At 49.0% G+C, this 70,930-nt stretch overlaps 1 protein-coding gene and 1 non-coding gene across 6 annotated transcripts; both read left to right on the top strand.

Annotated features, from left to right (window-relative positions):
- The first annotated feature begins 16,531 nt into the window (after positions 1-16,531).
- On the top strand, positions 16,532-70,415 carry HRH2 (histamine receptor H2). Of its 5 annotated transcripts, XR_004429896.1 has the most exons (4): positions 16,534-16,692; positions 42,126-43,721; positions 50,619-50,754; positions 67,458-70,415. XR_004429896.1 is itself a non-coding variant. In XM_033180127.1 (3 exons), the coding sequence occupies exons 2-3, from the start codon at positions 42,646-42,648 to the stop codon at positions 49,148-49,150; spliced, it is 1,185 nt and encodes a 394-aa protein (XP_033036018.1). In that variant the 5' UTR covers positions 16,532-16,692; positions 42,126-42,645; the 3' UTR covers positions 49,151-50,595. The 5 variants fall into 5 exon arrangements, 4 of the variants coding, with proteins under 4 accessions (XP_033036018.1, XP_033036020.1, XP_033036019.1 ...); XM_033180127.1 differs by lacking the exons at positions 50,619-50,754; positions 67,458-70,415 and adding an exon at positions 49,042-50,595 and having other exon boundaries at positions 16,532-16,692; XM_033180129.1 differs by lacking the exons at positions 50,619-50,754; positions 67,458-70,415 and adding an exon at positions 45,145-49,034 and having other exon boundaries at positions 16,533-16,692.
- LOC117066202 lies at positions 63,285-63,389 on the top strand. The gene has a single exon (XR_004430190.1). It is a non-coding gene; the product is annotated as a U6 spliceosomal RNA (small nuclear RNA).
- Positions 70,416-70,930: the final 515 nt, after the last annotated feature.

Genomic DNA, 70,930 nt, shown 5'->3' with positions numbered 1-70,930 from the left:
GTAGCAGGGCAACTTGGGCAAGTTGCTAACCTGTCTGGACCTCAGTTTCCCTGTGAGTAAAGTAAAGATGTTGCTATTAATCACACTTACCTCAAAGGGTTGTGGTGGGGATTAAATAAATTCATACAGATAAACGGCTTGCTAAAGAGCCAGGCACCTGCCACACATGTCTGTCATCACTCTCCTGGAGACTGATATAGGGCTTCCCTGCCATGATGGATAACGTCCATCTGTCCTGCCAGACCCTCTCTCCACCCCAAAAGCCTGCTACGTCAAAGAGCTCCCTTGTCCCCTGGCTTCCTGTTGTGTTCAGCCAACAGGCAGCTTTGCCAGGAGGGAAGCAGGGAGTGAGGTTGGGGGCTAGTCCACTCCAGCCCTAAGGGCAAATGTGACTGGCTGTGACCACCAAGGGTGCGGCACTGTCTTTTGTGGCTCCTCTTCAGCCTGCCTGCACCTTTGTAAAAAGTCCCTCTCACATACTGCTCAAATTACCCACTTGCAGTGCACTGTTTCCTGCCTTGACAGTTTCTAACATGCGTGCCCTGCAGGGGCTGTGTCAGGAAATTTACTTGGTGGCCCAGAATGAGAGAATACACTCATTCATGCACAGGGTTCATAGGTAATAAATGGTGTCATAAGAACTTAGCGTTGGATTTCAAAGGATGCTTGAACCCTTCCAGCCCTGCAGAATCCCAGCCGGAGGTAGGGAAACACGCTGAGACTGCTAGAGAAGCTCAGATGGGGAGGGCTGGGGGGCAGGGAGCCTGCTGGCCTTTCTCTCCACACCCACGCCCTGCAGCAGATGCAGGTCCTCATGGCTGGTTTCCCAATCCTTCTGCCAGCCTCCTCCCGGAGCAACAGGGAGGCACATCACTTTCTGATGGGCTCAGGCCTCTGTGAGGCCTGGGAATCTGGGGCCCTGCAGGGGACCTGCAGCCTCCATAGATGCATTGCAGGCAGCTGCAGTGCTGAGATTGTTGGTCCAGCTGTTCTGTCTTGAGGATCAAGGACCTCCTGGAGAGACCCAGGCAGAGGTCTTGGGTTGGAAGGGCAGTGCTCGTAACTTCCTCGCTTGGCCAGAAAGTCAGAGGAGCACAGACAATGGGGAGAGCTGAGGATTTCCCTCCAAAGTCCACATCACATTTGACGCTTCTCTACTGTCTCCTCCCATCCTGCTCTCTCTCGCTGTCTCTCTCACCCTTTCCCCGCAAGAACCCTTTCCTGTTACTTTCACTCATGCCTTTCAATGTTTCCTGTCCCCATCCTCAGTCTTCACCCGGTCTTGGAGCAATTTCTCTTTCTCTCTCTGCATCTCCACACTCAACATCCACATTGCTTTCAAGAATCTGAAAGATCATTAGGCAGAGCACTAAGAAAATAGTGCAGTCCCCTAGTTACCAAAGAGATGGGGTGGGGGGTGTGGCATCAGAAATACTTTTTGTGTATAGTAACAACAAAACACCCAGCATGATAGTACATTGTTTAGAGTTATAAAATATTTATGCCAGTAATATTACTAAATAACCGTAATAGAAGACATTTCTTGCGTATTTGTACAGGTGCCACCCTAAAAGCTTTACTCAAAATATCTAATTTAATATTCACAGCAAGACTGCAGCACATATGTTAGTTTTTCTCTGTCACAGGCCAGGAAACTGAGACTCGAGGTGGAGGGTCATTTCTCATGGTTATATACTCATTAAGTGAATTCACACCCAGATCTACTGGACTCTGAAGCTGTGTGCTCTTAACCACTGATGCCAGAAAGAGGTAGGATCTTGATTGCACCCAAGATGCTAACTGCTCAGCCACTAAAATGGAGAAGAGACATCTTTCATAAAAGCAAGAGAAACAGCAAAACATCTAGGAATAAACGTGCAGGCAAACAGGCCAGGCCAATAACAAGGAAAGGATGCAGCTTAGCAAAGCTCATGAGAGAAGGGCTGGGTAAATGCACTGCACCTCACGTTCCTGGGGCTGTAAGGCCAATTCGCCTCAAATCACCTCATTACTTTGCTGTAACGCCAATAAAAAATTCCATTAGTGCCCGAGAGAAGATCTTGACAAATTAATTAAAATTAATTTGGGAGAAAAAATGCTCAAGAATAACCAAGAAAATGTCTAAGAAATATAACAAGGAGGGGAGCTCACATTACTCAGTCATTCTTTCTGTGGATGTTTGTTGAGCACCTACTATATACCAGGTTCTGAGGCCCCATCCTTGTCCTCTAAAAGCTTCCAGACTGGAGGATACTAACACGGGCTACAGAACGGGAGGTTGTAAATGGTGCAGTTCTGGGGTGGAGCAGACAGAGGGAACCAGTGACAGCCCAGACACAGGTTCTTCAAGTGGGGTTGGGGGGAATTAGGAAACAGTAATCTTGAGGATGGTTACTGTGTGATTGGGAGGGACTGGATCAATTCATTCTGCAGCAATCACCTGAGTTTGGAACCCTGATGATCCCCACTTTGCAAGGAGGAGGCACAAGCCCAGAGACCTTAAGTAACCTACTCAGGGTCACACAACCAGTGAGTGGCAGAGCGGGACCCAGTACCCAAGTGTGTCCAACTCAAATGTCCCTGCCAGTAACCACTACAGACAGTGGGAGGTGGGACATCAAGGCAGTTCAGTGGGGAAAGAAGGGCCTAGCCAAGTAATGGTGTTGAGATGATTATTCGAGAGATGATTAATTTGACGGTAAAAACCAATTTGAAATGGATTTGATATTCAAATAATGTAAGACAAAAATTGTTAAAGTCATAGGGAAAATAAAAGAAAGAAAGGTTTTATGACCCTGAGTTGAGAAAGGCCTTTCTCAGAATGCCATGAGGGTCAGAAGTGAGAAATAAGGCCAAGAGGTCTCACCACATTGAAATTTAAAACTTCTGTATTGTAAAAGGCATAAAGACAAAGGAAAGATATAATTTGCAAAATATGTGAGAGGTCAGTAGGAAAAAGAGCAATGTCCTAACAGAAAAATTGCAGGCTGGGCGCGATGGCTCACACATAAGCTAGTTCAAATGGCTTTTTTGGCACGGTGAAGTGGCTCATGCCTGTAATCCCAGGGCTTTCAGAGGCCAAGGCAGAAAGATCACTTGAGGCCAGGAGTTTGAACCCACCCTGGTCAACATAGTTAGACCGCATCTGTACAAAAGAAAAATTTAAAAATTAGCCAGGCATGGTGCTGTCTGCCTGTAGTTGCAGCTACTCAGGCTGAGGCAGGAGGATTGCTTGTGCCTGCGAGGTCAAGCACTGTGTTTCAGCCTCGGTGACACAGCAAGAACCTGTCTCAAAAAAAAAAAAAAAGAGGCTATTTTTGTACTTGATAACCAAAAAATCCTGACCAAAACAAGTAGCTGGTAACATTACAGAATATTTTCAACCTTACTGAGAAACAAAGAATTGCAAACTAAAACACAAATATTCCAGTTTCCATCTATCATATTGAAGAATATTTAAGATTTTTTGCTTGTTTGTTTGTTTTTGATTTTTTGTTCTGTTACCCAGGCTGAAGTACAGTGACTTGATCTCATCTCACTGCAACCTTCGCCTCCCAGGTTCAAGTGATTCTCCTACCTCAGCCTCCTGAGTAGTTGGTACGACAGGCACCGGCCATCATGCCTGGTTAATTTTTGTATTTTTAGGAGAGACGTGGTTTCACCATATTGACCAGGCTGGTCTCGAACTCCTGACCTTGTGATCTGCCCACCTCGGCTTCCCAAAGTGCTGGGATTACAGGCTTGAGCCACTGCACCCAGCCAGTTTAACAAATTGTTAAATGCTGTATTAGTGAGTGTGACAAGAAATGGTCCACTTTCACACACAGATGTTGAACATAAACATTTGGTCAGCCTTTGGGAGGCCACTTACCCATTAATCTATTTGTCTTTAGAACAAGAAATTCCACCATGAAGAATTTTCCAAAGAAAATCTTGAACCAGGCCGGGTGCAGTGTGTCATGCCTCTAATCCTAGCACTTGGGATGCTGAGGTGGGCAGATCACCTGAGGTCAGGGGTTTGAGCCTGGCTAACATGGTGAAACCCTGTTTCTACTAAAAATACAAAAAATTACCCAGGCATGGTGGTACGTGCCTGTAATCCCAACTACCCAGGAGGCTGAGGCAAGAGAATCCTTGAACTCAGGAGGTGGAGGTTGTAGTGAGCCTAGATCACGCCATTGTACTCCAGCTTGGGCACCAAGAGCGAAACTCCATCTCAAAAAAAGAAAGAAAAGTAAAAAGATAATCTTGAACCAGTTCATGAAGATACAAGTGCAAGGATGATGACATTGTTTATACTGGTGAAAAAACTGGAAACAACCTTAGTGTGCCTCAGCAAAATAGTTGAACAAGTAGGACACCACAGCAGACAGCAGCCCCCATGACCCTGGCTCCTGGTGTCCAGGCCTTTGTGTAATGCCATCCCCTTAAACTGTGGGTACGACCTAGTACTTGCTTCCAGCCAGTAGAATACTGCAGCATTGAGTGGGTACCACTTCTGTGATTCGATTACAAAAGGTTGGGACTTCCACCCTTCTGGCAGATTCTCTGCCTTGCTGATCTGAGGAAGTAGGGAAGGACCACATGGAAAGGCACTGAGGACAGCCTCCGACCAACAGCCATGAAGGAATTCAGGCTCTCTGTCCAGCAACACAGAAGGAACGAATTCTGTTGACTACGTAAGTGAGCTTGGAAGCAGATATGTCTTAGTCTGTTCTGTGTTGCTATAACAAAATACCACAGATTGCATATTTTACAAATAAAAGAAATTTGTTTCTCACAGTTCTGGGGGCTGAGAAATCCAGTATCAAGTTTCCAGCAACTTGCAAGGGCCTTCTTCTCACATCACCCCATGGCAAAAGGTAGAAGGGTGAGAGGGCACACATGAGGGAGAGCAAGCAAGGAAGAGACAACCTAACTTGCTTTTACAATAACCTACTTTCACAATAACAAAGCCACTGTCATGATAACATTAATTCATTTATGAGGGCAGAGTCCTCATGGTCTAATTACCTCTTAGTGGTCTCACCTCTTAATACCACCAAAATGACAATTAAATATCAACATGAGTTTTGGAGGGGACATTCAAACCATAGCAAGATTCCTTCTTCCCCAGTCAAGCCTTCAGAAGATAACTCAATCCTGGAAGACATTTTTCAGTCTAATGAGAGACCCTAAAACAGAGAATGCTGCTAAGCAAAGCCTAGATTCCTGACCCACAGCAATTGGGAGATAATGAACATGTGTTGCTTTAAGCCACTAAGTTTGTGGTAATTTGCAATATAGCAATAGATAATTAATACCGAAATTATCCCACTGGCAAAAAGGGTTAAGTCATATCTATTTGTATAACTACGTACAATGGCCATGCTAGTCTTAAGTTAAAAATAACAAGTAGATAACAAAACAGTATATGTTATATAACCCACTTTTACAAACAAGTGTCTAAAATATTTTTCTGCTTAGACAAAAAATATTTTATGCCAAAATAATATATAGATTAAATTGTTCATAAGATTATATCTAAAGGAAAAAGATTTTAGGAACCTCACTCCATAACCCATACGGTTTCCATTTTTAAAACAAGCTTTGTTGCTTTTAGAATTAGGAAAAAATAATAAAATATTTCCATTTCGAAAAAAGTAAAAATAATGTTATGGCTAAAACATCAAAGAACTTAAAATATTTTCTCATTTGTGGCAGATGCTGCTTGGTGGCCAACCCATGCTTCCATTCCCAGTACTCTTCTCCTTTGCTTGTCTTCCACTATAGAAGTTGGAAGGGTGAAATTGTCACTTTGCAAGCCTTCCTTGCAGCTGGGTGCCTACCGTGTGGTAGGTCTGGGCAATGAGATAAAAGTGAAAGTCTCCTGAAGAGGTCGATATCACTGACTCCCTTTTCTCTTCTTCTTTCCTGCCCTCACACAGCACACGTCTTGTGGAAAAGTTGCCATGTGACATATGCTATGAAAGCAAGTGTACGCAGAACTGAGACAGTTCAGTGGAGGGGTGTGTGATCCAGCCTAGAACTTGGAAGTTGGCTATCCAGAGAAGACAATATCTAAGCTTGAGAGGGAAGCAGGTAGAGGATGCAGAGAAAGAATATCCTAAAAACAGGAAAACTCGGGCACCATACTCTCGAGGGGCAGCACATTGGAGATGAAGTCATATCTGCTGCACATACGTATTTCCTCCTTGAATCAGGATGTGTTCAGCTGTAAATAACAAACACTCTGACTCACAGTAGCTTAACCATAGGGTGTTTCATTAGCTCACCAGCAAAAACGTTGATAAATAGATGTTTCCAGGGTTTCTCCAGGAGCCTTACAATATCTGGGTTCTGAGTCCATTTCTCTTTAGTTCTCATGGTCACAATACGGCTGCCTCACCTGCAGGATCAAAGGAAGGAGGTCATGGGATAAGCCATTGGGGCAGCAGGAAAAGGTATGCCTGGTGTCTGCCTTTCTTATTATAAGAGGAAATTTCCTGGTCCCTTCATCACATTGGTCAAACTGGGTCACATGACAACCCCTAGCGGGAACAGAGGCTAGGAAAGCTGTTCTCTAAATTTCCAGCAGTTGAAGTGGGTACAGAGCAGGGGCGAAGGGAGTTGGGAATCATTGTAGTGAATATCAGTGCTCTCTGTCTCTGCCTAGACCAGGAACAAACTGCCAAAGACTTCTTTGGCTGGGCCTTAGGTTCACCTCCTTAGCCTCACCTCTGAGTCCCTTATCTCATAGACCTCTAATTAATGATCCAGCCAGGCTCCCAGGGGCTCAGCCTGGGCTGATTCTTAGACCTGGCTTTCCCTGTATTCTGGGCTATTAGTTTCTTACTAAAGTCCCCAGTCCTGGGATGCCCGTGTCAGTCAACATGTCCCCCCAGCTGCCCAAAATGTTCTCTCCCATTCTTGCTCTAGTAGGTGACTAAGAGTTCCTACTCTGGTTATTTGTCTGGGTGTTCCAGAGAATTAAAATAAATAGGATATATATTGGACCCAGGAGAGAACTAATGCTGCAGTTTAAGTCCAAATTCTGTAAGAAGAAATCCCTCTTGCTTGAGGGAGATCAGTCTTTTTGGTCTGTTTAGCTCTTCTACTGATTGAATAGTCTGCCCACAATGTGGAGGGCAATCTGCTTTACTCAAATCCACCAACATAAATGGAAATCTTACCCAGAAGCATCCTCACAGAAACATCCAGAATAATGTTTGACCAAATATCTGGGCATCATGGCTCCATCCAAGGTGACAAATAAAATTAACTCTCATGCTCTGCTAATTCCTTACTGTTAGGCCCTAGACAAGTCATTTCTTATATTAGGCTGTTCTTGTGTTGCTATAAAAAAAAATGAGACAGTGTCATTGACAAAGAAAAGAGATTTAATTGGCTCACAGTTCTGCTAGCTGTACAGGCCTGGCACCAGCATCTGCTTGGCTTCTGGTGAGGGCCTCAGGAGCCTACAATCATGGCAGAAGATGAAGGGGAGCAGGTGCATCACTTGGTGAGAGGAGCAAGAAAGCAAGAGGAGAAGGTCCCAGACTTTTAAAAAAACAGATCTTGTGTGAACTCACTCATCCCCAAACGATGGTGCTAAGCCATTCATGAGGGATCTGCCTCCATGATCCAAACACCTCCCACTAGGCCCTACCTCCAGTACTGGAGATTACATTTCAACATGAGGCTTGGAGGGGACAAATATCCAAACTATTTTATCCACCCCTGGACCCCCAATTCCTACATCCTTCTCACACTGCAAAATACAATAATCTCTTCTCAACAGTCCCCTAAAATTGTAACTCATTCCAACATCAAGTCCAAAGTCCTAAGTCTCATCTGAGACTCATCTCCTTCCACCTATGAGACTGTAAGATCAAAACAAGTTATTTACTTCCAAGATACAATGGTGGTGCAGGCATTGGATAAACACTCACAAAAGGAAAAATTGGTCAAAAGAAAGAGGCAACAGGTCCCACACAAATCTGAAATCCAGCAGTGCATTTGTTAACTGTTAATGCTCCAAAATAATCTCCTTTGACTCCATGTCCCACAGCTGGAGCAAACTGGTGAAGGGGTGGGCTCCCAGGGCCTTGGGTAGCTCTGCCTCTCTGGCTTTGTTGTGTGTAACCTACATGGCTGCTCTCAAAGATTGGAGTCGATGCTTGAAGCTTTACCAGGGTTGGGGTGCAAGCTGCCAATGGATCTACCACTCTGGGGGGTGGAGGCCAGTGATCCCCTTCCCACAGCTACACTAGGCAGTGTCATGGTGGGAATTCCGTGTGGGGGCTCCAACCCCACATTTCCCCCTTAGAATTGCCCTAATAGTGTCTCTCTGCGGGGACTCCACCCCTGCAGCAGACTTCTGTCTGGGCACCCAGGCTTTTCCATACATCCTTTGAAATGTAGATGGAAGCCACCAAGCCTCCTTCATGCCTCCATTCTGAGTATTTGTAGGCTTAACACTGTATGGAAACTGGCCAGGCTTATGGCTTGCACCCTGTGGTGCTGCTGCCCAAGTTGTACCTGGACCCCTTTGAGCTGAGGCTGGAGCTAGAGCTACCAGGATGCAGAGAGCAGTGTCCTGCAGCTGTGCATGGATGTCCCAGGCCTGGCCTGGGAAACCATTCTTTCCTTCTAGACTTCTGGGTCTGTGATGGGAGGGGCTTCCTAGAAGAGCTCTGAAATGCCTTCAGGGACTTTTCCCATTGTTTTGGATATCAGCACCTGACTCCCTTTAATCATGCAAGTCTCTCTAGTAAGTGGTTGCTCCACAGCCTGCTTGGATTCCTCTCCTGACAATGGGCTTTTCTTTTCTACCACATGACTAGGCTACAAATTTTCCAAACTTTTACCCTACCTTTATATATAAGTTCCAACTTAACTCATTTCTTTGCTTCCACAGATGAGCATAGGCTGTTAGAAGCAGTCAGGCCACACCTTGAAGGGTTTGCTGGTCAGAAATTTCTTCTATTAGATACTCTAGGTAATCACTCTTAAGTTCAAACTTTCACAGTTCCCTAGGGCATTAACACAATATAGCCAAGTTATTTGCTAAGGCATATAAAGGGTGACCTTTGTTCTGGTTGCCAATGGTTTCCTCATTTCTTTCTTCTCTCCTTTCCTTTCCTTTCCTTTCCTTTCCTTTCCTTTCCTTTCCTTTCCTCTCTTCTCCTCTCCTCTTCCCTCCTCTCCTCTCCTCCTTCCTTCTTTCTTCTCTTTCTTTTCTTTCCTTTTTTCCTTCCTTCCTTTCCTTCCTTCCTTCCTTCCTACCTTTCTTCCTTCCTTCCTTCCTACCTTTCTTCCTTCCTTCCTTCCTTCCTTTCTTTCTTCCTTCCTTCCTTTCTTTTCTTTCTTTTCTTTCTTTCCTTTCTCTTTCAACAGAGTCTTGCTCTGTTGCCCAAGCCAGACTGCAGTGGCATGATCTCAGCTCACTGCAACCTCCTCCTCCTGGTTTCAAGAGATTCTCCTGCCTCAGCCTCCTGAGTAGCTGGGACCGCAGGCACATGCCATCACACTCAGCTATTTTTTTTTTAATTTTTAGTAGAGACGGTTTCAACATGTTGGCCAGGCTGGTCTCAAACTCCTGACCTCAAGTGATCCACCCACCTCAGCCTCGCAAAGTGCTGGGATTACAGGTGTGAGCCACTGCGCCTGGCCAGGTTCCTCATTTCTAACTGAGGCTTCATCAGCCTGGATTTCACCATCCACATCACTATCAGCAATTTAGTCACAACTATTTAGCCAGTTGAAGTTCCAAACATTCCCTTATCACCCTGTCTTCTTCCGTGCCCTCCAAACTCTTCCAACCTCTGCCCATTACCGAGTTCCGAAGTTACTTCCACATCATCAGCTATCTTTACAGCAAACCTCTACTCTTTAGTTCCAATTTTTTGTATTAGGTCATTCTTGCGTTGATATAAAGAAATTTCTGAGGCTGGGTAATTGACAAAGAAAAGAAGTTGAATTGGCTCTTGCTTCTACAGGCTGTATAGTCATGACACCAACATCTACTCAGCTTCTGGTGAGGGTCTCAGGAAGCTTACAATCATGGTGAAATGCAAAGCAGGAGCAGGCACATCACATGGCAAAAGCAGGAACAAGAGAGCAAGTGGGGGGAGGTCCGCAGACTTTTAAACAACCAGATCTCATGTGAACTCACTCATCACCAAGAGGAGAGCGCCAAACCATTCATGAGAGGTCCGCCTGCATGAACCAAACACCTCCCACCAGGCCTCTAACATTGGGGATTATATTTCAACCTGAGATTTGGAGGGGAAGCTATCTAAACCATATCACTCCCCTTCCTGTAAAAATGGAGATTGTACCCTTTGCTCAGTGAGGCTATTGTGAGGTTAACTGAGATAGTTCATGTGCCCACTTGGCACACAGTAAGCACTCAAGAAAATGTTACTTCCCTTCCCTTTCTCTTAGGTACTTTACAAGTCACTTCCCTCAGATCTTATCTTTCTTATGATCTGAATTAAGAGACTCAAAGCTGTAGTCAACTTGTGCTGGGCCATGGATCTGTGAGTCACGTAGCTTTGAGGCCCAAGCAGAGCCCCAGTAGCAATACCATGGAAGTGAAAAGTATAGGGGATTCGGAAATGGGGACATGAGTCTGCTCGAGGAGACAAAGAAGATGATTTTCCAGGAGAGGCAGAAAAAAGGAATAGATGTTGCCGGAAGATTGTCCAGGTTCCATGAGACCAAGCTGTGCGTCCCAGCCTTTTTTCATGACCTCCTGAATTTCAGTTCCATAAAGTCCTGCATGCTTAAGCCAGTTCCAGGCATCTCTGTTCCTTGAAATCAGAAGATGCCTGAGTTTGTTCCTTTTTCTATCAGTCACCAGGGAGAATGTTCTCCCGCTCACCATCTCTCAGATGAACATTCTGTTTTGCACTGACCACCCTCTATTGCCACCAGGATGCAGCCAGGCTTCTTAGCAGAATGTTCAAGGGCTTCTATGCTCTACCCCAACCCCCCCTCTCCATCCCATCACTCAACAATACCACTGTCCCTTTTTCCCTATTAACACCTCATACTTAATGTCCTTCTATGCTTTGTCTCTGCTTGAAACATCCCTCCCCACCCTTCCCATGAACAAAGTCCTATTTAGGCTTCCAGATCCGCTATAAAAGTTGCCTCCTGGATCCCTCTCCACCCCCGGCTGAATCATTCTCTACTCTAGGTCCCCATAGAACAGTCTGTTTTGTTGTTTGAGTGGACCAGGAGAGCAGAGTGGTTAAAAGCAGAAATCTGGTGAAGTGAATCCCCCAGCTAGCTATGGGACCTGGGAGACATATCTGACTTTCTGAGCCTCAGTTTCCTTATCTGTAACTTAGAGGAAATAAGAGTATCTGCCTCACAGAGCTGTGATGAGAATTACTAGAGATGATGTACCCAAAGAACTTAGCACAGTATACAGAAAACAGTAGATAGTCAACAAACGATGTTCCCTCCTCCCCTTGCAAGCCAAAACTGGGTCATTGTGTAATTTCAGAGATGCTGGGGGAAGCAGCTAAGTCTGGGGTCTCTGGAATAGAGAGGTCCTTCATAGAGACGAAGGTCACTGGAGCCTTCTCTACTCCAGGAATTAGCTGTATCCATCTGGGGACTCCCAGGCCCCAGACCTTTCCAATACTTCTCTCAAGGTTCTCAGCACACGACAGCCAGGAAATCTGCACCCACACAGCCCGGCCACAGTTCAGGTGCCCTACCACAAACCCAGAGCTACCACACAGCACAGGATGCAGACAAGAAATAACCAATGACAAAAACCAGTAGGTTTTTATCAGAATTTTCCACAGACCACTTGGGTAAAAGTTATTACCATACCATGTCATTCGGTATCTTAATTGTTGGGTTTATGGGGTTTTTTGGTTGTTATTATTTTGTTTTGTTTTCCGATTTCAAGCAGTCAGACTCAGCAGGGATTACTCATTCCAAAGAAAATACGTTTTTCTATTTTGGTCCAATAGTGGTTTGGGTTTCCTCAGAATGAGAGGCCTCTTCCGGCTTCCTTTGAAAGATGATTCTTGTTACATACAGAGAGCCAGAAGGGATTTCGGGCCATCAGATCCCAAAGCCCTCCAGCAAGGCAGGGAGCCTCAATTCTGGTTATTCGTAACAACAAGGACTCCTTTTATGATGAAGATGCTTAGGAGCTTCCAAAGGTTTTCAGATCTAGCACAGAATTGGAAACTTTGAGAGCTGGACAGGGTCAACAGTGCTGTCCTGATCAGATGGGTGGCCAACCATGAACTGCTTCCAGCAGGAAATCACTTTACAGTGTTTGAAGGATATCACCACCCTATTAGAACCTCTACAGCTCCATTGCATTTAGGATGAAATCCACCATCTTACCATGGCCTACAAAGCCCTGCACCAACCCCATCTCTGGCCATTGTCCCTCTTCTTCATATACCCAGCCACACTGACTTTGTCCCTGTTTCTTGTCAAGGCCAAGCTTGCCCTACCCTGGAGCATTTGCACTTCTTGGTCCTTCACAGGGAGGTTGCTCCCACTTCTCTACAAATGCCTGGCTCGGTGCAAGTGTCACAGGCTCAGAAAATCCTTCCCTAAGTATCTTAAACAAAGTGCTAGCCCAGTCACTCTCAATGACTTTACCCTGTTGGCTTTCCCCAAAGCAATTATCTGTAGCTGGAATTATTGGGCTCGTTTCATCTACCTCTAGCATGGCAGGTCCTTGCCTATCTTGCTCGTTGCTGCATCCCAGAGTAAACCCAGTGCCTGACACATACACAGTAGGTACTCAATACACGTTTGTTGAATGAATAAATGAATTGTATATCCTTTCTTTAAAAAAATCTGAGCCTCATCCACACACTTTACAACAGACATTGTCTCTTTACAAGAGACAGTCTCTTTAAAACAGTCTCTTTACAAGGATAACGTTACTGTTATGCTTATTTTTTAGCCAAGGAAATGGTCTTCAAGATGGGTGCTGATTCTCCCAGCGCCACTTACCTAGTCATTCACTGCAGCATAACAAACCACTCGAGCTAGCTTTACACCACTTTAAACCACTCCACCAGCTTTAAACAGTGGTTCTTGTGCTGGCCCCACCTGAGCTTATTCATGTGGCTGCATTCAGCTAGTGGGTCTGCTGTGAGGGCTGTGACTGCTGAACGCCTCTTTCCGCATAGTCTTTCATCCTAGATAGCTTCACAGCGTGGTGGTCTTGGGTATTGTTCTGAGAAGGGGAAAGGCAAGGTTGCCACGTCTCTTAAGGCCTAACCTCAGAAGCCACACTGCATCACTTCTACTGGGTTCTATGGGTTGGAGCAAGTCTCAAGGTCAGTCCGAAGTTCAAGGAGCAATGAAATACACTCCACCTCTCCATAGGAGGTGCTATTCCATTGCAAAGAAGCCTGGGCTGAATTGCCAGGTTCGTTTTTGAAAATGCATCACAGCTAGTGAGTGTTGGAACCAGCCTGGGTGAGCCTGTGACTCACTAAGGCAGACCAAGGGACCGTGACTATCCAGCAATATCAGATGACTCTAGAAACTGCAATGGCCTACAGCATGTAATGTAAGTATCTCTCACTTACACCACATGTCCCCTGGGGGCCAGCTGGGCCTCTGTGGTTTCACTCTGGGACCCAGGTGATGGAGCAGCCTCTCCCTGGGACAACACCTGAATGGTGCCAGTCCTGTGGCAGACAGGAAAGGAACATGGCAGGCACTCCTGGCCCTAAAGCCTCTGCTCAGAAGAAATACACATCATTTCTACCAGCACATCAGCAGCTACACAAGTCCCAGGCACATCAACCTCTTTCCGGGAGGGGCACTGAAGATGCGTGGATGGTGATTCCACCACCCCGGAGCCCGTTTTCCTCTTCAGCTCCTTTAAAAACACATTATTTACTGAGTGGAAATGCATCTCATTCTATTTCTACCATTAGCCTCAGTGCTGCTGTCTCATCTGTTCCCTCTGCACAGAGGTCCTTCATAGAGACGAAGGTCACTGGAGCCTTCTCTACTCCAGGACACACATCCCAGCCTTTTCAGCTATCCCCTGCTTAAAGACCTGCCATAACCCCCTTATTGCTAACTGGATCAAGTCCAAACTGCCATCCAAGTCCTCCAGGCATCCCTCGATCAGGTTCCCACTGGCCTCTCCAGCCTTGTCTCCTGGTTCTGTCTGTGCTCCTCATACCTTGGCTTGCAGCTGTGCTGAACCTCACGCCTCAGTACCTTTCTCTGTGCTGTCACCTCAACCTGCACAGTCCCTTCCCCTCTTCTCCAGTTTGTAAAATGTTGCTTTTCTTTTAGGATTGGCCTGTAAAGTAATCTTTTTAAAGATAATCCTCTTTTTCCTTTGTCAGGGTCAATCAACTTTTTCATTTTCTAAACCTCTTTGTTATAGCATTTTTTTCATTCACTCATTCAGTGAATATTTATTGAGTATCTACTATGTACCAGGTACTGTTCTAGGCTCTGCAGAGACACAGGGAACAATACAGATAAGGTTGCAATCCTTCCCCAGTTGTATGCCGGTGAGATAAAGCAGGCAATAAGCATATAAGCAAATGAAAAACAAAATAGGCCAGGCATGGTGGCTCAGGCCTGTAATCCCAGCACTTTGGGAGGCTGAGGCAGGTGGATCACAAGGTTAGGAGTTCGAGACACACCTGGTCAATATGGTGAAACCCCATATCTACTAAAAATACAAAAATTAGCTGGGCGTGGTGGTGAGCACCTGTAGTCCCAGCTACTTGGGAGGCTGAGGCAGGAGAATCGCTTGAACCTGGGAAGCAGAGGTTGCAGTGAGCTGAGATCACACCACTGTACTCCAGCCTGGCAATAGAGCAAGACTCCATCTCAAAAAAAAAAAGGAAAAAAGAAAAACAAATTAATTTTAGGCAGTGATAATTGTGTTAATTACAATAAAAGGGGCTGCTGTGAAAAACACTATAGGCAAGAAGGTGACTCCTTCAGATAAGTCGGTTAGGGGTGGGCTCACCGAGGAGGTGACGCTCGAGCAGCTACAGCAACAGAGGAGAGCTTTCCTGGCAGAAAAAACAACCTGTGCAAATGGCCTGTGGTATGGTCTGCTTGGCCTAGTCCAGGAACGGGGAAGAAGCCACTGTGGTTGAGGTATAGAGAGAGAGGTAAAGAGTGGTGAGAGATGAGATCCGAGAGGTGGCTCTAGCAAACCACGTAGGGTGAGGCCTCTTAGCAGTGACAAGGAACTTGGATTTTACTTGAACTATAGCAAGAAGTCACGGGAGGTCTGGAAGCAGGGAAGTAGACAGGCACAATCTGATTTACACTTTTCAGAGATTATCTGAGCTGCTTTGTGAATGGCAGGTGAGCAAGAGAGGCATCCAGAAGACCAGTTTGGAGGCTCTTGTCATTCCAAGATGACAATGACTTGGATGCATAGTGCAGCAATAGCCTCCCCAGAAGCTGTGAACTGAGACCTAGGGGACCATGGCCCCTCGTCCTCTGCCTCGCAGCCCCTGGCACAGGGCTGGTCCGTGGTGACAGAATGGCTTGAGGTGGTGCATCAATCAGCAGTGGCATGTGTCTGAAATGCATGCTAGCTGAACCCTCCTCGCTTTCACCATCCTTTGCCAAGCTTCCACGGAAATCCCCCTCCACACACCAGGCTCCCCAAGCAAACCGGGTGAGCCCAGCTGACCGCCTGCCTCCCCGGCACTGGGCTGCTGTCCAGGCCTGACGAAAATCTCTCACCATCCTGCCCACCCAGGCTCCCTCCAAGGAGATCTGTGTGGTTAGCACAGTGGCCTTGATATCTTGATATTCAGGAGACGGGTTTTCCCATCTGAGCCTTGGTTTTCTCATCTGGAAGGCGGACATTATTCCCCTTACCCCAAAACCCCTTTTCCCAAAGTGCACTTCCTTACTTCTCTCTCTCTTCATCCCTTCCTTCAACCAAAACAAAGCCACTCTAGGGTTTTTGAAGTTTCCTGACTTTTTTTTTTTTGGTAATTAATAACCCCTGAACTAATTAATTTCTGCATTTGTGTTTCTAGATTTCAGATTCCAGAATTATTCAAGCTTTTCCTCAAAACTAGTTATTACCCCCTTCTATCCTGACTCTAGCTGGGCCCTGGGCGCCCAATGTGAGGGCTGCCACCTGACCTCCTGGGTCCAGCGCCCACCCGGGGCAGGTCTCCAGCTGTGGCCACTCAGCCAGTATCTGCACAGGTGAACCATGGGGCTCAGGAACAGGCGGTTGTCCCGTCAAGGGCGGGCTCACAATCAGCGGGGCGGGGAGAGGGAAAGAGCCAGGGAGAAAAGGGAGAGAAAGAGGGGGCAGTGTGTCGGAAAGGAGGAGGAAGGGGCAAGTGTCAGAGTCGGTAAGATGAGGAGGGAGGGTGAAGGAGAATGGAAAATAGAAAGTGGGTGAGACCGTGGGAGAGGGAGACTGGAGGAGAAAATGTGGGTGTGTGCGCGCTGAGAGAGAGAGAGAGAGAGAGAGAGAGAGAGAGAGAGAGAGAGAGAGACTTGGAGAGGGAAGGAAGAGAAGGAGCGTTAAAAGCAAGGAGGAGCGAGTTGGGGGCGGAGACGAGGAAGTGGGTGCGAGGCGCGGGGCGCAGGCCGTGCGCGCGCCGCCCGCTCCATCCCTGCCCGGAGCGCAGCCGGCGCGGGCGCGGGACCGAGGCGAACCGGGTGCGGAGCCAACGCCCTCGGCGGCAGCACCAGGTAACGCGGCCGCCGCCTCCCCGCGGGGCCTCGGCTCGGGGTGGGGTCCCGGGCGGGATTGGGGACCCGTCGTGAGCTGGCGGAGCCGCCTGAGGGGCTGCTCCGGGATCCCCGGCGGCGGTCGTGGCCCCGAACCCGGGTTCGAGACCCGGCCCCACCGCTCCCTGGCTGTGCCTGACCTTGGGCAGATGCCTCCGCTGGGCCTGTGAGCCTCAGTTTCCTTCTCTGTGACCGCCGGGGTTGTGCCTTCCCCAAGGGGGCGTTGAGGGCTCGGGATGCAGTCCCAGTCCGCGGCGGTGCTCGGGACGCGGTTCGGCTTTATGTCCTCTTTGCCCGCGAGGGGTGGATTTGGAAAGTCCACTTGAGCCGAAACAGTCCCCGTTTTGTCCCTGGGTCTGGGTGGTGGCATTTTCTCGCGGCGATGTGTCTGTCGGAGCATGGAGCAACTTTCTGCTAAAGGGAAGCCAGCGGAGGGCGAGGGCTGGTGGGGAGGGGGCTTCTATGTCTCAGGGAAGGAGAAGGACCTGGCTTCATCTCCCTGGGCTGCTGCTTGCTGCCCGACGACCGTTGACTGGAGCCAAGACAGGCAGCGCTTAGCGGGTGGGAGTCCTTGCTGGGGACATCTGGACGTGGATTCGCCTGTGGGATGAGCGGAGCAAGTGGCCTCTGATAGGAATCCCAGTTTGCGCATTGACCTTGAGCTTGAGAGCCTCAGTTTCCTCCTCAGGGCCATGCTAATCCACCCACACTGTCCATGAGGGGTTGTGAGGTGAATGAGGTGGGGCAGGAAAGTGCCTGTGTGCTGTGGTGGCCCCCAGTGGCAGCTGTCATGCCCTAGCTCAGGTGGGCCCAGTCCTGGACATGGTTGCCTCTTGGGAAGTCATTTCTATGTTCTAGGTCCCCTTTGTGTCCTTTGCCAGAGAGGGTCAGTCGGTGAAGCTGGGTGGTGGCCAGGCTGGACATGAAGCAGGGCAGGGCCTAGGGAATGTGGGGGGCCCAGAAGCTTCAGCCTCCACTCCACACCTATCCTGAGGCTGATGCTCTTCTAAGACATGACGTCTCTCAGATGGCAGTTTTTGTCCTGTGAAGACTCCTGGCATAATCTCTCAGCACCTCAGTTTCCTTATTTATAAAAGGAAGTTATAAATTCCTCCCTACTAATGAGTTTCCTGTCCCTGGAGGTTATCCAAGGCAATTGGATATATTACATTTTTTGACATCTCTGGGTCTGGATGGTGGCATTTTCTCCTTATATCTGAGCTGGGATATAAGGAGAATTCAATATCATGAGAAAATAACTTATCTCGAGAACCTGCTCCTTGCAGGCCTGGTACTTGGTACATGACGAGTATGGCATTGGTTAGAGTCACCACAGAAATCCTGGGAAACTGGTGCCATCAAATCCCAATTTACAGATGAGGAAACTGAGGTTCTCAGAGGTAAATGATTGCCATGTGGTCACACCAGTAGGAAGTGCCTGTGCAGAGACTGGAACCAGGTCTGCCCGCCTCCAGGGTGCTTCTGGTTGTATCGTGCTGGCCCCAAAATATGACTGTATAAGTTGTGGCATAGCACAGGGCCTGGCACATGGCATGTGTGCGATCAGCACTGGCTTCTTGTTCCATGTGTCATAGGAAGGGCTGCTACAAAGCACTGGAGAAAGTGAGCCTGAAGGCTGGCAGCAGGGTTGGGGTACTCTTTCCAAGAGATTTCTCTCAGGGTCTGGAAGGAAGGAAGGTCACTACTCAGTACTACATAGGATACCGATATCAGACTGACTCACCCCAGTCCACCAATTTCTTTGCTTCCTCCATCACCTTGTCCCGGTTAACCTTGTCTTTATTTATCTCAGTCTAGGCTAATTCTCCTGAGCTCACAGGCACATCCCACTCTCCATTCTAGGCTGATGATTAACTACTGACCCTCCCAGGCAACATTCCATGGGAAAAACAAGACCAGCTGTGGTCCATCTCCGCCAGCACCCCATAGTAAAGGAAACAGGATTAAGTTCCAATCCCAAAGATTTAATTCAGACTTGAGGAAGAAATCCCTGATGATGGGGAAAAGGGTGTCCCAGCAGGCTAGAGAGGTTCCTTTGCCAAAAAATGTTTTAAAGAAGAGGAGTACATCCAAATGAAAGGATGGAGATATGAACAGAGCCTCTTTCATGTGCAGAGATATTCATCAACAGTCACAAAGTGCCTAAATGTCCAACAGTAGGGAATCAATAAAATTATGGGACACACATGTGACCACCAAAAGTTGAGAGTTTTTAGTGAATGGAAACATGTTCTGCATCAGCATACAGATGGCAGGATCCCAAATATGTGGCAAGAGCTTAGAAAAAAGACTGGAAGGAAATAGGCTAAAGAGTGTTAACAGTGTTTGCCCATGGATGGTGGGGTTGTGGGAGATGTGTTCCCTGACTACTTTTTCTTGACTTTCCAGATTCTATGCAATGAGCATGTTCTTTAATAATTAGTGGGCCGGGCGCGGTGGCTCAAGCCTGTAATCCCAGCACTTTGGGAGGCCGAGACGGGCGGATCACGAGGTCAGGAGATCGAGACCATCCTGGCTAATACGGTGAAACCCCGTCTCTACTAAAAATACAAAAACTAGCCGGGTGAGGTGGCGGGCGCCTGTAGTCCCAGCTACTCGGGAGGCTGAGGCAGGAGAATGGCGGAAACCCGGGAGGCGGAGCTTGCAGTGAGCTGAGATCTGGCCACTGCACTCCTGTCCGGGCGACAGAGCGAGACTCCGCCTCAAAAAAAAAAAATAATAATAATAATAATTAGTGGACTACCTGGCTTTGAGTTCTGAGAGCAGGGAGGAGGGTGCCTGATTGAAAAAAAGGTAACTTATGGTTCAGTAAGGGTGCACTGTATCTGAGGGTGCCCTGTCTCAGGCCTACAATAAAGACTGCATTGTCTCTAAAAGGGTTCAAGTAGTGTTTTCCAGGTTGAAATTTTCACCATCTTCTTGTCTCCTATCTTGTCCCCTCCAATTCTGATGCATCCTTTATCCTATTGTCAATTTGGTAATACAGAGCTGAGGCTACTGCTCCCCTGCTCAGAAATATTCCAAGACTCCTCATTACCAAGTGGATCAAGACCAAAGTCCTCAGACTGGCATACATGGCTCATGATGGTCTAATCTCTGGCCAGCCTTCTCGCCTCCAGCTACCCCACCCACCCACCCTCTGCTGGTCCACCTACAACAATCCACATCCAGCTGGCAGAATGAACTGTGTTCTTGCCCACCTCCAAACTTCCCAGTTGGAATTTCTCTTGCCTGCAATGCCCTCCTTTGCTTAGCAACCCCATCCTACTCTTCCTGCAAGATTCCATTCAAACCAGATCTTTTAGGACCCCACAGTTTACAGGTATGCTCTTCCCCCAGGACTCCTTAAAGATGGGGACAATGTAACCTGTCTCCTCCTTGCCAGCACCCAGGATGCAGCTGGCACATGAAGGCTTGTCAGTAATAGGGGCAACTATGTCGAGGCCTGGCAGGCCCCTTAGAAGAAATACAAAATTATTAATATCAGTAATATCTGTTATTTGTTGTATTCTTACTATGTTCTCATGACAACACTATGGGGCTCACTTTCAGACTGGAAACTAAGAGTAATATGCGTTCAGCCACTTGCCCAATGTCTAACAGAATTCGAACACTGGCCATCTAAATCCACAGCCTACACTCCTAATCAGGGTCAGGAAGGGTTGACAGATTCAACCAACCAACATGTAAGCAGGGATCACAGAGATGCTGTAAAAAGCAATGCATCCCTGCACTGTAGAGGTGAAGAAATGGCACAACAATGACCTCCAAAGTGTAAGGGTTTGTGCCAGATACTGGGAACCCAGGCATATATAAGATGTCATTGCAGGCTGGACACAGTGGCTCACACCTGTAATCCCAGCACTTTGGGAGGTCAAGGCGGGAGGATCACAAGTTCAGGAGTTCGAGACCAGCCTGGCTAACATGGTGAAACCCCATCTGTAATAAAAATACACAAAAATTAGCCGGGCGTGGTGGCAGGTGCTTGCAGTCCCAGCTACTTGGGTGGCTGAGACAGGAGAATCGCTTGAACTCGAGAGGCAGAGGTTGCAGTGAGCCAAGATTGTGCCACTGCATTCCAGTCTGGGTGACAGAGTGAGACTCTGTCTCAAAAAAAAAAAAAAAAAAAAAAAAAAAGCCGTTGCTACACGGAGCTTACAGACAGTGGGGTGTGGGGAGAGTGGTGTGTAAGCAGGGTCCTCAGGGCTTTGACAGGGGTGTTTAGGAAACTGTGAGGCCTCAGGGGATGCAGGTGAAGGCTGCCCAGAGGGGATGATATTTGAACTAGATCAGGAAGAATGAGTAGGAATTCACCAGGTGAGCCAGGGAGGTTGGAACGATGGTTCTCAGCTGGGGACGTTTTTGCCCCTTGGAAGACATTTGTCAACGTTTGGAGCTATTTTTGATTGTCACAACTTGGGGAGGGGGAGTGCTGGCATCTAGTGGGTAGATGCCAGAGATGCTGCTAAACTTCCCACAATACACGGGACAGCCCTCATCACCAAAAATTATCCTGTCCCAAATGTCAATAGTGCGGAGGTTAAGAAAGCCTGGGTTGGAAGAGAAGAGCATTCCTGACCAGGGATCAGCTGGTTCAGGTACCCACAGGTGTTTACCAAGTGCCTTCAAAGCACTGGTCCTTTGAGCCTGAGGTTGTTCTATCGGCCACCTGGCCTGCCTGCTTCCCTTCTGCCCCCACTGACCTCAAGCAACAAGGGTGGTCTTTTTTAACATAAGAGCGTCATAGAGATAAATTCATATACTATAAAAGTCACCAATTCAAGTGACAAGTCCATAATTTTTAGGATATTCACACAGAGTTGTGTAGCCGTCACCACTACCTGATTTCAGACCATTTTCTCTGTCTCCAAAAGAAACCTGTCCTCATTAGCAGTCACCCTCTATCCACTCCCCACTCCCACTCAAGGCTCAGCAACCACAGCTCTACTTTACTTCTCTATAGATTTGCCTATTCTGGACATTTCACAAACATTGAATCACACAATAGGTTTTGTGACTGATTTCTTACACCTGCCATGTTTTTAAGGTTCATCCATGTTGTTGCATGTATCAGCACTTCATGCCTTGTTATGGCTAAATAATGTTCCATGATATGGATAGATGACATTTCCTTCATTCACCAGTTGATGGGCATTTGGGTTGTTTCTGCTTTTGGGCTACGATGAATAACGTTGCTGTGAACATTTGCATGTAGGCTTTTGGGGAGACATATATTTTCACTTTTCTGGAATATATGCCTAGGAGTACAGTGGCTAGGTCACACGGTGATGAAGCTTTGACTTGGTGCCTGTTTGAGGAATTGCCAAACTGTTTCCAAAGAGGTTGCACCCTCTTACATTCCCACCAGCAGTGCGTGGAGGTCCCAGTTCCTTCCAAAGCTTCTTAGGTCTTTTGGATTCTAGCCATCCTTGTGGTTGTGAAGTGGTATCATTCTGGTTTTGGTTTACATTTCGCTGAGGGCCAATGAATTTGAGCATCCTTCGGTGTGCTTGTTGGCCATTTGTGTATCTTCTTTGGAAAACTGTCTATTCAGATCAGAGTTGCCTTTTAAACTTCATTGAGTCATTCCTTACTTGGACTGAAAGGCAAACTCCATAGAAGTCTATCAGGTGCCCTCCATCAGGCCCTGCCCGTGCCCTGTCTGCCTTTCTCCTCACTCAGCTCTGGCTAAAGCCTCAAAAGGGCCAGCTCATTCCCCACCGGCCCTTTGTACTCACCAGTTCCTCTGCCCAGCTTGCCCTTTGCACAGCAGCTCAAGGATCAGCCTCAGAGAGGCCCTCCTTGTCCTCCCAGTCTCAAGGACACTTCTTCAGCTCCCCTCTAGCACACTTCAAGTTTCCTTTGATCGTATTTTCCTGTTTGATAAGATTTTTTTTTTTTTTTTTTTTTTTGAGACGGAGTCTTGCTCTGTCGCCCGGACTGGAGTGCAGTGGCCAGATCTCAGCTCACTGCAAGCTCTGCCTCCTGGGTTTACGCCATTCTCCTGCCTCAGCCTCCCGAGTAGCTGGGACTACAGGCGCCCGCCACCTCGCCCGGCTAGTTTTTGTATTTTTAGTAGAGACGGGGTTTCAGCGTATTAGCCAGGATGGTCTCGATCTCCTGACCTCGTGATCCGCCCGTCTCGGCCTCCCAAAGTGCTGGGATTACAGGCTTGAGCCACCGCGCCCGGCCTGATAAGATCTTGAAGAACTCCAGGTGTGACTACACCTTTGACTCACTGTGTGACCCTGGGCAAACCACCTCCCTGCTCTGAGCCTCAGCTGCCCCATTTGAAAACCAGAGGAAGTGGGACTAGCTGATTGCAAAGGGCCTTTCCAGCTCTGCCTTTATCTGATGCTGTGTGACGGCACTGCCAGGAGGGTGCGGACCTGGCGCTATTGCTGTGAGAGAAGCGTGGCGGGAGCCAAGTTGGTCACAGACTGGAGCAGGCAGCATGGCTGGTTATTGCCAGCCCCTTGGGGACAGTCTGCAAGAGCTTGTGGCAGCTTTGACCTGGCACCCAACCTCCAATAACAGGAGGAAGGATTGCAAACACCTCTAACTCCAGCAAGGACTGGACACTTTGGCCACTTTGGGCTCTAGAATTGCCCATTTTTCCTGGGAGAATGATCTAAGAGCCAAAGCCTCTGTGAACATGAGGGCCACTCATTCACTCATTCGGTCACTCACCAAATGCTTCCTGGGGCCCTGCTTGTGCTCAGTCAGTCCTGGGCAGTGCACTGAAGATACAGCAATGGATACATCTGACACCTGAGAAAAGACTCCAGCATAGTGGGGAAGACAGACAGGTGCATGGGAATGCAGCAGGTAGACACAGAGCGTCTGGGTATTCCAGGTGTAGAAAGGGCGTGTACAAGGAAACAGAGCTGTAAAATGTCCAGGGGTGTTTAGAGCATTCAGAATGATTAGGCTTGACCTGAGACCCCAGGGCAGTGGGGGCAGGTAATAGAGGAATCAAGGGCGCAAACCTTGAAAAGTCCTCAGTGTCAAGCTGAGGTGTTTGGATTTTGTCCTGTAGGCAGTGGGAGCCACAGAAGGATTTTTTTTTTCCTGTCACCCAAACTGGAGTGCAGTGGTGAAATCACGGCTCACTGCAGCCTTGACCTCCTGGGCTCAAGCCATCCTCCCCCCTCAGCCTCCCAAGTAGCTGAGGCTACAGGAGAGCCCCACCATACATGGCTGCTTTATCTTTTTCTTCATAGAGGCAGGGGCTCACTGTGTTGCCCAGGCTGGTCTCAAACTCCTGGGCTCAAGAGATCCTCTTGCCATGGCCTCTTAACGTGCTGGGATTACAGGCATGAGCCATCGCACACAGCCTGCACAAAAGGATTTTCAGCTGAGGATAGAGGCGATCCGGTTTGCATTTTCTAAAATGCCTTTTCTCCAGACAGACAGAGGAGGGTGGGGCTGAGGAGAGAGCAGGAGGCCAGGAACCTAATCAGGATGCCCTGGCTCTTTCTCTTCATCTTGTGCAGGGATGAAGGCCAGTACTCTGCAGCTGGAGAGGAAGGGACAGCTTCAAAGCTGAGAGGTAAAATCATCTGAAGAGGGTATGGGTTGAAGGAAAGGAAGGAATCTAAGTAATGAATGACATGGGAACAGCTGATGCTAGCCTCCTGGGGTTCCTGCTATGACCGAGGAGGCACAGGAGCTGCGGGAGCTGGTATTTGAGCATGGCATTTTCCAGGTGGCTGGAGAGGGGGAGTAGAGGCAGCGGGAGAGGGAGGTCCAGACCCAGGGATCTGGATATGCACAAGCGCAGAAGGGTGAGAATTAAAGAGAGTTAAACAGTGAGAGGCCCTGGATGCCTCAAGCACAGACGGTGTGATGGCAAGATGGGAGGGGAAACTGAGGCTGGAATGGGCAGGAGGGGCATCCCTGCTTGGCATCAGAGGACTGTTAGAACCCAGAGCAGGGGTCCTGGCTACAGGAACACTGACTGTTGCTTCCAGGCACAGAACACTCGCTGCCCTAAGAAAGCTCATTGCTAGAGCTAGAAAGTTCTCAACACCTTACCACACTCCCAGGGCCAGAGATGGGTGCCTGTCAGTCTGATTATCAAACAGGGGGAAGGCAGATTCCACCAAACAATTGACCAGTGAATGTGATGTCAACTGAGGCCAAGCTCGCAAAGCAATTATAAAATAGGGAAGATTGGTTAGAAAAGGAAGAAGGAAATCCTGGAAACTGACCTAGCTCTCCAAGAACACCAGGAACACGCCAAGATCATAGATGGCAGCTGGCAGAGGACTTTTGCGGAGACCACAAGATATTTTTGTTTAGGAAAAAAAAATGAGCCAACAGTTTTAAATGAGATTTCATTGAAAAGTTAGGACATTTTATTTCAAACCCAGAAGATTTTACTTAACATCCAAATTTCCAGCTTCTGGAGAATGTGCAGCTCTGACGGCACTGAGCCCATAGTGGCCACAGCTGCGTAGTGGCTGCCCCTCCAGCGGGGCGCTGCACCCCCACTGTGGGTGCAGCCTGCCATGTTTCACTTGCCTGCCTGAGCCTTGAGGCCCTGGGATCTGGGACCCCAGGACCAGCCTCATCCCTGTCTCTGCCCTGCTACCTAGAGCCTGGGCCAGTAGGAGTTCCTTGCCCTGCAGCCCCCAAACTGTGTTCCTCAAAGCATCAGTCTCAGAGAAGGCTTTGTGGAGGTGGGATCTGGGGCCTCATTTGGCTGTCTGGAAGCCCTGCCACCCCCAGCCCCTCTCAGTCACAGTACAGGTTGGCAAGTTCAGTCAAGTCCTCAGCAGAGACCCCAGTTGACATGACCGTTGCACTAAGGCACAGATTCCTTTTTTTGTTTTTTGAGATAGAGTCTCACTCTGTCACTGAGGCTGGGGTGCAGTGGTGCAATCTCAGCTCACGGCAGCCTCGACCTCTCCAGCTCAGGGGATCCTCCTCACCTCAGCCTCCCAAGTTGCTGGGACTACAGACATGCACCACCTCACCCTGCTAATTTTTTGTGTTTTTTTTTTTTTTTTGTAGAGATGAGGTTTCACCATATTGCTCAGGCTGGTCTTGAACTCCTGGGCTCAAGCAATCCACCCGCCTTGCCTCCCAAAGCGCTGGGATTACAGACATGAGCCAGACATGAGCCACTGCACCCAGCCTCCAGATCCCTTTTTTTGAAGTAGCACCTTTAACAAATATCCACAGAGCTCATTTGGGACCCTACTGCCTCTTCTAAAGACTGATTAGATAGTTGTGTTTTTTCTTTCCACTTTTTGAGTAGATAAGACCTTTATGTGGTTCAAAAGTACAATATACAAGGTGCACAACGAAAGGCCTCATTGCACCCTGGCCGCCATCTGCCCAGTCCCTGCTCAAAAAAAGAAGAGGTCTCTTTTGTTAATTTGTTGTGGTTTATTCTTCAGATTTTCTTTTTGCAAGTAAAGGCATATATATATGTAATGTATAGTCTTATTTTTGGCCCAAAGGGGAATATATTATACATACTATTTTGCACCTTACATGTTGTTTTTTAGTCACTGAAGACTTCAACCTCAATGTAGAAAACTTTGAATAAAGAAATGTGTGGGCCGAGCGAGGTGGTTCATGTCTGTAATTCCAGCACTTTGGGAGGCCGAGGTAGGCAGATCACCTGAGATCAGGAGTTCAAGACCAGCCTGGCCAATGTGGTGAAACCTCATCTGTACTAAAAATACAAAAATTAGCCAGGTGTGGTGGCAGTTGCCTGTAATCCCAGCTACTCGGGAGGCTGAGGCAGGAGAATCGCCTGAACCTTGGAGGCAGAGGTTGCAGTGAGCCGAGATTGCGCCACTGCACTCCAGCCTGGGCGACAAGAGCAAAACTCCATCTCAAAAAAAAAAAAAAAAAAAAAAAGAAAAGAAAAGAAAAAGCGAATAACCAGTATGACCATCCAAAATAAAACCACTAATACCATCCAGTCTGTCCTACTAGGCATAAATTTTTTTTTGCTGTCCCCCCGCATCCCCTGGAAGTTGACAGATTAGGAGTTCATAGTTACAATCATTGTCTCCTTACAATTTGAATCCTGCTATTTTTTTGACTTAAATATAAGCATTTCCCCTCATTATTTCATAGTTTCTAAGAAATGATAGTAATAGCTATAGTAATTTCGTTATGACATAATTTAACCATTATTCTAGTTTTGAACATATAGGTCATTCCCAATATTGCCTATTGTTGAGAATATGGTTATATCTACAGTTGTTTCAAATATCTGTAATTGGGCAGAGTGAACATCCCTAGAAAGTGGGCCACCTAGGCCAGGAGCTGAAAAGCCATGGTTTGGTGCCCCAGGGCTGGGACTGTGTGGGAATGAGGTTCTGGAAGGGGAAGGGCGGGCAGGACACAGGCACCTGGGAAGCTGGAGGAAGGTAGGTGCCAGTGTGGGCCAAGCACTGTGCTATGGGCTTATGCATCACACACATGCAGTATTCATGCTCACGGTGTGTGAACAAAGTAGTGAGTGCTGGGGCTTGGCACACATTTGCCCACTGACTCTGCACAGCAGTCAGACAGTGGGGAACTGCAGGGATTTCCTTCCTCCAGTTGAGAAGTCTGAGGCAGAGACCCCCGCTGCCCGCCATTGCTTGCAGGGTGGGGGCACAGGGGAGTGTTACTCAGGAAGTTGGCTCTAGAAGAGTCTTGATCTTGACCCCATACACCTGTTAACTCCCTTGTGAGGCTGGGTTATTAGCCCCATTTTACAAGAAGGGAAATTGGGGCTCAAAGCAAAGTCATCTGGCCAAAATTGACTAACTGGTAGCAGCAGAGCTGGACTAGAACTCACTGCAGCTGCTGTGAACAATGCCTTTTTTCATGAGGTGCTGGAGACTGAGACGGGAGTTGCGGTGAGGGGCCGGCTAGGAGGAAGGGCCCAGGGTGGTCAGTGAGGAGGACTCCAGCCATTCTGCCGGCTGTCCGGGAAGAACTGCGTGCTCCCAGAAGCAGAGCGAGGGTGACAGGCACTCAAAACTCTTAGGGAAGGGCAGCAAGGTCAGGGCAGAGTTGTCCAAATCCAGAAAGAGGGTGGGAGAAGCAGAGGAGAGGGGAGCTCCCCAGCATGGAAGGAATGTTGAGGGCAGGACTCAGTGCAGAATCAGGGAGCAAAGTGCAACAATGTCGGCCGGGCGCGGTGGCTCAAGCCGGTAATCCCAGCACTTTGGGAGGCCGAGACGGGCGGATCACGAGGTCAGGAGATCGAGACCATCCTGGCTAACACGGTGAAACCCCGTCTCTACTAAAAATATACAAAAAATTAGCCAGGCGAGATGGCGGGCGCCTGTAGTCCCAGCTACTCGGGAGGCTGAGGCGAGAGAATGGCGTAAAAAACCCGGGAGGCGGAGCTTGCAGTGAGCTGAGATCCGGCCACTGCACTCCAGCCTGGGCGACAGAGCGAGACTCTGTCTCAAAAAAAAAAAAAAAAAAAAAACAATGTCCACAAAGAGCCGATCGCACAGTTCCCCAGGAGGTCCCTGCCTTGGTTTTTGTTTTGTTTTGTTTTGTAAGGTAGGGTCTCCTCCAGCTCAGGCTGGAGTGCAGTGGCACAATCAAAACTCAATGCAGCCTCCACCTCCCGGACTCAGGCCATCCTCCCGCCTCCGCCTTCCAAAGTGCTGGATTACAGGCATGAGCTACAGCGCCTGGCCCCTGCTTTGTTGAATGCATTTGTTTTTGAGATTCCAAAGAGACACAGCAGTAGAGAGGAGAGAATGATGAACCTTACATCCCCCTTTCCCAGCCTCACTATTTTCAACATTTTGCCAGTTGTCTTTCATCCCTCCCACCACATAATATTTTTTGTTTGTTCATGTGAATATTTTAAAGAAAATCCAAGGCATCATAGCACTGTGCTTGGAAGAATTTCTTTTCTTTTTTTTTTTTTTTTCAGACAGAGTCTCGCTCTGTCGCCCAGGCTGGAGTGCAGTGGTGCAATCATCTCAGCTCACTGCACACTCTGCCTGCCGGGTTCAGGTGATTCTCTTGCCTCAGCCTCCTGAGTAGCTGGGATTACAGGCACCCACCCCCACGCCCGGCTAATTCTTGTAGTTTTAGTAGAGATGGGGTTTCACTGTGTTGGCCAGGCTGGTCTCAAACTCCTGACCTCAAGTGATCCACGCACCTTGGCCTCCCAGAGTGCTGGGATTATAGGCGTGGGCCACCGTGCCTAGCTTCAGTGTTTGTGTTTATTTCTAACTGGCGAGCGCAAGGCACCTCCCCATGGCTGCAGCTAGCAGAACGACAGAGCGAACACAATTCCTTAACATAACCCAATGCCTGATTCGCGTTCAAGTTTCCCCGATTGCCTCAAGATGCCTTTGTACCATGATTCTGTTCACATCAGGATCCAAGCAATGTCCCTTTTAATGCTTTCAAAAAGCACTAGAGCTCCACTAAAGGAATCCTGCCTTTACCGTTCATGGACTGAGCAGAACCAGGGAGACTGGATACTTCTGTAACTTGATGCTGCTTTTCCAAGGAGCCCAAATTCACTAACCACAGGAGCAGCTCCCTCGGGGTGACAAACTCTGATGCTTCCGAGGCCAGGCAGGTGGTGTCACTGCTCTGCTCGGTGTCACTCCCTGTGGGCTTGTGTCTGGCCAGACAGGCTCCTAGCACCAGGCTCCAATCCAAAGGGGACAGGTGGGAATGAGGGCCAGGGCTGTTTTTCAAGAGTAATTGGAGCCAGGCCTGTAGTCCCAGCTACTCGGGAGGCCAAAGCAAAAGGATCTCTTGAGCCCAGCAGTCCAAGACCAGCCTGGGCAACATAGTGAGACCCTGCCTCAAACAAAATTATTATTTTGTTTAAAAGTAACTGGAAACCTAGACTTCTTACATGAAATCTCCTGATTGTTAAAGGTTGGCTCTTAAAAAATATTGATAAACATTGTTTGAACCCAACAGCACTCCTCAGTAGACTGAATTCAGCCTGTGGCCATTGATTCCATCTTTGCTGTCCAAAAATTTGAAAACTAGGGGAGACACATGTTGTTTGAAGGAAATGACCTCCCCATCTTTGGAGATAATCAAGGAGAGGCAACCTGGCCATCCATCAGAAATGCTGGACAGGGACTCTTCCACTCACAGTGACTACTAGGCTATTTCCTGTCCTCGGTCCTACTAATAGATCATTCAGAAATCCCACAACTTCCCCTTGGACCAGCAGTGTGCCTGAGAGCACTGCCACAGCCAGGCTGCAAATGCAACCACCTGCCTGGGGCAGAACCCTCAAGACCCTTGAGCCCACCAGAGACCCGTGGAGAGTCTACATGATTAAGCCTAATCCCCACCCTCATTGTTGGCCAAAGACTGGCCACATCAGGATGACAACAAACTCTTCCAGGCAGGCAGCTGCCTGGGCTGGTTCTTGATTTGCTTTGCCAGGCCATATCCAGATTTGGGCCTGTAGCAATGCTTACCAAGCCTCATCTGAATGCAGTGGTGGGCAAACAGACATGGGGCCTGCCCTGTGGCACTTACACTCACCTGGTAGGGGCCAACAGAGAAAGAAAGAATGGCACACATGGGGTTAATGACAAGGTATGCTAAGTGTATACAATGATGCCAAGAATGTATAACCAGATGTCTAATGTCTGTTGAGAGTGCTGCGTGGGGATGGGGCCGTGCTTTGGGGAACTGGAGGACAGTTCTGTGCACAGAAGCCTCTGAGTGAGGGAAAGAGAAGTTGGGGATCTGTATTAGAAAGTTCCCAGGAGCCAGATGGAGTGCCCCAGGCTTTGTGGGGCACTGCATGGGCTTGGCTTTCCTCAGCAGAGCAGAGATTGCGTAAGATAATCAACGGGTATAAATGTTCCTGGCAAGGGTTATCTGTTTGCTGCTGCTATCTTTAAGGTGACCCAGCTGGTTGCAGGACTTCTGCCTGTAAGAGAAAGTTGTACCTTGGCAGAAGGGCAAAACCTCCAAGGAAAGGGGTTGGGGGAGAGAACAGAGAGGGAGGGAGAGACGTTTAGTCACCGGCAGTGCTGGTATCCAGTTCATGTGGCCACAGCTGCTACTGATGGTGGAGGTGATGGCGATGATGGTGGGGACAGCAAGCCTGGAAAAAGGAACTTGGACTTCTTCTCTGAACCTCAAAGCTTTTCAGAGACACACAAAAAAGTTTGCAAACACACACACATACACCCAAAGTGCCAGGTATAAAATACAAAAAGAAAACGATAAAATTGCCAGTATTAAATGTCCAGTTGAACATCTGCAAATGTATGTAACATTATGCCAGCTGGTCAAAGTCAGCTGCCTAAGTCAAATAGCCATATACAAATTATATTTTCTTTGCAAAGTGCATAAATTACAATGTATTTATTATGCAGTGAGGTATGGCCTCCCTAAGAAAGAGGGTGTAGAGCTCTGTAAATGTCCTTAAATGGCTGTGACTCATTGGCAAACACTTTGTAAGGTAGTAAGCCGCCCATCGATGGAGGTGTGCAAGGACAGGCAGAATGACTGCCTCTCTGGGGTGCTGCAGAAGGGCTCCCTGAACATGAGGAGCACTGTGTTTTATTTCCACCCAGAGCTCTATTTTACTACGGAGGGCTCATGATTCCTTGTCTTCTCCCCTCCACATACACACATACAGTTGCTGGAAGAGACCTTTGAAATATTCTAAGCCCATCTCCACATTTTTCTGCTGAGGAAACTGAGGGTATGAAACTTGCTTGAGGTAACATAGCAAGTCAGAGTCACACCAGAGACACAAACTCAGGATCCGTATTCCCAGTTTTCCCCTGGGTGGCAGGGATGTGGGCTTCCCTGAAAACATGGGCGATCCACATCTTACCTCCCCGAGAACCAAGGCAGACTATTCAGCTATCCCATCTCAACCCTGCCCTGAAAACTCCCTCCCCAGGCCTTTGCCACACTCGCCAGCCCACTGCGGATGGAGGACTTTGGCCAAGTCACAAAACATCATAAACCTTAATTTTCTTATCTATAAACTAGAGATGGATAGTGGTACCCACATAATAGGGTTGTTGAAGAGATTAAATGGGATAATGTATTTAAAATATTTCAAACATTACTTGACACTTTCAAAGTGCCCAATAAATGGGATATTACATTGTTATGATGGTTATTTTCAAATGCATTTAGCCAATTGAGTATTAATGGATTCCCCATTAAGTGCTTGTTAGGGAGCAAGGCAGAGTGGATCCTGGATCCTGGATCCTGACCCTCGCCAAGCTCTCATTCCAGTAGGGAGAGACAAATAGTGAACCAATAGAGAAACACACTAAATGCTAAGAGGCCCACATGGGGGGGATGTTAAAGAGGGTGAATTGAGCTGCCTTGGAGGGGTCCAGGAGGCCCCTCTGCAGAGCTGATGTGTGTACCCAGACGGGAATGTCCAGGTCATCAGAAGGTCACAGACCAAGCTCTGGGGAGGAGCAGGTGTGTAGTATCCGAGGAATAAGAGCAAGGTTAGGGGAACCAGTGTGCACCCACTGAGGCCTCAGGTGGTAAAAGAGGAGATGGAGGCCGGGCCCGGTGGCTCAAGCCTGTAATCCCAGCACTTTGGGAGGCCGAGACGGGCGGATCATGAGGTCAGGAGATCAAGACCATCCTGGCTAACCCGGTGAAACCCCGTCTCTACTAAAAAATACAAAAAACTAGCGGGGCGAGGTGGCGAGCGCCTGTAGTCCCAGCTACTCGGGAGGCTGAGGCAGGAGAATGGCATAAACCCGGGAGGCGGAGCTTGCAGTGAGCTGAGATGTGGCCACTGCACTCCAGGCTGGGCGACAGAGCGAGACTCCATCTCAAAAAAAAAAAAAAAAAAGCGGAGATGGAGCAGGTTGCAGGGATGCCGATCACAAGGGGCCTTCTGAGCCGGCGGTAAGAGTGCGGAACAGGACAAAACTGGTGAGGTAGTAGCAGGCAGGTGCTAGTGATTCAAGTGCCAGCAGCAGGGAGGCTGGTGAGGACCTGTCTCAAAACTTCAGGCAAGAGAGGGTGATGGCTTGAACTAGAACTAGGACAGGGGCAGCTGCAAAGGAGAGTAGGTGTGCGTGTGCGTGTGTGTGCATGAGCGCATTTCACAGGCAGAAACGACAGTTTGCTGATGGGTTGGAAGTCAGAGGTGAATGAGAGATGGGAATCAAGAAGAATGCGGGCCGGGCGCGGTGGCTCACGCCTGTAATCCCAGCACTTTGGGAGGCCGAGGCTGGCGGATCATGAGGTCAAAAGATGGAGACCATCCTGGCTAACACAGTGAAACCCCATCTCTACTAAAAATACAAAAAATTAGCCGGGCGCGGTGGTGGACGCCTGTAGTCCCAGCTACTCCGGAGGCTGAGGCAGGAGAATGGCGTGAACCCGGGAGGCGGAGCTTGCAGTGAGCTGAGATCGCACCACTGCACTCCAGGCTGGGTGGCAGAGTGAGAAAGAAGAAAGAAGAAAGAAAAGAGTGCCTAAGTGTATAACCTGAGCAACCAGGTGTTTGGAGGCTGGGGAGAAGCAAGTTAGAAAAAAGAATCAGGGGTCCTTTTCCAGCCCCTCACTTCATGATTTATATGCACTTTGTGCCCACAATATGCAGAATAGACAAGTCTATAGAGACAGAAAGCAGGTCGGCGGCTGCCAGGGGCTAGGGAAAGGGAGGAAGCGGGAACGACTGATAATGGGAGCAAGGCCTGCTTCTGGGGTGATGAAAATGTTTTGGAACCAGAGAGAGGTGGTGGTTGCACAACATGGTGAAGGTACTGAATGCTCCCCAACACTACACAATTTAACATGGTATATTGTATGTTATCTTTGCTTCAAGTCCAGGTCCCCCTTTCCCTCACTATGATGCCTAGGGGATGACACTCATCATCATAAAGTGTCCACTCTGACCCTGCCATCTAGCGCTGAGCTGGAGGACACACGTCTCATGGGTAGTGAGACTCTTCCTAGTCTGTGCCAACACCACCAGTTACAGAACCCACCCCCAGTTCCAAATTCCAGACAACATTCAGATCCATTCACTTTTCAGCCTGTGCAGAGGAGTCCCGCTGGGGGCTGCAGAGCTTGGGACAAGACGTGCCTGAGGACAGAAGCAAGAACAAGCTCTGCCTTTGCACCCCTCCTGACTCAGAAGAAATAAAGGGGCAGGACCAGCGCTCCTGGGAGGCTCGAGACTTTCTTTCCGATGAACAGCCTCAACCAGAAGTCTTTTCCTGCCTATGGACTCTGACCAAATGTCCTGCCAGGAAGGAGTTAGACACCTGCAACCACAAAGATGAAAGACGTTTGGATGTTACCACAAGGGAGGAAGTGTCTTGTGCTGTTGATACAACTGCAATCACACCATCTCTTTTAAAAGCCCAAGCCCTTTCTCTACCTTCAAAGCCAAATATGTGGAGGCCAAGAACGGGGACTCTGGAGGCTGACAGACCTGGGTTCAAATCCTGATTTTGCCACTTACTGTTTTAAAAACTTTGGACAGTTTCCTTAATTTTGCTGAGCCTCAGTGTCTGTGTTTGTAAATGGGAAAAAGAAAAATCTCTTTCCTCACATTGCTGTGGTGAAGATTAAATGAGATAATGCCAGGCCTGTCATGAAGTAAGCGTTCCTTATATGCCAATTTGTAGTAGTATTTTCATGGGTTGTTAACTGGCTGAGATCTAGAGATATGGGGTCCCATATCTGCTGCCAGTTCCCTGGGTGATCTTAGGGCTGAGGATTGAACCTTCAGTGACTCCTTATTACCTTCAGAACTAAGTCCAAACTCCCAAGCATTCCATCCCCAGCTACATTTTTCTCTTGAGAACTAGCTGGAGAGGTTGGTGGGGCCAATCACACAGGACATAGCAGGCGTTGCTATTTTTACCCTAACAAGAGGGGAATTAGAAAGCCGTGGCATGCTCAAAGACCAGGACAGTTGGACTGCAAAACCTGTGCAATGATTGAGAGGAGAGGATGAGCCCTGAGGGCTATGAGCTTGGAAGTAGAGGACTTTTTATAAAGGGGCGTCTAGGACTGAGTGGACCAAGCATCAACCCTTGCCCAATCCTAGCCTGGAGCCCATCTCAACCGTATGGCCCTGTCCCACTCCTAAGCATGAGCTAGTCCTTCAGCTTCCATTCCTTTGCGTGTTGTTCCCTCTGCTCAGCATACCTTTCTCCTTCCATTCTCCACCAGTCAAACTATATGTCTGTTAGGTTTTGAGTAGGTGATAGATACACAAGGTGAAAAGATTGAAAAGTTCCCAAGAGACACATGGTGGAAAAGAAGCCTTTCTCCCATCCTTTCCCAGCTCCCATTTCCTCCCCGGGGCAGCCATCCCTACCCTTTCACTGCCACCCGCCTGAGCCGGTCCTTGACCGATGTTAACGTGTAGATGCTTGGGTATGCACACATGTGTACCCCTTGTGCATATCGCACTCAGCATCGGCACACTTTTGGAGGCCCTCCCATCAGCCCAGCTAAGTCTTTTGTACAGCTTCACCGCGTTCTGTCATGTGTACTTTCCAGACTTTGCCAACACAAGCAGTGCTTTGGGGAATCACAGGGCAGATTCCTAGAAGTGCAACTGCCGGGTCAGTATTCTGAGTGATTTTAACATTAATGGGTTTTCTAGACCCAAGAAAATGCTTCCTTCCACAAATGCATGTGTGTGTGCTGGAGTACACACTCTGGCCCACACACATCCGCGCCCGCACTTGCGCACACACGGAGCTGTTGCCTGCTACTGCCCTCAGAGCCAAAGCACCAGTGTCCCAGTTCCCACACCTGTGTGGTCTCCACCCACAGCTCTTATTAGCCATTTCCTGCTGTGTCTGAACTACTAGAGGATTGGGACCACCACACCTGTTCACATGTATCCCCAGTCCCTGCTCCAGGGCTTGCCTTGGGCTCCTGGGCAAAGGCAAGAAGGAGCCCGAACTCCTAACACATAATGGGTCATCAACACTTTTTTTCCAGGTTTTTTTTTTTATTCGTATAAATTTATGGAGTACAAGTGCAGTTACGTAACATATGTAGATTGTATACTGGTCAAGTCAAAACTTATCATCTCCATCACCCAAGTAATGTATATTGTACTTATTAAGTAATTTCTTATCACCCACCTCCTCACCATTCAGAGGCTCCATTGTCTAGCATTCTATGTGCTAAGTCCATGTGTACACATTTTTTACCATCCACTTCTGAGTGAGAACATGCAATATTTGACTCCAGTTGCACTGGAGGATATTATTTTAACTAAAACAAGGCAGACACAGAAAGTCAAATATTGGCCGGGCGCGGTGGCTCAAGCCTGTAATCCCAGCACTTTGGGAGGCCGAGACGGGCGGATCACGAGGTCAGGAGATCGAGACCATCCTGGCTAACACAGTGAAACCCCGTCTCTACTAAAAATACAAAAACTAGCCGGGCGAGGTGGCGGGCGCCTGTAGTCCCAGCTACTCGGGAGGCTGAGGCAGGAGAATGGCGTAAACCCGGGAGGCGGAGCTTGCAGTGAGCTGAGATCCGCCACTGCACTCCAGTCGGGGCGACAGAGCGAGACTCCGCCTCAAAAAAAAAAAAAAAAAAAAAAGAAAGTCAAATATTGCAAAAGACAGATTTCATTCTTTTTTTTAGCTGAATGGCATTCCATTGTGTGTGTGTGTGTGTCTGTATACCACTGCTTCTGTTTCTTTTTTCTGTCTTTTCTTTCTTTCTTTCTTTGTTTTTTTTTTTTTTTTTCCAGGTTCTCACTCAGTTGCCCAGGCTGGAGTGCAGTGGCATGATCTCGGCTCACTGCAGCCTTGAACCCCTGGGCTCAAGTGATCTTCCCGCCTGGGCCTCCCGAGTAGCCTGCACTGCAGGCGTGCACCACCATGCCCAGCTAATTTTAAACTTTTTGTAGATACAGGGTCTCCCTACGTTACCCAGGCTGGTCTCAAATTCCTGGCCAGTCCTCCCACCTCAGCCTCCCAAAATGCTGGGACTACAGGTGAGAATCACTGCACCCTGTTGCCTTTTCTTTATGCAGTCATTCACTGATGGACATGTAGGTTGATTCCATATCTTAGCTACTGTGAATAGTGCTGCGAAAAACATGAGCTCAGATATCTGTTCAATATATTGACCAGCATTTCTTAAATGAAGCTGTCCTGCCATGTTAAGTGGGAAGAAAGGGCTCCCTGGGAATGCCAGGGATCATTTCAGCTCTGACCGTCTGGACTGAAGCCAGGTTGGTCAGCAGCTTGTATAGGGGCAGCCACTCTAGGCTTGGAGAGGCTTGTCTTCCTTGCAACACTAAAATAACTCTCTACTTCCTTGCAACCCCAAAATAACCCCTCCCAGCTCATTTTGGGTGGCTCCTTGGGGACTGATGCTGGAGCCACTTTCCAATACACTCAACAGGCACCTGGAACATTTGAAGTGGTCGATTACAGGGGAAAAGTTCTGAGAATGAATAGCTCATGAGAATGAGGAACTGGGCGGTGCCGGGCAGCCACCTGCTCAGGCCCACCCCCAGCTGCCACACCCCCGAATCGTGATACACAGCAGGAGGTCAGGGACCCTGTGCCCCTTTTCCCACCTTCCAATCCCATCACCCTCTGCTCAAACTTCCCCTCCACCTGCCGGAGGCGTCTCAGGGCTCTTGGGATACAACCCACCACCTTTCTCCTCCAAACATTCACAGTGGCTGTTCTCTCTGGAATCTGCTTGTCCCGTGTTCACTCAGTTACCTTGTTCCCATCTGTACCGATCTCAACTCGAATATCGCTTCCTTGGGGAAGCCTTCCATACCGACACCATGATACATTCTGGTGGCGCTATTTCCCTTTAGATAACCCTTAGCACAGCTGCCATCAATAAGCAGCTCCACCGTTGGTCCCGGACTGTGTCTCCTCCCACCCCTATGATGGGCGCTCCAGATGTATCTGCTGTGCTCACTGCTGTAGCCCAGTCCTCAGCACAGTGTCCTCACCTGGAAGCTGCTTGGTATGTGTCATGTTCATGAATGCTGTTTGCTGGCCATGCAGCTTTAGCCAATGACAAAAATGTTACTGGTAAGAACCTACCACGTACCGGGCAGTAAGGGTTTTCCATCCCTTTACTGTCTTTATTTCACAGCCATCAAGTGAAGGAGAAGGTAGTAGCATCACCATTTTACAAATGAGAAAACTGAGGCTCAGAGAGTTGGAAGTCACGTGCCCAAGGTCACAAAGCTATTTCAGCAACAGCGCTGGAATTAGAACCCAGATCTGTCCAATGTCCAGGTCCTTGTTTTCAGCCCAGAGGCTCCCCTTCACTCCTCACGGTGTCTGTTCTGTACAGTAAGGATCAAACCACCTGCTTCACAGGGTTGCTGTGATGCTCGCCCAGCAGGGGCATCAGGCACAGTGGTCGCTGCGTGGATGCTATTTTCTTTTCCTGTTGTACATTACTGCCTGGAAAATCAGATTTATCTTTCAGGCTGAGTGAGAAGGCCAATCAGGCCTTAACTGATTCCCCCAAATTGCTGGCTGCTTGGGTGTAATTGCCAGGCTCCCACAGGGCTGTGTCTGGGGTTTAAGTACTTAAACCACAAAAGGGGTTTCACTTCCCGCTGAAAAGGGAAAAGAAAGTATTGGACTTGATTTGGTAAATTCGGAGGGGGAGCACATCCCAGTCCCCAGCTTGGTTGCTTTTCGAGATGGCCTCGCCCCTCTGGTTTTCAAACCGAGTGCACACCAGCGGCATTTCTTCTGGGGTTTGATGGGTTGGGGCCAGTGAGAGGGAGGCTGTGGCATCAGGCAGACCTGGGGCTGTCTGCCAAGTTCTACGTCTTTCTGTGGAAAGCTTCACCCTCCAAGCCCTGGTCCTCTTCACCACCAGCTGGAAGGATAGAAGAGAAGAGTGGTATTTTGTGTCTCACCACAACTCAATTCCTGGGAAGACACATTCTCATGGTGAATCACCAAGGACTCCACTCAGAAGAGAGTGCTCCCAGGGCCTTGAAAACTCAACACTCTGCCCAATGGGATTAAAAAAACACCCCCTTTCTGTCCACCTCAGAAAGCACAAACCTCTGCCTGAGGTGAGTACAAGGGAGGTAGAAGTGAGAAAGGATGGAGAAGTTACCTCTGGAAGACTTCCTGGAGGAGGTGACAGAGGAGGCCAGGGCTTGACAAAAGAGTAAGAGCTCTCTAGGTAAGGAAAGGCCTTCCAGGCAGTGAAAACAGCATGTGCAAAGGCACAGAATCAGAATGGGCCTGGCACTTTTCAGAATTAAATGCCACAGAGCCAGATCAACACTACAAGGCAGCAGGTGCTGTACAATCTCACTCAGTACAAAGTGCAGAGGGGTTACTCCTGCTTTTAGGCATCTAGGAGGACTCAAGGAGACAGGTACCTGAGCTGGGCCTTGAAAGGAGAGTAGTTGAAGTGAATACAAGGAAGAGTGAAGCACCAGGCATAGGGGACGCAAAGGCAGAGACAGGAGGGAGAAGGCATGCTGCATCTGGGGACATGCTCAGTTGCCTGAGAGTCTGTGAAATTAACAGGCAGATGCTGGAGTGCCGGGTGAGACCCTGTTGGAAAGACAGGTTGAAGTCTGATCAAAGAACGGGCATTAAATACAGGCCAAAGGAGTTCGAGCTGAATTCGAATCCAGTCTCTGCCGCTTTCTAGGGGCATGACATCACCTGGCCTCTTTGAGCCTCCGTCTCCTCAACCGTTAAATGGAGATAATGATTTTCCTCACTCATGGGGTTGTGAGGATTCAGTAATATTTGATGTACTATGTGTGGTGTTGCTTTGCCCAGGGCGATCCTGCAGGACAGTTGTGCCATGGTTCGTTGAACCTTCTTCCCCCTGCAGATGGCAGCTCAGATTGTTTTCCATTCTCGCCATTGCACATCTGCCAGTGGACATCCTTGTGCACATATCCTCATGACAGCAGTTGCATTGCCATGGGCTGGGCTCCCTGAAGGATGGCTTAGATCTAAGTGACCTAGAGGGCCATCCATTATGTATTGGAAATTTTAAAAGAAGTGAAGGAGAAGCAGTTGCTCAGTAGCATGTATGCTGTGTATGGACAGTGTCTGGGGTGTGTCCATGTGCATGCAGAGGCATGAGAAACACAGGAGGCCCCCCCATACCAAATGGTCAGCAGCAGTCACTTCCTGGTGCAGGGGTGCAGGTGTGCGGTGGCCCTGATTTTTGGCCCTTTCTGTACCCCTCAGGGGTACTTGGCTTACTGGAATAAGCCTGTCATCACTTTAGAAGTTTGAAAGGACAGTTTGAGAGACTATTTTTTGTTAGCTATGATGGTGACAATGATGGTGACAAGGATGACATGATTCTTCCTCACAGGCAAAGAGAAGCCATTGAAGGTTGCTCCATAAGGGGATGACGTGGCCCTCTAAGGCAATCCTTCTGCCCACATGGGACAGGAGAGGATGGGAGGGAGACAGAGCGCTGTACAAAATCACCTGCCCTCGAAAAAGGTGACCAGAACTTACGGGAGCTGGGCTTTAAATAGGAATACAGCAGAAGTGGTTCTTCTTTGAAAACTCCATGAAGAAAGGACTCACAGCTGTTTTGGTCATCACTGTCCTCCCAGCACCTGGAGTAGCATCTGACACATTCTGGGTTTTCAAAGAAATATGTGTTGAAAAGGACTGAGGAAGAGAAGGAGGGGCGGGAGTGGAGAGAAGGAAAGGATTTTCTAATTATAGGAGAGGCTGGTTCACTCAGATTTGAAGACCCCTCATCCAAACATAACTCAAATGTCAGCCTAATGCCAAAATACCTATACCCGGCTGTTGTGGTAAGTCAGAAAAAATTTTGATGAGAAATAGGGATTCTCAAAAAAAATACCCTGATTGCTACCCCCTCCAAAGTTAATTAAGTGTGGCGGTGAGACCCATGCTGTTTGGGCTATTTATATAATGAAAAGATCTGCTAAAAATAATACCCGGAGGTTCAGCTGCCAGGACTGGTGGCTGAGCCAGGGAGGGTGGCAGAAGGTGATCGGGAACCCTGATCCCTGCACGAACACAATCGTTATGATTAAATGATGCTTCTCATATTCAGGTTGCAAACTGCTCCAGGCAAGAGCCTGGGAGAGGCGTAATTTATGTTTATGGAGATTAGCTTGCTTATGAGAGGAGGTTCCGCCGTCAACTCGATTTCTGCACACTCTCAGAGCTCAGGAGATTGCCTGCTCTCTGAAAAACCAGGAGAAGCTGGTAGGGAAGGACCGGGGCGCGGAGCAGGGCCTCAGCTTGTTTCTCGCCAGTTGGAATCATATACAGCCACCACTGGGAGGGAGCCTTGGAGATTATCTGGTGACCGGGGGCTCTTATTTAATCAAGAGGCATTGCACATGCAGTTACTTTATTGAAGTAGTGTTTGCACTACTTCAATAGTGCAAAGGGAGGAAGGGAGGAAGGAGAAACCACCCAAATGCCCGTGAGAGGGTGATATGGGGATGTTAGGATAAACCTATTGATGGTGAGCCTCCCCACAGACTGTTATGCAACCATTAGAAGGATTGAGTGAGTTCTGTCCCTGCTGACCTGGATGTGGGATCACGTGTTCTGCCAAGTAAGACCAGTAAGATTTAGAGATGTGTTCAGAGCAGGGGTGGCGTGGATGACAGGTGACGAACTGCAGACTAAATCTGGCCCTCTGCCTGGCTTTGTACAGCCTGTGGCTAAGAATGGTTTTTACATTTTTAAATTTTGGAAAAAGATCAAAAAGAGATTTTTGTGACACGTGAAAATGATATGAAATTTAAATTTCAGTGTTCATTACTGAAGTTTTGTTGGAGTGCAGCCACACTCTTCTGTCTGCACGTCATCTGCATAGCTGCATTCTCACTGCAAAGGCAGAGCGGAGCCGTCACAGGCTGCTAGGCAGAACATGTTTATTACCTGACCCTTTTCTGAAAAAGTTTGTCGGCCACCGCCTTAGAGTATGATGACATTTTGCCAAACAGCAGCACCAGATACTGTTCTCAGCACTTCAGGGGAGGAGATGCGTTACATTTGTTTATTCATTCATTCATTTTATCCTTTATTCATCAGATGCTTAATGTCTGTCTGTGGGGCCAGGCACTAGGAACAAACAGATGCAGGCCCTCTTCTAGTGGAGCTGAAAGTCTGTGTCTAGATCCTTCTTTTCTCAGTACAAGCACTTCCAGCTTTTCCAACTCTTCTCACAAGTCTCAGTATCCAGCCCCTTGCATCCTGCCTCCCTTCTACCTCTCCATTATGTATCCTGATTGCCCGAGTCCCTCCCAAAGAGAAGTATCCAGACTGGCCCCTTACTTCCTGGGTTCTTGCCAAGAGGTTGAGATCTAGTAGAAGGATACATCTTGAATCGGGTCATGCTTTCTATCTGGTTTCAAGGTGCTTAACATCCAACCTTTGCCTTTTTAGCTCCTGCCCTCCACTGACTCCAGAGAGGGAGATCCCCAATACTTGACTCCATCACGCAGATGGGAGTGGGCACCAGCTATGGAGAGGGATACAGCTGTGTCTCCACATGACCCATCCTGCATGACACCAAAGCCACCGCCAGACAGTGCCTCGGATTCTATGCAAAACCTGGGGAGCGGAGACCTACCCCAGGCCCGGGAGGAAGCTAGCTCTCCAAGGGTTCATCTGAGGACTGGAGTTTGATCCATGAACCTGGCTTCAAGGCTTTGCTTTTCTCTATTCTTCATTCATATTAATTCCCAACACCTTAGAAGGTGTTGCTTAATTTATTTCTAGAAAAGCAGCCCAGAGTCAGTCATTGAAGCCTTCCCCACCCCCCAGCCAAAAAAAAAAAAAAAATTGGACACATTTTGGCTCTGTTGGGAGCCTGGAGTCCAGTGGTTGGCATAATTGTCACATTGGGAGCGAAGAAGCAGCAGCCAGGGGCCCTGGTCAGGGGACCGAGCTACAGGGTCCCAGCATGGCACCCAATGGCACAGCCTCTTCCTTTTGCCTGGACTCTACCGCCTGCAAGATCACCATCACCGTGGTCCTTGCGGTCCTCATCCTCATCACCATTGCTGGCAATGTGGTTGTCTGTCTGGCCGTGGGCTTGAACCGCCGGCTCCGCAACCTGACCAACTGCTTCATCGTGTCCTTGGCTGTCACTGACCTGCTCCTTGGCCTCCTGGTGCTGCCCTTCTCTGCCATCTACCAGCTGTCCTGCAAGTGGAGCTTTGGCAAGGTCTTCTGCAATATCTACACCAGCCTGGATGTGATGCTCTGCACAGCCTCCATTCTCAACCTCTTCATGATCAGCCTCGACCGGTACTGCGCTGTCATGGACCCACTGCGGTACCCTGTGCTGGTCACCCCGGTTCGGGTCGCCATCTCTCTGGTCTTAATTTGGGTCATCTCCATTACCCTGTCCTTCCTGTCTATCCACCTGGGGTGGAACAGCAGGAATGAGACCAGCAAGGGTAATCATACCACCTCTAAGTGCAAAGTCCAGGTCAATGAAGTGTACGGGCTGGTGGATGGGCTGGTCACCTTCTACCTACCGCTGCTGATCATGTGCATCACCTACTACCGCATCTTCAAGGTCGCCCGGGACCAGGCCAAGAGGATCAATCACATTAGCTCCTGGAAGGCAGCCACCATCAGGGAGCACAAAGCCACAGTGACACTGGCCGCCGTCATGGGGGCCTTCATCATCTGCTGGTTTCCCTACTTCACCGCGTTTGTGTACCGTGGGCTGAGAGGGGATGATGCCATCAATGAGGTGTTAGAAGCCATCGTTCTGTGGCTGGGCTATGCCAACTCAGCCCTGAACCCCATCCTGTATGCTGCGCTGAACAGAGACTTCCGCACCGGGTACCAGCAGCTCTTCTGCTGCAGGCTTGCCAACCGCAACTCCCACAAAACTTCTGTGAGGTCCAATGCCTCTCAGCTGTCCAGGACCCAAAGCCGAGAACCCAGGCAACAGGAAGAGAAACCCCTGAAGCTCCAGGTGTGGAGTGGGACAGAAGTCACAGCCCCCCAGGGAGCCACAGACAGGTAACAGCCCTAGCCGTTGGTGCACAGGATGGGGGCACCGGGAGGGGATGCTACTGATGGGAATGATTTAAGGAGCTGCTGTTTAGATGGTGCTGGTTTCTGTTCTAGGCACTCTTCATGAGCACTTTGTAAACACCCTCTTGCTTAATCCTCCCAACGGCCCTCAGAGGGAGAACTTATTAGCTCCATTTTAAAAGGAGCATATTAAAATTCTCAGAGGAGTTGGCAAGACCGCACAGCTGGGGCCTGAAGAGTGGCCACCTGACTTTGGAACTCACGAGCCCTTTTTCCTAGCAACATTGTCCTTACAATTAGGAGTCTTATGTTTGAAGCCTGACTGCCACTAAGGAGTCGTAAGTGTTCAACGAACCCCTCCAGGATAGCACTCAAAACACCATGTCACCAACGCTGCCACTTGATGGGGCTGTTGTGGGGTTAAATGAGAAACTCAGCTTAGTTCAGCATTTATTGAGCACCTACTATGCATCAGCTCTTACCGTGGGGGTGTGTAAGTTGGTGGGGAAAGAGGCCAGTGGAGTCAGAAAGGTGGGTCCTTGAAGGTGGCTGAGTTTGGGCATGATACTGTAGATTTTAGGAAAGGTGAAAGAGTTAGAAGCAAGGGTAAGGGTAACTTAAGCAGATCTATGCTTTGGAAAGAGGGCTCTGGGTACCCCTAAGATGTGGACCAGAGGATGAGACTGTAGACGAGGGGGTTGTGGCACTGACTCATGAGAGAGGAAAGAGAAGAAGGCAAAATCAAGGAGGCCATAGGTCTTAAAAGCTTGCAGACTCTCGGATGTTCAGAGTGTGGGAGATCGAGTGAGGACCACAGGATTCCCCCTCCTGAGGGCACCAGGCAGAAAAGATGCACAGAATCAGAATGAGATTTGGATAAATTCACTGGTGACAAAGCCAATGCAGAATCTTAAGGGAAACCACACCAAAGACCTGAGTGGCACCGAGGAAGCTCACTGTGGGGAGAGGCAGCTTACTGGTCTGGGCTTTCGCTGCTGAGAGGAGCAAAGGAAAGGATGCTCAGAGGATACCTGGCACGTAGAAGTTGCTCAATAAATGTTACTTTCCTTTCTCTTCCCATAGACCATGGCTTTGCCTTCCAGGATGCTGGTCTGTGGAACTGACCCTTTCATTCATCTGTTTGTTCATTTGTTCATTCATTCATTTGCAAACATTCATCCAATTCCCACCACATGCCAGGAATTATGATGAATACTGGGGATGTAGAAATGAGATTTTTTTGGGTTTATGGTGATGAAGTTATGGAAAATCAGTGGCACAGCCCTGGTCTCAGCTCTGCCGGCACTCACCTTGTATCCTGAGCAAGTTCCTCCCCATCTCAGGCCTCGGTTTCCTCATCTCATAGACAGTTGATCTACCCTCACTGGGCTTCCTACTTGCCTTCCAGAGTTGCCTGAAGCTCACGCGAGCGAAGGGACACAAACATGCTCTGTCATCTCCCAACAGGACATAAGTCCACGCTGGAGCACTGAGCATCAGATTCAAGAAAAGCTTGCGTGGATACTGCAGACCCACCAACAAGGGTTCCAGGTTCTGGAGCTGTGGGGGCAAAACTGCCTAGTGAGACCCCTGCATAGTCCCTCTGGTCCTTGTAGCTGCCACCTCCATTCCCAGGGGTGGAGTGTCCCTCCATAGACTTGGATCTGGGGCCCTCTGCTCCCTCACCACTGTCCATCTGAAGCAAGCCTATTGCTCCTGCATTGAACTGTGGCCTCAGGCCCTGGACCCTGCCCCTCAAATCCACCCTCCAAGTGCACACCTGGAAACTTCCGCTTCCAGTCATGATGGGCAAAACGCCTACCTACCATACCCTTGCGCAATCTCTTATTCAGGAGGCAGCTGGAGTGCAGAGCCTACTCAGTTCACAAAGCTTAAAAAAGAAAAAAATACGGGGATGTGGTTCAGCTAGAAGGTGGTTGCCGCTCCTGGGTTTAGTCTTGTGTATCACTTTGTGTTTGCCGTTACCTGTTGGAGCCCTGGGTTAATAAGCCGCCTTTTCAGTGGAGTCCTTAAGGGAACCTCTTCATTCAATAAGCACTTAACAACAATAGCTAACATTCATTGAGCACCCACTGCTGGCCCCTTTTCGATGTCTGACATTGTTTCCAGGCATTCATTGTTCCTCGGGGGCATCCTACTCCCACCCCTGCACCAAGTGCTAAGGGCACGAAGTGAGATAGAGCATCTCCCACCCCCTGCCACCCTCGGCCACCTGCAATTGCTCATGGTCTAGTTAAGAAGCTGACTGGTCAGATTCAGAGCCACACATGCCAAGGATTGAAGCCCGGATGGGGCTGGCATGTGGGCCAAGGAGCCCATCCCAGAGAGTAGACCTCTGAGCTTTTAAATGCAAATGAGAAAGGCCCTTTCATCCAAGGCAGGACTGGACCCTTGAGACTCAGGGCCTCACTTCATCCTCCACACAACCCTGTGAAGCAGGGACTTGCTTAATCTCCACTTTACAGATGGGAAAACTGAGGCTCACAGAAGTCAAGTAAACTGCCCCAAGGGACACAACCCAAAATTGCGATCTGAGCAACAACAGAAATAGCAGCACCTGCCATAGACTGTCCTCTGGGTGCCCGGCATGCTGCAGGGTATGAGTGTCCATCTCCAGTTCTGATCCTTGCCGGCACCCTGGGTGAGGGGCTGTGAAGAAAGCAAGGCCAGCAGAGAGGTGCTGCCTGCCAGGGTCATGCATGCAGCCATGGAGGCAGGGCCAGAGCCAAGTCCAGGGCCCATGCTCCTGGAGAGCACAGCTGTGGTCTGTCCTCCAGTGGTGCAGGGGCAGAGGGCTTTGGCAGAGAAGGGCTGGGGAGCCAGTCAGAGGGCCCCACACCATGGTTGAGGGCATGGAGGGTGGAGGTAGCTAAGAACAGCCAGAGGTTGATACTCCCACCAAGACTGCCAGGGCAATCAGGGCCTCGTGTGTCCCTCGATAAGCTCGGCTCCCAGTTTCCCTGCTGGCTGATAGCATGTCCTTCCAGCTCTCCGTCTGGGGACAAACCCGCACTGACCCAGAGCCCTTATCACTGCCAAGACTGGGCTGTCTGCCTGAGCCAAGAATTCCAAAGGGAACTGAGCCAGCCTGCCCTGTGTGGGGTGGGGGCACCATCGGCCAAGGGGTGACTCCAGAAGATAGAGTGGCCAAGCTGGCTGGTCCTCCCTTCCCTGTGGCCAACTGGCAGCCACCCCACAACGTTCCTGCCCGGCCTCTACGGGTGCTCTTTGCAGCATACCCAGGGCCGCTCACCCCACAGTCAGGGGCCCCGGCTGGTCCCACCATTCGAGAACCTGCTGGCTGCCTTGTGGGCAGATACCATCTGCCCCTCATCACCCCTCATCACCTCTCCCCTGTCTCCTCTCAGATACCCCTGCTCCCAGCCGCTCCCTGTCTGCTCCATCACTCACAGTGAGCTCCCTAAATCATGAATCTCAGTGTAGTGCCCTGCTCAGGACCCTCCTCTGCCTCCCACGGCCGCCTGCACATAGGTAGCCCTGTGTCCATTTCCTGTGACTGCCGTAACAAATCCCCACCAGCCTAGTGGCCAAACATAACACACATTATTCTGTTGCAGTTCAGAAGGCCAGATGTCTGAGATCAAGGTGTTAGCAGGGCTGGTTCCTTCTGAAGGCTTCCAGAGAGCCTCCCTTTCCTTACCTTTCCCCACTTGTAGTTAGCCTGCATGCCTTGGCTTAGGGCCCCTCTCATATCACTCCAGCCTTTTGCTTCCAAGGTCACGTCACCTTCTGCTCTGCTGTAGCCAGCTCTCTCCCTCTACCTCCTTGTTAGAAAGACACTTGCAATTGCACTGAGGCCCGCCTGAGTAACCAACCCATGCTACTCTAGAACCCCAGCTCACATTTCATAACGTCATCGAATCTGCAGAGTCCGTTTTGCCGCATAAGGTAACACTCTCAAGGGATTAGGATGTGGACGCATTTGGGGGCCATTATCCAGCCTCCCACAAGTCCCAACCCTCTGACCCATCCTGATTTGGTCCCTGCCCACCATCTTGCTGCCTTTCCTGCCACCTCCCCGGCCCCATCCACCACCCTCTGCCCCAGCCAGAATAAACCACCCAGAGCTCAGTGAGAAGCATTTACCAAGGACTTGCCACCTGCCAGCACTGTTTGCAGTAGAGCAGTGAGCAAGTCTGAGGCCCTGTTCTCATAGGAATGTTACTCTATAGCAGGCATTCTCACAGTGTGGCCCCCACCCGCAGGGGACTCCCGGAAACAGAGGAGCTGGCCTGGGCCGCCAGCCTTAATGAGTGGCAGAGCTAGAATTTGAGCCCGAGTCTCTCTGATCCCAAAGCCTAGACTCTAGGATGAAATGCTCTCTGGATTTGAACTTGGCCCTGTTTTTGACTGTTACCTCAGTGCTAGCCCTACACATACCAGATGGGGAAAATGAGGCACAGGGAGGCAAGTGACCTGTCTGAGGTGTGAAGCAAACTCAGGAGAGGCTGGAAGGAGAACCCTGTGTTTCTGGACCCCTGCCTAGGTCTCTTTGAGCCCTTTCCCCACCCATTCACTTGTTCATGGTAATCTCCCAAGGCGGGAGATAATATTCATTAGCACCTGGGCTATCACAGTCTCCGGGCGTGGCCCGTCCTCATGCCTACACAGTCCCTGGGCCTGTGCCTGTGCCTGTGGCTTCAGTACTCCTGATGCCTGGAGGGCTGGAGTCACAGCTGGTGCCTCCGCAATCCTTCCAGCTCTTCTTCTGTCCCCCCATCAGCTCAGCATCCCAGCTGGCCCCTGACTGGCTCCCTGAATTTGCTTTCCTTCCCTCTGAGGTTTTCAGGCATAAGTTGGATTATACTCCACTTCTCCTATTGCTTAGAGTAAAACAGCAAATTCTTATTCCCATCTCCAAGGCCCTGCCCTGCCACGACCTCCTCTCCTCCCCTCTGGCTCCCCTCAGCCCACATGGTGTCTAACCCCACGCAGGCTCTCCTCAGCCCAGACCCTCTTCTTCCCCCTCTTGACTTACCCTACTGGTTTAACGTCTGTTCCCCCTAGACCGTAAGCTCCATAGGACAGGCCCCTGTCTGTGTTGTTCACTACTGGACCCTAACACATGGCACTGTGCCTGGCACAGAACAGGCCCAGGAATATTGCTGGTTGAATAAAGGAATGAGTGAATGTCTTGTGATAGGCCCCCAAGAACCCTGAGAAGTGAACCCACCCCCACTGTAGAGATCAGGAAACCACGTCTCTAAGAGAGAAGTTCCAGAAACCTCATAAGAACTCAGAGATTCCTGGTTCCCCTTTTTAGCTTGGATGGCACAAAAAGCCTCCCTGCAAATACTGGCATCGGGGCAGGCTTCCTGGCAGAACCCAGCACCAGCTCTGAATCACAGAACCGCGGGGTGGGAACAGCCTAACCCCTCTCCAGCTCCAGCACAGATGAACCCGGGAAGGTGGTGCGACTTCTGGCCAATAGCATAGACAGCGAGCTCTGAGTCAGGATTGGAATCCGGAGTTCCCAACAACCTGGGCTGCGTCCACAGCATCGCCACGGCATGTCCTGGTTTGGCCAGAAGTCAGGGGCACAGCTTGAGGAGCAAGACTGACTTTATCTTTTGCTCCAAATCCAATCTCAGAAGATGAGGCTGCAACCACGTGTCTGATACACACACGTCTCAAGAAGAGCTGTTGCCCAGAAGATAAGTTTCCTTAAGGGCCTGAATGTGTTCACCCCTTCAAGAGCCCCAGCTTGTTCACTTATACATTCAGCTCTACTGAAATGCTCCCTTTAGCACGTGGTTTCAGTGTTCCTGCCCGGCCTCTATGAGTGCCCTTTGCATTACGCCCAGGGCAGCTCACGCCACAGTCAGGGGCCCCGGCTGGCCCCGCCACTCGGGAACCTTCTGGCTGCCTTGTGAAGCTAGATCCCTGTCTCACAGCTGCTGGGGGTGCTCTCCTGGGGTGCTGGAGGGTGAGTCTGCCTGGTATGAATCATGGCCCCACCACTTACTGGTTTGATGACCTCGGGCAAGTCACTCTCCAGTCTGAGCTGCAGCTTCTTTACAGTAAAATGCTGATAATCATCAGACTTACTTGGAAAAGTCAGAAAAGGTGTAAAGGGCACAGACATTTAGCATAATTCCTGGCATGTGACAGCTACTTCAGCGAATGAGAATTTTCCTTCTTCACCATCCATCTCATTTTCTTATTCCTGTCTGTCTGCCTGCCTGCCTTTTTCTTTCTTTCCATTTTATTGTAAGTTTTTTTCAAGCTACATTTGATATATTATAGAATTCACCTGTTTGAAGTGGACAGTTCAGTGGTTTCTAGTATATGCATGGAGTTGTGCATCTACAATCACAATCCATTTTGGAACATTTCACCACCCCCAAAAGAAACCCTGCACCTGGGAGCTGATCCCCACCCTCCCTGCGCTCCACTCCCTGCACCTTCACCCCGAGGTGGCCATGCGTCTGCTTTTGGCCTCTCTGGACCTGCCTGTGTGACATTTCATGGAACAGGTGCTCTTCTGTGCCTGGCTCCCTCACTTAGTGTAACATTGCCACGGTGCTATCTTTATTTTCCGCCTTTTCTTCCTTTGCCTCTTTCTTCCATCCTTTTTGCTGTGATTTTTCCTTCCCCTGTTTCTTCTTTCCTTCCCTTTCTTCCCTCCAAGGGCCCATTTTTCCTTTCCCAAGTGTTCGGGCTTTAGGGCGGCTCGTGGCCTCTGCAGGCCCTGGGTGGAGAGCTCGAGGCTGCACCGTGGGCCGTCGGGGCCCAAATCCCTGCCCGCCCAGCTTCTCAGGGCCTGCACTTCTGCACAGCAGCCACGTGGAGCAACGGTGCCAGCACACAGTTAATCCTCTTCCTCTTCTGTCTCTTCAGAGAGTTTGGGGAGTGAAAGCCCCTCCCACTCCTGGAGAGGAAGTCAGGGGAAGGAGAGCAGAGAGGAGGTGGGAAGCCCTTTACAGCCTCAAAAGTCAAGGAGAATAAATCGTGGCCCCCCAGGAGTCACTGAAAGGTAGAGAACCTTCCTACATGGGTCTGGGGATGGTGACTGGAAGCCATCTGGAGACTCTGGCTTCTACCTGTGAACCCCTCCTTCCCCTCCTCTGCCCTGCCTTTACCCTGATCTACACCTCCTGGCTCCCTCTGAGCTGGTCTGAAGGTGCTACCTTCCCAGGGACGGAGATGGGGTGGGAAGGGGCACCATGCCTTCGGGGCCACTGCTAGTACATTTGTACCCTTAAGAAGGAGCATGGCGGCTGGGCGTGGTGGCTCACGCCTGTAATACTGGCGGTTTGGGAGGCTGAAGCGGTGGACCACCTAAGGTCAGGAGTTTGAGACCAGCCTGACCAACATGGTGAAACCGCATCTCTACTAAAAATACAAAAATTAGCTGGGAGTGGTGGTGCGTGCCTGTAATCCCAGCTGCTTGGGAGGCTGAAGCAGGAGAATCGCTTGAACCTGGGAGGTGGAAGTTGCAGTGCACTGCAGCCTGGGTGACAGAGCCAAACTCCATCCCCCCCCCCCAAAAAAAAAAGCACAGAAAGGCGAACAAATGAGGAAAAGACCCTTCCTCCAGGGGACCCGGCCCGGGGTGCACAGCCTGGCAAGCAGAGGAAGTGCTTGTTGCAGGCCCTTGCCCCCTTCACCTGATGCCTTTGTGCAGAGAACGGCCTGCACAACCGTATGGGGGCTGCATACTTTCCAGACCCTTCAGGAGACAGCCCAGCAAAAGGCAGGGGTCAGAAAGCTTTTGCTGCAAAGGGCCAGATAGCAAATATTTTAGGCTGTGCAGCCCATTTGATCCCTGTTGCAGTGCCGCAGCTCTGCCCTTGTAGGGTGAAAGCAGCCACAGACCGTACACAAATGGATGGAGATGGCTGTGTTCTCATAACACTGTATTTGTGAACACAAAAATTTGAGCTGCATATCATTTTCACAGGGTCACAAAATGTTATTCTATTATTTTTCAACCATTTCAACAAAAACAGGTGGTGGGCTCAATTTGCCTGTGGGCTATCGTTTGCCAGCCCTGGCATGGGGGAAGAAATGTGTGTCATTTCCAGCCCCTGGCTGTGTGACCTTGGGCAGGTGCCTTGCCCTCTCTGAGTCTCAGCATGCTCATCTGTAAAATGGGAATAAAAATGCCTCCCTGAGAGAACTAGGATAAGATTTAGCATCGATTTATGCAAAGCACCTGGCACAGAGCAAATGCTTAGTAAGTGGCAGCCTTTATTTATTTATTTTCCCCATGGCCCATTTGCCAAGGAGCAGCTGGAAAGTTCAGGGCAGGCTCTGTGGATGCATGTCTCAGCTGTGCTACTGAATTGTTCCAGGGGGGTCCTGACCCTAAGCCTGGTACCCCCCATCTGAAAACGGGAGACTTGGATCGGTATCCGGGGACCATTCCAACACTAACTATATATAAATACTTAACAACGGAGAGTGCATGCCAACCCCCCAACTGTGTTGTGTCAAGAATCTTCTGGCAAGGGTGGTGAGGAACATGTTTTTCATACTAATGAGTCTCTCGAAGTGTGGAGGCAAATTCAGTAAAGCGTGTCCTTGTCACGACTTGAGTTGCCAGTTCGGGAGTCAGGGGCAGGTGGGGGTGCAGGCTGGGCACAGGGCGGGACTGCTGAGAGAGCCCCAGCCATGGGGACAGAAGACCAGACCAGACTTCCTCATTCCCTGCCACAGATTGGCTGTGTGAGCTTGGAGAGTTTGCATCCCTCTCTTGAGTCCCAATTTCCCCATCTGTAAAAGAGAGCTAAGCATTCTGGCAGCTGTCCCTGTCCCTGAAGCAGCAGTGGTGAGTCACAGGGCTCCCTGTTTTGGGGTGTTCATTACACTCACAGTGGCTGTTTGTGGCAGAGCATTCAGAGAGTGGAAGGGGGTGTGCCTGCATTGCAGGGTGTACACAGCCCTTGAGGCTCTCCTGGGGTAGGAGGACCATTCCCTCCCCGCCCTGCCTGGAGATAGGAAGTCGAGGTGGTCCCGACTGCCCCAAACTGGCAGATGGTGCTACACAGCCATCAGTCTGCCTGCTTCTCCTGTCTCTGATCCATGCAGAAAGCTGCAGAAGGTAGCAAGGGCCTCACAGACGGGAGGTCGCAGGTCCATGGAGGACACTCAGTCCCTCCTCATGTGAGGACTGACCACATCCCTTTGTCACCCAGGTACAGACTGTCAGGATGGGTGCCAGGGCTGTCCCCAATGCCCAGAGGATTCAGGGAACTTCTCCTTCTCATGCTGAATCTGGAGACACAGTTTTAAAACTTACTGTGAAAATGGAAGATAAAATGGAAAGTCATAGAGAACCCCATGTCTGTTGCCATCCTTCCTAGTCCCTGAAGTCACAGCTCTACGCTCCCTTCCCATTGTGGTCTGGGTGCAGACACGGCCTTAATATCATGGTGGTAAGAGGATGCACACGCGCTTGTTCTGCCCTGCTTTTGTTCCACCTGGTGTTCGTTCCTGAGCAGGCTGCAAGTCTCTCCCTTTTGTGGCTGCTGAGTTTCCTGCTGTCTCCGCCATTCACTCGTCCCTTATGAGACACTCTCACAAACTGGGAAGACATCTGTGACATGGCGGCGGTCTGTTGCCAGAGCTCTGAAGGCTGACCTCCCCAGTTGGCTGGCTGGCTGACATGGGGCAAGTGACTTCCTCTCTCTCAAACTCTGTCTTCTTTATCTGAAAAATGGGGTTGATCATTCCAGTGCCTCCCTCCCAGGGCTGGGGAAGGAACAGTTGAGTGAGTGCCCATGCCCCAGTAGTGGAGCTTGGCATGCACACCTGGACGTGCCCAGGTGTAAGATACTTTGTTTTATTCTGCTCTGGGACCTTATAGGCTACCACTTCACAGATGATGGAAAAACTTAAATTTTCCAGGTCAGGGAAATTTTCCAGGTCAGGGAGCTCAGCCACTTCCAGTAGTAAACATGGTGGCTTTGGAAATGGCACACAGTCCGTACGGGCTTCTCTCCCCTCCCCACCTGCATCCCCCTAGTGTAAGTCCCCAGAGGCTGTCTGGCCCCAGTGGCATTCTCTGGGCCACTCCAGACCTGTCTTGTCAGCTTCTCTATCCATGGCAGCCACGTGAACATAGTTGGCGGGCTCCTGGGCTCTCCCTGGCGCTGTCCAAAGCCAGCTACATCCCCCTGCAGGCGTTTGCCTCTGCTATGGGTCCCCACCCCTAGGACACCCTAGCAGGCAGTCCCCAAGGCTCAGCCATGTGCTGAGGCTCACTGTGGGCTCTGGGAGACTTTAATGATCTCCTGCAGCCCCTTGGAGGAGAGGAAGGAGGAACTGGGGTGCAGCTTGAGGCCTCCTAGCTGCTATTTCTGTTCCCCTGCAGGGGCCCCTTCCTCGGAGACAGCCTTGTTCTGAGCTTCTAGATGGGAAGTGAAGCACAGCCTTTGTGCTTTCAGACCCCCCAAACTCACTTTCTAGTGACTCCCGCTCCCCTGCCATCCAGGTTTTGACCCAACAGGAGAGTGTTGGGAGTAGGGAGCAGGGCCCAGCCTAGCATCTAACTCAGCCTACCACCTCACTGCCCAGGTGGTGCCCCCTTCACCCTGGGTGGTGGGGAATGGCTCACAGGGGCTCTTGCAAACCTAAAGCACATTGACTCTCTCTCCACCGTTTCTGTTTGGGACTTAAGAAATTGTCTCTGCCTTCACCTGCCATTGCTGCCTGAGTGGCAGGGCCAGTGCCGATGACACAGAGAAGCCAGGGCCAGGAGCCATGCAGTCTCCCTGCATTGCAAAGTCCAGCCCAGCCTGCCCCACCTGACAAGCATCTCACGCTGCCCAGCATGTTGACCCTCTCCCAACAATTACCTGGTAATGGTGACTACTAACCATCGCTACCCTGGTAACAGTTGAGGCTGGTGGAGTCAGACCTTAGGGAGCTGGCTGACCCTGGGCATGCCGATTAACCTTTCCAAGCCTCGGTGTCTTCACTTGTCAAAGGGGATGTTACTAGTACCTGTTTCAAAAAGCTGTTACAAGGATTAAAGGAAAGAATAATACAGAGGCTGGAGAACAGTGTCCAGCACACGGTGAGCCCCAGGGGTACACCAGCTCGCGCGGGAGTAGGTGCGAGAAAACGCTTCCCTATTGTTGCATCTGGCTGTTGTCTCTTCTTCTCTCTATGATAAACATCTTCATGCAGGGAACACTTTGTTTCTTTCAGATTATTTCCCTAGAAACGGAATTTCTGGAAACAATTACTGGCTAAAGGGGAGGGGTATTTGAAGCCTTTTGCCACACTTCGCCTCGCTGTTTTCTAGACAGGCTGTGGGGGCCTCCCTGCTGCCAGCCCCATCAGGTTATTACTTCCTCGAAGCTACATCAGCAAGAGGACCCTAGAAGGGCTGTGGGGGCGGCAGACTAAGGCAGAGGGCATAGACCGCAAGGAGAAGGGGTCACCAGCATTTAAGGATGGGCGAGGGGACAGGGAAGAGGGGAGAGGAATCCTCGAAGGGGCTGAGAAGGAACCGTCTGAGAGGTCCCCAGGTCCAAGGCCTGAGCCATTCAGAGGCTACAGAGCCAGTAAAGGTCTCAAACCAAAGAAACTGGCACGGCGATTCAGGGGCTACACCCAGGACGCAGCACTCAACAAGCCCAGGCAATTCCCAGCTCTGCCAGGCACTGCTCAAGGCCCAGGGGCAAACAGTAGGCCTCTCTGAACCTCAGTTTCCCCATCTACAAAATGGGCGTGGCGCTTCACCTGCCTCTCAGAGCTGGGACGTAATGAGGGATCGTGACTGATACTGAGAAGTGCCTGTGTGTGAGCCGCCGTTGGCATGAGTGGGCAGTGGCCTGGGGGTTTCCTTCAGTTTGAAAAAGACATTTCACAGTTTTGAGGAGAGGGTGCGTGAAGTCAGCCCATCTGAAAGTGGCAGTTATTGAAAAGTTCAAGCAGCTGGGCAGGGCAAACACAGTCCAGGACTTGGGAGACCTGAGTGTGACCCCGATTCTGGAGCAGTGTGGGCCAACTCTGGGCCCCCTCTGAGTTCGGCCTTGTGCATTATAAGGCGGGGAGCCCCCCACTTGGCCGTGGGGCCGACCTGGACTTCTCAAGACTCCGCCACTTACTGTGAGTCCTGGGCAAGTGACTGAAGTTCTTTGGGCCAAGACGCCCTCATCTGTTAGAGATAAGAACAGGATAAATATCTATCATATCGATCATGTGGATGTTGTAAAAGTTAAGCGACAGTGTGGATGTTAAGGGCCTCCTCCATGCATACTCTTGTGGTTTTATTACCAGCAATCCTAGGTCAGTAGCAGGAAGTGGATGGCAGGGAGGTGGGGGAGGGACTTCGCCGGAAGTAGGGCTCCCACGCCTTCACTTCTTCCACCAGACGGGCTGCAACACACTCAGCGCCGCCTACTGGCTGTGTGACCCCCTTGCCAGGTCTTCTAACCTCTCTGTGCCTTAACTTCCTCTTCTGTAAGACGAGGAGAATCTCAGCACCTGCCCTATGGGGTTGGGGTGAGAAGGAACTGAGTTAAGACATAGAAAATGCTAGAGACAGGCCGCAGTCCAGCAGGAGCTCAGCGGATGGTAGCCTTGCGTGGTAGTTCTTAGGGCTCAGCCCAGGCTTTCCGCCTAGCGGAGGTGGCAGGAGCCCAGTTCCTCTGCTCACCAGCTGTGTGACTTCAGTCAGGGTGCTCAACCCCAGGGAAGGCCAGTCCCCTCTTCTGTAAAGTCCTTGCTAGCATGACTGCTGGTGGGGTGGGGGATCCCAGGCTGAGCACCCAGTGCATGCTCAAAGACCATGCTGAGTCACACATTTTGCCTAAAGTTTTACCTTTAAAGAGGATTCCCATGAAAATTGCCCAGACCCACTCCCCTGCAACCTCATCTCTCCCAGCAGTGAGTGAATATGCTTTGCCAGAGAGGCAAGCTCCCTTCCCCATTCCCTCACTGGGGTATTCACCGCCCCATGCAGTCATAGAATTTGAAGAAGGGCTGTCCGGGTCACAGACTGAGTCCAGTCGTTGTTCAATTCATGACACTCCCCCTGCTCTACAGCCTTCAGTGGCTCCCCAGTGCCTGCCAGATCACACACAAATTCCTCAATCAAGACCTTCATGCTGCGACTATAGAATCCTTTTCTGCCCTTCTCATCTTCTTCCGCCCCATGCTTCTTCCTCTTCAGCTGAGATAGGCCATTTCCTGTTCTCAGAGAATACCCCAGAGCTCAGGCTGCTGTCTGCCTAAAGAGCCTTACCCACCTTCCCAAACACCCCTCATGGCAACAGGCCCAACTCAAATGCCACCTGCTCCATGTAGCCTCCCGTGAACTCCAGAGCCAGAAATGGCTTTTGTGCCACACAGTCTTGCTGGTGCACGCCCACTCATACTCACGGGCAACGCACCCATGCACGCTCAGGCACTGGAGCACACACACGCTCTTGTGTGCAAGCAGACCTGCCCTTGTGTGTAGTTTACACCTGTGCATACACTGGCACACCTACCTGCAGACGCTCACTTACAGGCTCCTGTTATCACACAGGCAGTTTTGTTTTTACACTGCAGCAATTAACCCAAACGTTTTCTCACCCTTGAGTTGCTGGAGACCGGCAGCCCTGCCCAGATCATCTCCGTGTCCCTCGTATTATCCCTCTGTACCGTTTTGCCTGATCCATTTAGCCTGCCCCACAGGAAGCAGCATGTCATCATGGGAGGGAAGCGTGCTTTGAAGTCAGATAGCCCTGGATTCAGATTTGAACGTTGCTACTGCATGACCTGGGGCAGCTCCTACTTACGCGGAGCCTCACGTTCATGGTCTGTTAAATGCACACACCTGTTCTAGCTTTATCGTACCATTGAGAAAGTTAAACAGAAAAAAGATGCAAAACACCTAGCTCAGGCCCCAGAACATGAGCACTTAGCAAATGCTACTTCTTGCCAGGCATTTATTCATTCACCAGCAAATTCAGGGATCCTGCTAGAGTCACAGCCAACCCCTCCCTCTGGCAGCCTCCAGGTCAGGGCCAAGGCTGTAGCTCAGGAGTGTTCAGGGATAGGGGTCCCAGGAGCTCCCTCATCACAATTCCCTTTGTGGACCTAAAGCTCCCAGACCCTCACTTTCCTTTTATCATGGAAGATATTAAAAAGGGGTTAAGGCCTGTGACTGACAACTGTTGATCTCAAGTAAGTCCCACGGGGTTCATTTCACCTCACTGGGTGCAAAAGCAAACCCAGGATGTTTGCAAAGCTCTTGCTGGGAGTCTCCCCAGCCTGCTCAACAGCCTGCTCATGCTGCCTGTTAACGCAGGATGAAGTGAGCCCTGCCTTAAAGGGGGATCCCTGCCATTCCCACCGCCCCTCAGTCTCCACTTCTTCAAAGCAGACCCTGGGGACAGGCAAACCCTCTGTGCTTACTTCCAGAAAACCAGGAGAAGGCCTTGAGAAAAGAATTCCTTTCATGAACAGAGGGCTGAAGTGTGGTCATTTGGGCATATTGGGTAATGTTGGTTTGTGGCAGAAAACAAGGGGGAATGAAAAGAACACCGTGACTGGTCTCCAGGTGACTTTGTGTCCTGAAATTTCCACCATGGCATATTTTAAAACAACCAAAAAATAGGCCGGGGGCGGTGGCTCAAGCCTGTAATCCCAGCACTTTGGGAGGCCGAGACGGGTGGATCACGAGGTCAGGAGATCGAGACCATCCTGGCTAACATGGTGAAACCCTGTCTCTACTAAAAAATACAAAAAAACTAGCCGGGCGAGGTGGCGGGCGCCTGTAGTCCCAGCTACTCGGGAAGCTGAGGCAGGAGAATGGGGTAAACCCGGGAGGCGGAGCTTGCAGTGAGCTGAGATCCGGCCACTGTACTCCAGCCTGGGCGACAGAGCGAGACTCCGTCTCAAAAAAAAAAAAAAAAAAAACCAAAAAATAGGTATGGCCTAGAGGAAAGGGTTGCCCCCAATTTTTGCAAAAGCCTAAGGCAATAAGAAAGACCTCTTGTGAGGTGGGTTGTGGCTGGCCCCGAGGGTAGGAGCCAACCCCTCTTCTCCCCAACCTCCTGCACTTCCATTTCGTCTTAAAGGAGTGACATCCTGGTGACCCAGTTCCCAGGATGAAACTGACCCTCTCAGTCTGGGGTTTCTGTGTGTTGTTCAGTACAGGATCAACCCAGAGCCCTAGCACACAGTCCCTCTACTGTCAGGTTTTTGTTTGTTTGTTTGGGTTTTTTTTTTATTTGAGACAGAGTCTCTGTCTGTCTCCCAGGTGGGAGTGCAGTGGCGCGATCTCGGCTCACTGCAAGCTCCACCTCCTGGGTTCATGCCATTCTCCTGCCTCAGCCTCCCGAGTAGCTGGGACTACAGGCACCCGCCACCATGCCTGGCTAATTTTTTGTATTTTTAGTAGAGACGGGGTTTCACTGTGTTAGCCAGGATGGTCTCGATCTGATCTCCTGGCCTCGTGATCCGCCCACCTCAGCCTCCCAAAATGCTGGGATTCCAGGCATGACTTTTTAGCTCATGAGTTTAGTCCCATGAGTTTTTAGGGACCCTCAGGGACAAAACATTTACAAAGGAGGAGAAAGAGAAGGATTCCCTGAAATTTCAAAACATTCCACTTCTCCCATCTCATCTCATGGCTTTCACAGCCTCTTCTTCAGGACTGCTCCTGTTGTACAGATGTGGAGAGGGACTGAGGAATGGAGAGGGATGGAGTTGTCTGAGACCCAGCAGCGGTGGATGAGGAAGGCTCAGACAGAACACAGGACTCCTGGTTCTGAATCTCACACCTCCTCCCATTCACTCCTAGCACGCAGTTGCCGCTCAGATGTTTGTTGAAGTGGTAAACCTCCCTCACGGTCTCCCTCCGGGGCTCCTGCCCACAAGACTCTTACAGGCTGGTGGTGAGAAGGTAGATGGTGAAATGAAGCCAGAAAGTGGGTACCTGCTACTGGAGACAGCCGGGGAGAAGCTCGACTGCTTCTGACCATCTGTGAAATTGGGAAGTCAGAAGACAGGAGAATCACTATCCAAACTGAGATTTATTGGGGTTCTCATTCTTTTGTTAACACACATGAACACCTACTATAAACTTGGACAAGGTAGATGATGAAAGATCCAATGCCTGCCTTTATGACACTCCTGTTCAGTCCAGGAGACAGACAAGTAAGCTGACACCTAACCCAGGGACATAAGTGCCTCGGCAAAGGGGCTGCAGGGGCCAGGAGGGACCCAGTAATTCTGGGAGACCTCAGAGACAGCTGCCCAGAGGAGATGATACTGAGCAGAGTATTGAAACAGGAGAAATTGGCCAGGCATGGTGGCTCACACCTGTAATCCCAGCACTTTGGGAGGCCGAGGCAGATCACGAGGTCAGTTTGAGACCAGCCTGACCAACATGGTGAAACCCTGTCCCTACTAAAAATAATTTAAAAATGAGCTGGGCATGCACCTGTAATCCCAGCTACTCAGGAGGCTGAGGGAGAACAATTGCTTGAACCCGGGAGGTGAAGGTTGCAGTGACCTGAGGTGGTGCCATTGCAGTCCAGCCTGGGCGACAAAGCAAGACTCTGTCTCAAAAAAAAAAAAAAAAAAAAAGTAAAGACACAGGATAAATTGACCAGCAAAGAAGAAAATGTAGGAATTTAAAGCAGTGTGAATAACAAAATCTGTGCAAAGGCACAGATGCAAGAAATAGCAGGGTAACACATACAGATGGTGGTTCTGTCTGATCATTTGTATGATAAGCAGTGGAGGGAAATGGGAAGGGGCACTGACATTCATCATCCGTTGTCCTCACATTAGCCTTGTGAGGCTGCTATTATTAACTCATTTCACAGATGAGAAAACTGAGGCTCAGAGCGGGGCTGAGCAAAGCTACCCATGCCCAGTAGCTCTGAAACCGGGTCCTGTCCCCTGGTGGCTGAACATATTATAACACCGTCCACGTAAAAACATGAGATTCAGATTCAAATGACATTTATTTAGGAATATGATTAGTCTGAACCCTCTTAACTGCAAGTAGCAGAAACCCAGTTAAAAGAGGATGGAGTTTGGGAGATAGGTAACTGACTCATAGAACTGAAGAGACTAAGAGTAGCTTCAAGCGTGGCTGGACCCAAGTGCTCAAATGTCCTCAGGAACTTGTCTTTCTCCAACTTTCAACTCGGCTTTCCACTGTGTTGACTTCATCCTCAGGCGGAGTCTTCCCACAGAGCCACCAGTGGGTGCAAGCTTCTATCTTAACATCTTTGCAGACCCAGTGGAAAAGTATATCCCTTTCCTACTATTCCAACAAAAAGCTCCAGGCTTCAGTTTCACTGGCTGGATTGGGTCATATGTCTATCCCCGAACCAACTGTCACATACCCAACCCTGAAGCCAGGGCAAAGGGAAATAGGTCAATTCCACCTAATCCACAAGGACAAAAAGTGGGGAAGGTCGAATTCCAAAGAAGAATCAAGGTGCTGTTAGCATGAGAAGGGGAATGGAGGATGGAAATGTGAAAATGAGGTGTTTATCACAAACACTTACTGTTCAGCAGATGCCATGTTATACACACCTATAACCCCATTAGCATCCACTAGCTTCCAGTGTTCTGGCTCAGGGCAAAGAGGGGCCATGGGGCCGTGAAGTGGGTTGAAGAAGATTAAACCTACTAGAATATTTGCAAGTGGTAGGTTGGTGCAAAAGTAATTGCAGTTTTTGCCATTAAAAGTAATCTATACTAGAGTCTACACAGCATGGGAATCCCAGTTTGGTGTTTCATCCCAGCTTATGCACAGCATGGGGGGCAAGTCAAGTAAGAGAGAGAAGGACTCCTGCCACTGGGCTTTTTAAAGCTAAATATGCATGTCAAAATGCCTTGGATAATCACTTAAAAAACAGAAGGTAGAGATTCCATATGGTATGGAGGAAAGAGAACGAGAAAAAGAAATCAACTTAAAACAAGAAAAGGGGGGAAATTTAGAAAAAAATGGGACAAATGTAAAGCACAAAAACAGATGGAAGAAATGAATGAAAATAAATCAGTAATTACAGTGAATATAAATGGAATAAATTGGCCAATTAAAAAAATACAAAGATTGTCAGGCTTGGTTTTTTAACTCCAAACAAATGTTTTTACAAGAGACTTAAAATATAAAAAACATAATTTTTGAAAGCATAGAAAGGAAAAAAAGATGTACCCAGCAAATACTAACTGAAAGAAATCTGAGTAGCTATAAGCAAAAGTATACCAACTTTTTTTTTTTTTTTGAGATGGAGTCTCACTCTGTTGCCCAGCCTGGAGTGCAGTGGTGGGATCTCGGCTCACTGTAAGCTCTGCCTCCTGAATTCACGCCATTCTCCTGCCTCAGCTTCCTGAGTAGATGACACTTGCCACCACGGCTGGCTAATTTTTTTTTTTTTTTTTGTATTTTTAGTAGGGACAGGGTTTTACCTTGTTAGCCAGGATTGTCTCTATCTCCTGACCTCAGATCCACCCGCCTCAGCCTCCCAAAGTGCTGGGATTACAGGCATGAGCCACCGCACCCAGCCAAAGTATACCATCTTTAAAGATAAATATGGTCACCATATTTTGATAAACAGTTCAGTTCACCAGAGAGATACATTTTAAATTTGTATGTACCAAATAACCCTGCTTTAAAAATATGTAAAGTTGACAGAACTACAAAGAGAAATTGACAAATAATCGTTAGGGCAGAAAATGTATAATATACCTCTATCAAAATTTACAGATTAAACTATGATAAAATAGTAATTAATATTTGGGAAACACAAAATGCTTAGAACACTGTATCTAACAATTAGAGAGTACATATTCCTTTCAAGCACATATGGAACATTTAAAAAGCTGACCATGTATTAGGCTAAGAAGTATGTATCAGCATATTTCAAGGCATTGAATATGCTTCATACAGAATAATTATCTGACTACAACAAAATTAAATAATAACAAAACTCTTACATAGTTGTAAACGTTTTTAATAGATCATGGGATGAAGAAAAAATAATTACGGATATTAGAAAACATTTTAAAGTAAACGACAATGAAAATACTGCACATCAAAGCTTATAGGATGCCACTAAAACGCTACTCAAAAGGAAATATATAGCCTTAATGGCTCATATTTTTAAAAGCAAATTTGAAATGTAATGATTTAAACAGCCAATTTAGGAAGTTAAAAAGAAAAACAAAATAAACTCAAAGACAATTAAAGAAAGGAAACAGTAGAGACAAAGGAAGAAATTAATGAAACAGAAGACAAAGATTTAATAAGGAGAAGAGCAGCAAAACCAAACTTTAGTACTTTGAAAAGTTCTGGCAAAATTTGTTAAGATAACAGAATAAACAACGTAAGTAAAGACTATGAATAATAAAGGGGAGATATTAATATAGATGTTGCAGAGATCAAAAAAGATAATAAGAACATTATGATCAATTTTATGCCCAAAACAAGAAGAAACTAAGGTGAAGTGAATAAGTAAACAGAACTTGCCAAAACTGACTTGGGAAGAAATAGAAAACCTGAATGGCCCTATAACCATTAAAAATAAATAAAATGACAGGCTCACTTTGGCAGCTCATATACTAAAATTGGGGCCATACAGAAAAGATTAGCATGGTTCCTGTACAAGTATGACATGAAATTCATGAGAATTCTGTATTTTAAAAATAAATACATAATATGAATAAAACACCAATAGTATTTGGTTTTGCAAATGAGTTCTACCAGACACTCAAAGAAAAGAGATCACTGTGCAGTCCTATACAAACTCTCTCGGAGGAGAGAAAAAAAGAGAAACTCTCCTATTTATTTTATGAGAACAGATTAAAAAATAAGTATGAAAAGGGAAATTACAAGCTAATCAGAAACATGAACATAGTTAACAAAAATTTCAGAGCATTAGAAAACATAATCGTGCAATATTTTTAAAGAAAAATATAATTCCTTGTGACCAAGTTAGATTTATACAGAAACAGAAGGTTGCTTTAATATTAGAAATGTTACTAATGTAATTCCGCTCCTCAACAAATTAAAGAAGAAAAAAAGTCTTTGTGAATATTATATCAATAGAGGCAGAAAAAAAAACACTGGGTAAGTTTAAGCATTTATTCACGATTTGAAACACAAAACAAAATATCTGAGCACATTCTGAACAGAAGGAAACTTCCTTAACCTGAGGAAATACTAATAAACTATTTCTAAAATAGCGAGCAGAGATGGCCATCACACTTCTATTCAACATATTACCAGAGATCAGTCCAGTAAGACAAGAAAAATAAATTAAAAAAATAAGAAGGGGAAAAAAACAAAACTATTATTATTCACAGCTAATAACCATCCTCTATACAAAAACCAGAAAGTATCTACAAATTGTTGTCATGAATAAGAAAGCTGAGCAGCATTGCCAGGCATAAAATCAATGTACATTGTCAACTTTTGAAAACTACCACTTATAAGAACAATTAGAAAATTAGACATTGAAGAAGAGTTAAACAAATCTTTCAATGATTATATACTTTTCTTCATAAAAACCTGGTATGTCTTTTGTTAGATGAGTACCTGGGTGCCTTGTAATTTTGGTTGTTGTTATAAGTGGTCTTGCTACCTATTTCTGATACATAGAGAATTGGACTGCATATATGCAACTGAATTTTGTATACTGATCTTACGTGCAATACCCTTGTTATACCCTAACATTAATTCAAATGACTCATAGATTCTGGAGGAAAAGACGCAATTTAATAAAGATGTTTCTCCTTGCCAAATTAATCTGTATGTTCAGAACAATTCCCATTAATCCAAGCAGTGTTCTCATAGAAATGGACAAGCTGATTCTAAAATCTGTACGGTTGAGAATAGGGTCAGGAATAGCCAAGTCTTTTCTAAAGAGGAAAAAAATAAGATATAGCAATTAAGTCCTTGGTGGTAATGCTGCAAGAATAGACAAATAGACTAGTGGAAAAGGATAGAGAATTCAGCTAGCACTCAAACACCTATGCACCAGGGGACAGGTTCAGTGAAGTCCCGAGCAGCATTTCTTGTAATGGTAAAAAACTGGAAACAATCCAGATGTCCTTTAACAGATAAATGCATAAATAAATTGAAGTCTATTCATACAATGAAATATCATTTTTTAAAAATTATAGCACATTTTAAACATATACATAGTAAGGCTCCCTGAACCCATCACACAGATGTAAACAGTTATCAACTTATGCCCAATCTTTTGTTTCTTTTGTTTGTTTTTAACTGCTCCTTATGGAGCGGGACTACCTACTCCCCCCACACACAGGACCACCTACCCCCCAGAGTAGACCTTTTTTTTTTTTTTGAGACGGGTTCTCACTTTGTCCCCCAGGCTGGAGTGCAGTGGCACAATCTCAGCTCCCTGGAGCCTCAGCCTCCCAGGTTCAAGCAATCCTCCTGCTTCAGCCTCCCAAGTAGCTGGGACTACAGGTGCATGCCACCAGGCCCAGCTAATTTTTGTATTTTTTTTTTAGAGACAGAGTTTCACCATGTTTCCCAGGTTTTTTCATGTTGCCCAGTCTGGTCTCAAACTCCTGAGCTCAAGCAATCTACCTGCCTTGGCCTCCCAAAGTGCTAGGATTACAGACATGAACCACTGTGCCTGGCCCTGAAATACTTTACAACGGTGAAAATGAGCTACAGCTATACCTATCAAAAATATAGTGTTAAACTGTAACAAAAGGTTAGCTACAGAGAAAAGATCATAAAACATGATTTTATGTATATACAAGTGAAATACAGGCAGAACAACGCAATAGATTGTTTAGGGATACAGAAATATTTGCTGAAACCAGGGGCTGGTCAAGTTCAGTTTCCTAATCTGACAGGTGGTTCCACTGGGAATCTTTTCAATATGCCTTAAGCCATGTATATGTGTTTTATATAGCGTCTCTTTGGATGCTTAATGCATTTCATTTAAAAATATTTAATGAGTAAATTGACATGTAACAAAGAGATATGACTGAATAGAGGAAGACTTGAGAAGTTTATTTTCATTTTAGTTAATCTTTATGGTCTGAATTTGTTACTATGAACATGTGGTATTTCCAAAATAGCATTATTTTAAGTGATTTTTAGGCCCCTTAGAAGAAGGGAGGTGGTTATTTCCTAGCCTAGAGCTAGCTGTTCTTTGATAATTTCACTGAGTGCAATGAGAGTTGCCTTCTCAGAGCCACAGGCCGCATCTGGAATGTTAATGCAAGGGCAAATACCTGCCTGCTTGGTCAAATATGTACACTGCTAACACGGTAAAGGACGCCTGCAGGCTCTGAAATGCCAGAGGGATGACCTTGAGGCCCAGGTGCAGGTGGGGTGTTCAGGGAGGAAGGGCCACACCCAGACCTTCTGCAATGGCCTGGCCGGCACACGCCCTCACATGGAAGGAAGCGCAGATATCAGCTATGTCTTTGTTCACAAAGCCTTTCAAAGTCAGGCCTCCAAACCCACAGCTATCATCAGATGGACACTAAAGGCACAAGTGTTCCCTTCCCTCTATGTGGAAGGGAGAAGGAGGAGTACGCTTGATTCCCTTGGTGGCCGAGGTGTTCACAGCTGATTTGAATGCCAGATGGAGTAACTCAGACTTCTCCCAAACTTCTTCCCCAACTCGGGGCATGCTGCAGATGCTCAGGAATCATCTCACTAAGACTCGGAAATGGCACACTTTGACGGGGCTCCTACTACCAGACAGCCTATGTGTGCTTACTTTTATGTGTATTCTGTAACACTGAATTCTTTCAGGAGTAGGAAAAGTGAGGGCTGGGTGCAGTGGCTTACGCCTGTCATCCCAGCACTTTGGGAGGCCAAGGCAGGAGGATCACTTGAGCCCAGGAGTTCAAGACCAGCCCAGGAAACAGAGTGACAACCCACCTCTATAAAAAAAGGCTTTTTTTTTTTTTTTTTTTTTTGAGACAGAGTTTTGCTCTGTCGCCCAGGCTAGAGTGCGGTGGCGCGATCTCGGCTCACTGCAAACTCTGCCTCTCGGGTTCACGCCGTTCTACTGCCTCAGCCTCCCGAGGAGCTGGGACTATAGGTGCCCACCACTGCGCCTGGCTAATTTTTAGTATTTTTAGTAGAGACGGGGTTTCACCGTGTTAGCCAGGATGGTCTCGATCTGCTGACCTCATGATCCGCCCGTCTCAGCCTCCCAAAGTGCTGGGATTACAAGCGTGAGCCACCACGCCCGGCCAAAAAGGCAATTTAAAAAAACTAGCCAGTCACAGTGGCACGCACCTATAGTGTCCGCTACTCAGGAGGCTTAGGCGGGAGGATCCCTTGAGCCCAGGAGTTTGAGGTTGCAGTGAGCTATGATCACGCCACTGCACTCCAGCCTGGGCAACAGAACAAGACCCTGTCTCAAAAAACACAAAAACAAAAACAAAACAAAAATCCTGAACTGGATATTTTTATCTTCATTTGAAGTGCAGAGAAACTAAGAAAACTGACCACAGGCATACAACATGTTAGAAGTGGAGTTGGTATTTGAAAGCAAGTCTCCTGAATACTCCTTCTTGTGGGTTGAGGGAAGAAGTCCTTGTTGCCTATAGGCTGCTCTGGGTGGCAAAGGGCGGTTCCCCTCCCCTCCCCACCCCATCCCACCCTTCCCAGGCCCTGACTTAGTAGAAGCAAAATCGAGAGGCTAAACCTGGGCTGCCCTGCCTTGCTCTGCGGCCACCTCAGCCTGGCATGTGCTTGTGTCTCCTCAGGAAGCTAGCACTGTCCTGCATTACGTGCTCCAGCAACCTCCTGAGCTGCTGCAAGAGCCTGTGGGGGCTCAGGTTCCTTCAGAGACACATGGGAGGCCCCTCGGAGGAACCATCGGGGGAGCCACTGTCTGAGGAGCCACAGAAGAGACCTCCCCAGAAAGCGGTGAGGACGCTGCCCTCTGAGGCTGTCTAGACCTAGCCCCAGGACACTGAAGATACTGCTCCTGGTCCCCAAGATGTGACTCCTGGAGCTCCTAAGGACCCAGTCTCCAAAGCCACCAAGGACTCACCCTGGACTGAGTCGGGGCGCTCCTGGAACACACAGTTGGGTGTGGGGTCCTCAGGCCTAGGGCGGAACAGCCTATTCTGTGCTCAGCATTCCCAGACAGGCACACAAGACTCCTCTGGGCCTGAGTGGGCTGAATCCCATGGGTTCAAAGTCCATGTTGGTGCTGGCCCTGGGAGTCATGAGCAGAGACGGTTGGACAGACGGGGATGCGTGCACATGTGTGTGCATGGGTGCGTATGTGTAGGAACGTGCATGTCCTCTGAGCAAGGCAGAGGGTATTGCAAGAAAGCATTGGTCTCTCACTCCCTCTTGGGTTCTGCAGGATGAAGGAAAGGAAAGGTAAAGATAGAGACAGGAAGGAAATAGCTTTTCATGAGCACCTACTGTGTACCAGGTGCTTCCCTGGCATGAGCTCTTGTAACCCTTATAGCAACATGAGTTTACAGCAAGACTCACCACCCCAACTTTACAGAGATGGAAACTGAGGCTCAGAGAAGTAACCCAAGACCTACCCAAGGCCACTCAGCACCTAGAAAGTGTGCCTAGCACATAGGAGGCATGCAAAAATATTTGTTGAATGGGTGAATGAATGAGACGATGGGTGAAAAGCCAGGCCTCAAACCCACACCGCTGACACTGCACTACATCGCCTCCCAGAAGAGAGGGCAAATATTTCCTTGACTCAGCCACCTTCCTCCTAGCAAGGCCTAGACCTCCAGGCTGTGGGGGTCCCTTCCTGCTAGAGTATGACCCTCTCTGGTGCTTGTCATCAAGAAGTGGTGTGTAGTGGACTTGCTGGGGAGAGTGTCTGCAGCCAGGCTTCATGGAGGGAGGAATGGAGCTTGAGGGACTGTAATGGTTGTGAATGGAGTTGGCCCCCAGCACTCTCTGGTGGCCATATGACCTTGGGCACGTCTCCTGACCACTTTAAGCAGCTTTTGATTCTCCTGTCCAAGAGGGTAGGCCCCCTGTTCCTATTCACAGGATCCATAAAGTGTCTCAAAGAGACAGGATAGTGCCAGCCCCAGAGAGAGGGGGCTGTGGAGGGACTTCTGCCCCCAGGGCTTCTCAGTGGCATCTCCTGGCTGGCCCCTGACACTCAATCTTCCTTGGTTTCCAAGATGCCTCGTGGTCTTCCCCCTCCCTAACATCCCTGACCTCCCTTTTCTGTCCCTTTTGCAACTCATTGTCCTCTAGCTGCCATCAGATGTGGCTGTTCCCTAGGCTCAGTCCGGAGTCCTCTCTTCTCATTCAGCACCTCTCCCCCTGTGACCTTGTCTGCACTCACAACTCCAGTTACAAGGCACGAGGTTCGGTTACGAAATCCCTCACAGATTTATAACTGCAGGCTTGGCTCCTTCCGGGAGCTTGAGACCCACTGCCGCCTCCACAACACCTCCACCTGGGAGTTTCAGAGGCGCTCTCCCTCAGCGTGTCTGCAGCTGCGTGCCTGCCTTCCCCCTGCACCTGCCCTGTTCCCCAGGTCCCTTTCTCAGACCAAAGCCTGCCCTGGCTTCACAGGCTGAGGGTCCACCTTGCCACCTCCCTTTGCCTCGGTCCTCATGGAGCCCTGGCTCCACCATCTGCTGGCTTCTCCCCATCTACTCTGTGTCACTCCATCTGACCACCATCATCTCCATCAGGACAGTTGGAACACCTCTCAGCACTCTCGCCCCCACCCAGTCCACCCTCCACCCGACAGCCAGAGTGAGCCATGCCAGATGCAATCCAGGTCGTGCCACACAGCTGGATAAAATCATCTTCAGCCCGGCCCTCGGGCCCTGTGTGCTTGGACCCTGCTGGGCCCTCTCCAGCCTCTCCCTGCACCAGGCCTCCTCTACAACTTCACTCTGGCCCTGCTGTTCTTTTCCTTTTAGTTTGATTAACTCGCTTTGCCCATTCCATGCTCAAAGCTGTTTCCACGACAAAAGGCTCCTCCTGCCCATTTTAGTGCCCTGATATGTCATTTCCTTGAGGAAGTCTTCCCTGGCCCTTCACACCAGGCCAGGCCCCTGCCACACCCCTCAGAGCTCTCCTTGGAAGGCACTGGCACGCTGTTGGTGTGATTCCTTGAATATTGTCTGTCTCTCCTCCTCACGAGGCTGTGGGTCCTGTCTGTTTCTGGTGCCCGTTGTCTGTCTAACCCCTGCAGGAGAGTTTGTCACATGGTAGGAGCTTAATAAATGTGTGTTGGATGAATGAGCAGAGAAAAGAGAGTGCAGAGAGTGGACAAAACAGATGCTTTCAGCAGTGTATCTGCCAATAAACCTAAAGGCAGGATTTGCCCTGGTGACCCCCAGAGGTGCTTAGTCTCTTGGCTGAATTCCTTCTGGAATCCCCAGAACCCCCTCCTTGGAAGTTTTCCCAGGAGTCTGAGGCAGGCAGGTCTCCCAGTCATGGCCACATGACCTCGAGTGAAAACAAACCAGTCTGGCTGTTCACAGACTCAGCTGGTCAGAGCTCTGGCCCGAGGGGCCAACACACCACCCGCCACTGCAGAAGACGCCTCCACGTCTGTCTCTGGGCTGCCTCCGCCTTCTGCAGGCCTCCTGGAGCCTCTGCTGGCTGCAGAAGTGGGGTGCATGCTGCCTGGAGGAGGAACATCTGTGGTGGGACCCCAAATCCATGTTTGTGTTACCATCGTGTTCCAATAAAACTATCGAAACAGATGCTGCCTCACGGTTTTATTTTTTAACTTCCTGGTGAGGAAATGCTTCCCAAACTTCATCATACGGTGTCTTGATTTAGAAAAAGAGTCATGATAAAATGCTGGGGTAAAGGCCAAATTAAAAATTGCCTCAAAAAGTAAAGACATTTTCCAGAAGCTAGTTTTATCTTAAAGGGCCACACCAGAAGTGAGGGAAGGGCTGATCAGAAGGACCTGGAGAGCCAGGTAGTTGGGAGGAGCTTGGTAAGTCTTCCTGGAGTTGTCAGATGCAGAGACACCTTTTTTTACATGGGAGAAAGAGGCATCTTTAAAATGGAAAACTTGCCAATCAAACAAGCCCACAATAGAGAGTGAGTGGATGGATGAGGCACAAGCAAAAACCAGGTCAAGGAAAATGCATGGATTTTATGCAAAGAATGAATCCTAGAGCTACCAACAAAAGGGTTTTGAGGAGGAAGGAAGGGGGCAGGCCGGAGTTGAGGATGTTTTATCACCGCAATGTCAGCCGTGAGCCGT

Source organism: Trachypithecus francoisi, unplaced genomic scaffold, assembly GCF_009764315.1.
Source record: "Trachypithecus francoisi isolate TF-2019V2 unplaced genomic scaffold, Tfra_2.0 Lachesis_group2, whole genome shotgun sequence".
Classification (NCBI taxonomy): domain Eukaryota; kingdom Metazoa; phylum Chordata; class Mammalia; order Primates; family Cercopithecidae; genus Trachypithecus; species Trachypithecus francoisi.
The sequence above is the reverse complement of the archived record's forward strand: the minus strand, read 5'-3'. Positions and strand labels throughout refer to the sequence as shown.

Coding starts and splice junctions, on each gene's coding strand:
- HRH2 (XM_033180126.1), top strand. CDS start 42,646: ATGGCACCCAATGGCACAGCCTCTTCCTTTTGCCTGGACTCTACCGCC. Junction 43,722..67,457: donor CCCCAGGGAGCCACAGACAG/GTAACAGCCCTA, acceptor GTGTCTCCTCAG/GAAGCTAGCACTGTCCTGCA.